Source organism: Cajanus cajan, chromosome 6 (assembly GCF_000230855.2).
Source record: "Cajanus cajan strain Asha chromosome 6, NIPB_CcT2T_4, whole genome shotgun sequence".
NCBI lineage: Eukaryota > Viridiplantae > Streptophyta > Magnoliopsida > Fabales > Fabaceae > Cajanus > Cajanus cajan.
In genome coordinates, this window is record NC_138522.1 from 38,078,255 (window position 1) to 38,150,343 (window position 72,089).

General features: G+C 35.6%; 5 protein-coding genes across 6 annotated transcripts; 1 reads left to right on the forward strand and 4 right to left on the reverse strand.

The window, feature by feature from the left end:
• Window positions 1-9,955: 9,955 nt before the first annotated feature.
• LOC109791299 (Tetratricopeptide repeat (TPR)-like superfamily protein) lies at window positions 9,956-12,375 on the reverse strand. Its single transcript, XM_020350583.3, has one exon. The coding sequence runs from the start codon at window positions 12,098-12,100 to the stop codon at window positions 10,205-10,207; it is 1,896 nt and encodes a 631-aa protein (XP_020206172.1). The 5' UTR covers window positions 12,101-12,375; the 3' UTR covers window positions 9,956-10,204.
• Window positions 12,376-15,824: 3,449 nt separating this feature from the next.
• Window positions 15,825-17,480, forward strand: LOC109813258 (uncharacterized). The gene is made up of 2 exons (XM_020377421.1): window positions 15,825-16,691; window positions 16,920-17,480. Exons 1-2 carry the CDS (start codon window positions 15,825-15,827, stop codon window positions 17,478-17,480), a joined length of 1,428 nt encoding a protein of 475 aa, XP_020233010.1.
• A 20,264-nt stretch (window positions 17,481-37,744) lies between these two features.
• On the reverse strand, window positions 37,745-40,288 carry LOC109794554 (Pentatricopeptide repeat (PPR) superfamily protein). Of its 2 annotated transcripts, XM_083077013.1 has the most exons (2): window positions 38,911-40,288; window positions 37,745-38,805 (listed from the first exon to the last, which is right to left on the reverse strand). In XM_083077013.1, the coding sequence occupies exons 1-2, from the start codon at window positions 40,262-40,264 to the stop codon at window positions 38,228-38,230; spliced, it is 1,932 nt and encodes a 643-aa protein (XP_082933139.1). In that variant the 5' UTR covers window positions 40,265-40,288; the 3' UTR covers window positions 37,745-38,227. The 2 variants fall into 2 exon arrangements, with proteins under 2 accessions (XP_082933139.1, XP_029129656.1); XM_029273823.2 differs by having other exon boundaries at window positions 37,745-40,288.
• Window positions 40,289-41,405: 1,117 nt separating this feature from the next.
• LOC109790496 (Tetratricopeptide repeat (TPR)-like superfamily protein) lies at window positions 41,406-44,491 on the reverse strand. Its single transcript, XM_020349661.3, has one exon. The coding sequence runs from the start codon at window positions 44,388-44,390 to the stop codon at window positions 42,306-42,308; it is 2,085 nt and encodes a 694-aa protein (XP_020205250.1). The 5' UTR covers window positions 44,391-44,491; the 3' UTR covers window positions 41,406-42,305.
• Window positions 44,492-49,636: 5,145 nt separating this feature from the next.
• LOC145958681 (uncharacterized) lies at window positions 49,637-50,377 on the reverse strand. The gene has a single exon (XM_083076193.1). The coding sequence runs from the start codon at window positions 50,375-50,377 to the stop codon at window positions 49,637-49,639; it is 741 nt and encodes a 246-aa protein (XP_082932319.1).
• Window positions 50,378-72,089: the final 21,712 nt, after the last annotated feature.

Below are 72,089 nucleotides of genomic sequence, written 5' to 3' on the forward strand. Positions count from 1 at the left end.
GTTAAACTCGAAACCTTCTTCAAATTGGCCGAAATGCTTGGCCTGCCGAACGACATGCTTAAAGCCAGCTTCGTGCTGAGCAACGATCCTCTCCTTGGCCTGCTCTTTTAGGCGATTGTACTCGGCTTGAGCTTCTTCCAATCGGCGCCGCTATTCATTGGTTGCCTTCTGAAGGTCCAGACGGAGCGTATCATTTTCTCGCCTTAACGTGTCTAGCTCAGCAGCAAGGTTATGATTCTTAGCTGTGGCCTCTTGTGCCACCGAACGAGCTTCGACCATAGCCATCTCGGCCTCTTCAACTTTATGCCTTAAGTGCATCAATTCGCTGATAGGCTCCATTTCCAGATGGTGGGCAAGAGCCAAAGAACGTGCCTGCACCTCGCAGAAGTATTTCCATTTGGTTATTGTGTCGTGACTGGCCAAGAATTCCTGCCCAAAAGCCGACACCGCATCGGGTCAAATCAGTGTATCGGCCAATACGTCATCACCCAGAAAGGCGCGAGAGATCAAAAGAGGCGGCACCACAATCACGGTCCGATTGGGCGACGCCTCGGCCACTTGCTTGACCTTCTTTGGATTCTCTTGCCGCTCCTCGGCACCTTTCCTTTTTTGATGCTCCCGACTGGCCTCTTTTCCCTTTTTTCCCTTCTTCTTTTTGCGTTTAGGAGATGGAGGCACTCGGTCATCTTGATCAGGTCGGGGGGTGCGTGCAATGGTCGAAGTACCAACACCCCCAGCTTGCTTGACTTGCTTCACCCACGCGGCAAGCAGGTTGCGAATGTTAAGCTCATCGGCACCACTGGAAACCATGATTCCTGCAAAAAAGGGTTAAGTAAACATCAATAGGAATTAAGCTTACAGCCAAAACGGGAAAAATAGCATAACTATCAGATCGTTCTCCCAACATGGAGATTCAACCAAGTTAATTAAAGACCTAGTCAGCAAACGCCGAGGAAGACAAAGTAATAACTTCAGGTCCTTTCGCTCTTCGGTCGAAAGCATTTTCTTCGGTACTACATCGTAAGGCCGAGGGGCACGCGTCCAGTACAGAGGAAACAGGCTTCTATCATTCTCGCCAAAGAAGAAACGTTTGCCATTCAGACGAATGGTCACTCGGAAAAATCCAGCCTTAAAATTCTTGTATGAGGAAGTAAAACTATCCAATAACTACCGATCCCCCACTCGGCTCAATGACAACCACTTGGCCAATATGGAAGGCCTGGACGAGTAGAAATAGAGAAAGAGGAGTGGTGATGGCTTAATATGAATACATCGGCACAAGTGCTTGAAACCCTACAATTGAGCCCAGCTGTTCGGGTGTAATTGGGTCGGGGCAACGTTTAGAACCCTTAACACTCCCATCGTAAACTCATCAAAGGGCAGCTTCACCTTGAGATCCCGAACGAGGCAATCGTATAGGTATAATGACTCCATCTTCGCGCCATGTTGATCAAGACAAACTGTATCGGGGTTTGGAAAGGCATCATTTTGGCACAATCGAACCCCGATCGGATATGGATCTTCTTTGGCATCAAAAGTTAAGCAAGTTGTATATTCCAAGAGGTTTGTGATCATGGTCGTATCTCCGTAGCGTGAGTAGTAGGAGGTCACCTCCCCATTCACCCACTCGTAACCAGGTACCTCGGATGGACCATACCGTTGTCGATTCGACACACGCTTCGTCTCCTCCTGGACCTCGAGACTCCCGCTAGTAGAAGTCTCCCCCGAAGATGAGGCACTTCCATCCGGCCTTTCAGCATGAATTGGGGACCGAACCAGACTAGGACGGCTTGAATCACTGGACGACGACCCCTCGAACGACGATGACCGAGAGCTGCTGGCCGAAGAACTTGCAGAAGCGTTAGCCATGACAAACTTACCAAATTCTTCAAAGTACAACCATAATCGTTCGACACACTTGAGTCAATTTCGCAGAGCTTCGGCTGATACAATTCGGCTGAGAGCAATACGCGTGAATGGCCCTACCACCCAACTATATATAGCCCCAGAAAAGGGCGGGAAAATTCAAATTTTAAAAAAATGTAACCGTTTGATCTTTAAGATCCAACGGTAGGAATTTTGAAACCGCTCGCCTTACCCTTAACAACAACCTCCATTCTACCCTTGAAGAATGAGTCATCCTTCTCCAAGGCTGGGGGGCAATTGTACAGGTAAGGGCATTCGGCCACCACATAACCGAAACCCTGTCGGCCACCGAATGGCAGAATCTGGTGGCCGACACCTAATCGGCCACCAGGATCGGCCTACACTCAATTATTACCCTTAATCAATAATTAGGGGTTAATTACACCGATAAACCGATTAGGGCGTATTACCTAATACGGTAAGCATGTTGCAGGGCCCATGGGGTTCAGGGCCCATAAATGTCAGTATAAATGGCTCATGTCACAAGGTAACGTCACTGTTCATTAATTACTATCGATATCTGTGTTTGTCCTGACTTGAGCGTCGGAGTGCCCTTTGCAGGTACATCCCCCTCACTAGAATATTTGATCGGAGCTCTCGTTCGGCCCTTTTGAGTATGAGAAGATTACTAGTGTGCCCTTCAGACAGGTACAATAAGAGATTACAATGTATTTTGACATAAAACGGAACTTGGTTCATTTAAAAGAATTTATTATTAAGTCAGGTAATAGATTACCATTTGAGGTAATAGATTACTGAAGCTTAGTTTTAAAGTGGAATTCAAAGTCCTCTCTACGATAATCGATTACCTATTCATGTAGTTGATTATCATGGTGACTTTTGAGTGAAAACAAGTGAAACATATTGAAAAAGTATCTATATAATCGATTATCAACTTTAGTAATCGATTACCTCTATTGAAAAGTGAGTTTTATGGTTCTTGGAACACGAGATAATCGATTACTAGGATCAATAATCGATTACCTCAATTCTTGTTTCAACATATTTCTAATTCATTAAAAACTGGTAATATATAACTTGATATTGGTAATAGATTACTACTATTACGAGTTTTTAATGTTGAAATCTTATTTGCTTTATAAATATAACTCTTTTCAAAAACTTAAAAGAAGGATGACATATTTAATTAGAGAAATCAAAAAGTGAAAATAGAAAAACATTTTCAAGATTTGAAAATTATTTTTTAATGGAGATCAAATATTTTTCAAAACAATCAATAAGCAAAGAAAATTCAAGAAAGATGTTATCTTGAAAGAAATTTAAGAAAATCAAAATTGTTGAACAATTCTTTGTGGAAGATCAATCTACACATCAGATGTATGAATTCTGATCTTGTAACTCTTGTTTGAATAACTGGGTATGCTATGGTATGTGAGTCTTTGAGATAAGGGTATCTTAAGAAAGAGTGAAAGAGAAATCTTGAGATAGGTTTTCTCAAGTGGATTCTTGAGGTGCAAGAATTCTGATGATTGTATAATCTTGTGGGATCAAGATTAGGTGATTGAGCTTTTGATTATAATATTGCTTGTACATGGTATTTGTAAAAAATATTATAGTAGAAAAACCGGATTTAGCGGGAAGCTAAGTTTGAAACTAGATGTAGGCCTTTGTATGGCTGAACCAATATAGATTACTTTGCAATTTCTCTTTTTACCTTCATATTTTGTTATATTTCTTGTTGAATTCGTAAAAAGAATTTCAAGAAATTAAAAGAAAAGTTTTCTTAAATATTAAAGATTGTTGTGATGTGAAATCTCATACGATATATGCAATCTGGTAATAAAGTGAAGGAAAGTAATTACTAAAATCAATTTGGATTACAACATCTATTCTACTGTGTAATAAATCTGATACACTTTGCATTTTGTTTGGTTTTAATTTGAATGTGATTGGTAAAAGATTTTTCTTAATCAATTAAGATAATAAAATACATAGTAAGCCGATCATGTACCTTTTTTTGTTTTGGTTTAATAGAAAATAAGAAGATAGAAAATTATAAGATAAAAGTGAAAGGAAAAAAGTTGTTTGGTTAGAAAAAATGTAAAAATGATAAATAAAAAAAAATCAGTGGCACTCGCTCCAAAAATAATCTCTTATAATAAAAAGAGAAAAGAAAGAAAGAAAACGTAAAAATGTGAGATTAACATAAATATTAGACAAGGACGAATCTATTAATGTCATAGTGGAGGCAAGTGCCCTCACTACTATTCGATACACACATATTTTTTTATCCAAAAACATAATATAATTTAAAAATTTATATTTTAATAAAATAAATTTAAATTATTGTATGAATAATATATAAATTCGGAGGAGATATTCATTTATTTGATGTTTGTCAAACTTTTAAAGAAAATTATTTCTTATATGTAATAAACAATACTCCTTAATAACGAATCAATACTTTTAAATTTTTTTAATATATATATATATATATATATTAATTCTCGCATATATAATGTAATATATTAAAAAAATAATTTTTGATAAAATAAAATTTACATGCATGTTTATCTTTTGTATTTTCTATTTATTGTGTACATTGATTAAAGAAAATCAAAATAGAAAATATCAGAAGATTTATGTTTTATTTATAATTTTTATTATAAAATATATTTTAAAATAAATTATCATCTAAAAATTTATATTAGATATTAAAAACATGTTCATATCTCAAATAAATTAAACTTGATTTTTATAAAATTTAACATATTTAATTTTTGTTTTTATTAGTTTTAAATTATTATAAAATAGGTTTTTAGGATTGTAGTTCTAATCAAACATTTAAAAAATATCTATAACAGATAAATAAGTCATATTTATGATATGTATTTTTAAAGAAAATTAAGTTCAAATCTACTAAATTATAATATAATTAATCTAGTATGACTTGGTTTATTTTCATATTTAATTTTAATCAGAGATATAAAAACTTGTAAAGAATAATTATGATATATATTTATACTTTCAAAAGTTATACATAAAATTTTTAATACTACAATATATGGATAACTATTATCTCCACTATCTAAAATTTTTGGATCTATTACTAAAATTAGGATACAATTCTAATTTTAATATTATTATTATTATTATTTATCTACATCATAAACTAAATATAAATATGCCTTTATTAAAAGAAAAAACTCATTTTTTTTTACTTTTTTATTTTACTAAATAAATAAAAAGAAAAATCGATTTATTTTTTCTTTTACTCTTTTTTTTTTTTCAATTCAAACACTTCAAATTTATATCTACCCTTTTTCTACTTATCAATCTCAATTTTTTACCTTACCTTTTTCTCACTTCTCTTTTTATCCTAGTAAAGCAAAATGATTTCTCTTGAAAGGACGAGGACCTTGTATGAGAGTTGATGGTGCAGCATCGACTGGACCCGACCTCTTGCCTTGTCCCTTTCCTCATGGGCGTCGAAGCTGAACGAGGAACATGGTATGTTGAGTTTCAAATTATGTCGGATTTTGAGTTACTTTGTTTTCTTTTGAAATTTGTAGTACAGTTTTTTTTATTCATCTACTTATAATCACAACATTTAAAATTTAAAATCTTATATATATTATCTTAATCTTTCACCACGGTTGTACCAATACAAAATTAGAAGGACAACATTTTGAACGTCAAATCTTATATATTATCCCAATCTTCCCTCATGCTATAACAACACTAGTTGATCTTTAGTGTAGTTTCTTATGTGTTCAGAATTTTGATCGAATTCATCACATATCTCTCACTCTCTCTCTCTTTTTTCAGTTTGTTGTGGGTTTATCAGTATTAATGAAAGTGATAGTACATGCCATATGAGATGGATTTCAAATCTATTCATTGATTGATCATTGTTATAGTTCTGGTATAAAAATTATGGTAGTTCTATCCAAAGCATAAATGTGATTACTAAATCAAAATAGAGGTTAGTCTTATTTGCTCAATTTTCCCGGTACATAGTAGTATCGTGCTTTCTTAATCCTTATCCAATTCGATTTATCTTTATCTTTTAGTTTATTTATCTTGTATTTCCATAAAAATATTTATTATGATTTATATTGTCCTTTCTAATTTGTTTGAATCGATATTTATCAAATGATAAATATCTCGATCAAGCATGTAATTTTGGGAATGAAATTGTCAGCTTAACATAGATCGACCTTGAGTCCAGCAGGATACACTAAGTTAATATTCTAAATGATAACTCTATTATCTTTTGAACAAATGGGCTAAGCCCACAAGTTGTAGACTCGATTTAATCAGTCCATAGATGATCCACATAAGGTGAATCAGCTCGAAGTAGATCAACCATAGGCCTATGATTGTCCACAACCCTTCAAACTTAAGCGCAATAGCACGTAAAGACTAAGTAGATAATTTAAACAATACTCAACGTGAAATAGATTGATCATAAACCTATGATGGTCCACGACCCTTCAGGTTTAAAACGTAATAGCACATAAAGAATAAGTAAATAATTTAAAGAATGCTTGGCCCAAGGTAGATCGACCATGGACCTATGACGGTCCAATTATAAAAAAAGGTTTGGAATATATGTTTCATAAATTTCTTATAACCATCAATATAATTAGTATGGTTTAAATGGATCGAGTATGGCTTAAAATTGTGATTCACTCGATCGAAATGATAATTGTAGATATAATATTATGCACAAATTTGTAAAAGAGCATTAGAATTAAGGATGAAAATAGGACAAACTTTAAAGAAGACCTATGGCTTGATCTCTTTAAAGTCTTACCTAATCTGACCTATTTAATAAAAAGGTCAAATTTAAACTTATAAAAAAGCTTATTTATATTTAAAAGGCTAAGCTTAGACTTATAGAAAAGTTTGTTAGGCCTGACATGTTAGTCTATTTATTTATATAATATAATAAAAAAAGTAATATACATATATTATTAAAAATATAAAGAAACAAATAAATTTATAAAATTAAATTAAATTATCAATATTTAAAATATTTTTTTATACAATTTTTTTATTATAGGCTTATAAGCTTACAACCTGTACATGCGTATACATCAACATACATGACTATGCATGAATTGTCTCTTCAATAGAAAATGATTCAATTTTTCTTCTATATTTCTTTTAAAACTTAAATTTTAACAATATTCAGTAAACTTTATTTTAAAAATAAATTTGTTGATTTTTTAAAAATTGAATTTATTGTTCTTATTAACATTATTAATTTAAATAGGCTAATGAATTAGGTTAGACTTATAAAAAAAAGTTTATGATAAATAATAATTCAGACTTAAACTATAATTTTACATAATAAGCCTAACCTATATATTTAAAGTGTGACTTGATCCATCCTATTCTTATCCCAAATTAGAACCCACGATATTAAGGTTTCTACATAAATATAAACTTAGTCTAAGATTTTAGAGGTCTTTCAATTGTGTAACAAATGTAATTATGCTTTTATGTCTACATTAATCGCATTTGCATGCAATTTTTATAATATTAATTTTTTTAAAAAAATTGCAACTATAATTTTAACAATAACTTTTTTTATTCATTTAGATCCAGAAAAAAACTTGTTACTAGAAGAATAATTTAAAATTTTAATTTCAATTTTTTAGATGAATTATATAGTGGACCATTGTTTCATGTGTTCTATGGTGCATCACAAATAATGATCCTTAAATTAATATAGTTTTCATTTATTATAATGTACTCTCTCATAATATATATCCTTAAAATAAATATTATTTATCTACTTTAAAATAACAATGAGGAATAAAAAGTAGTAACTATAGATTCTAGAGAGATGAAAATTAAAGAAAAATATTTTATTAAAAACAAAATTAAATCATTTCACAATGACTAAAATCATAGTTAAGGTTACATTTTTATTAATGATATTATATTTTAGCTAACCATTTTGTTAGGAGAAAAATTAACCTCTTTTAGGCAATATTGAGAATCAAAGATAGAACATACAAAACCACAAAATTGAAATAGCAAAAAAAAACCCAAAATTATGTGATTTAACACTTTTTATCTACGTCCCAACTCATTCATTATCCCAAATCACATAAAAAATTTTCTAGACAAGCTTGAAAAAATCTCCCTTTATCCCTCATATTTTACTTGGTGTGTGCTTTCTTTTTCATCTATCAGCGTACATAAATTGTCCACCCAATTCTTGTATTTTGTCCAAAAGTACTTGTTAACTTCATCAAAGGCATGAAACAGTAAAAAAAAAAACATAAAACTGACAAACAAAATAAAAAAATAATATCAAAATTTTAACTTGATCTTTTCAATGCATTGTCTAGAAGAAACCTCGCGTCTTCCTCTCTATGATGTTGCGTATCAGCTGTGCCATTTTTGGAGTAAAGATGGCGTTTGGGACGGAGAACAGAAAGATTTTCAGAGTGAAGAAAAATATGTGAAAGTGAAAAGTTACTGTTTTTCCTTATTAAGTTTGTGTCATACGAATATGAAGATGTTCAGGAAGCGGTGTATCATTAAAATAGGTTAGAAATTTTAAATATTACCAAGTCCAAGTAGTATCAAGGAATTCAAAATGTAAGCGGAGATACATGGTTTGGGTTTCATATTAGAACTAGGCCATATGTTGGGTCTTAAACAAATGAAATTCGTATTGACCCAATGTTTTTATATTTATGTGCTTTTATTCAATGATTTATTAAATTCTAAAGTTTTTCAATTTATAATCAAAAGATTTACAAACACAAATGGGTCATTGATTACATGTTAAACGCATGGGACGAATCACCACTCTTAATCTGACTAATAGGAATAAATTGGAAAATATTTGAGGGTACTAAACCATTGTCTAACATTTTGACCTTCGTACCATATTAGAAATTAATATTGTAGGCATGATTCGAGGTCTTAAAAGAACCTTTGTTTAGAGACAATCCAAAGCACTAAATGAAGTATAGGATCATTTTTTTATGTCTTTCTGGAACTTGTAGATTAGTGTCTTTTGGACAGAGGCATGTATTTTGTCTCCCTGCAAAAAAAAATAATGAAATCATAGTTTCAAGAAGTTATAATAATTGCATACAGCAAACTGAGCTAATGAAAAGTTTACCTTACAATCCACCAAAACCAACTTCATAGAGAAAAGGATAGCTTGCTTGTTGAAATCAGAGACTGTCCATGCACGAATTACCCTTATCCTGATTTTCCAATTTTTCTTATCAGGACACAACATAGAAATCATGTTGAATTGGTTGGTCATGATTTCAACTGACATAATGTTGTTTGCACAGACAACACAGTTTATGTAGCCCAGAAAGTAGGTTAGTAAAAAAGTCATGCATTCAAAATTTATAGTAAAAAATCTACAGAATTCAAATTTGAAATGTGAGAATTGAAATATAGTGAACGAATTAATTAATGAAGCTTACTGTCATAAACATGCACTATACTACATCCTTGATAGTACAAAACATACTCATTTCCGTGTTTATCAAAATCCTAATGAGGCAAGACAGACATTCAAATTTCAAAATCTAAATATTAAAATGATTCATTTTGAAATATGAAATTTGCAACGAAAGACGAAACTTATTCAAATTTTTTGTCATACACTTGTAGGCTACAACCTTGTCGAGAACCTAAATAATTGCATTTCTACTGTTTATTCAAATTCTGATGACAAAACCAAAATCTGGGTACAATTGCAAAACTATAAAATTGTTCAACGAAAAAAAAAATAAGGAAAGCATAATCTTTTTTCTTCCATGCTTAGATAGTTGAGGTGCAGTACATGAAGACCTTAATAGACTTGAAATTTACGTTGTTTAAGACCAAAAGTGAGCAAACCACGTTGACGATGCCAACATGTTTTTCGTTGCAAATTTACCATGTTTGGGTCCACGTTTGTGATTCCCTCAATTGTTTATGTTATAGATGGTGTGACGTTCTATCGTTTATTAGTTGATCTATTTTATTGAGTCAACACCCCATAATACTGAAACTAAATTCTGGAATGGATCAACAATGAAGAATAAAGTATCACATCATTAATAATTTCTTTCTGGGTAGATACTACCAAATAATTCGTTATGAGAACTCATATAATTGATGGAATTTGTACTTCGTAATTGCTAAATTATATATTTTTTCTGCTCCATTTCCCCTCCCCTAGTATTATCAGTCGTAGTTTATAACTCCAATTCACCCAACATCCATATTCCTTGCCAACTGCTACACAATAGCTTTCATTCGTTTTTTCTTCCCTATACAACTTTTAGGCATAACCTTCACTCTCCATCTCCCAGACCAGTAAATTCAACAACAGATAAAGATCCTTGCCACCATAATGCTGCAATTGATTTGACGCGAAAGTGTACACATTATTTTTTATTCCAATCCAACTGTGTCCAATGAACTCTTTAGTACCTCTATTTTCTACAGCCTTCCTCATTCGAACCATGGTCTCCCATCTACCCCTAATCTGATATGCTTGAGCCAGCACCAAGTAAGGTAAGTAAGTCTGTGATTCCCTATCCATTATTTTCTTTGCAACTCCTTCAACAACTTGCAAGTCTCCATAAATTGCACATGCTGAAAGAATTGACCTCCAAATGTCAGAGGTAGTTCTATATGGCATTGTTTCTATGATATCAATGGCTTCTTTGAGTTTACCATCTTTACTCAACATCTCCACAACACATGCATAATGTTCTTCTCCTGGTTTCACTCCAAATTTCATCTCCATTGAGGAAAATATTTCAATTCCTTCATCAACCAACCTCCCATAGTTGCATGCTAGTAGAACTGCAGTGAGTGTTATTCGATCCGGTAGCATGCCTTCTCTATTCAATAATTCCCTGAAGAGGTCCATGGTCAAAGAGACTCTGCCATTGGAAGTCAGTCCCATCATTATAGTGTTCCATGATACCAAATCTTTTATTTTCACTTCATTGAAGATACTCAAGGCATCATCAATAAACCCAAATTTAGCATACATATCAACAAGTGAATTGGCAACAACTGATTCTGACTCGAAACCCAATTTAGGAACCAACGAATGGATTTGATTACCCACCTCAACTGGCAAGAAAATCGAAACAGAACTCAGAAGAGAGCTAATCGTGTATTCTGTAGGTCTGATGTTCTTCCTCAAGGTAAGCACAAACAGTTGCAAAGCATCTTCCGCTAAATCATGCCTAGCATAGCTTGAAATCATGGAATTGCATAGAGCTGAATCCCATTGGTCTTGTTCCTTAAAGAGCCGGACAGAGTCCTCCAATCTGTTGCATTTGGAAAAGAGGTCAATAGCAGCACTCGATACAATGCTATTGTAAACAAATCCCATCTTGAAACAAAAGGCAAAAATCTGCTTACCCTTGTCCAAGTCACGCAAGTTAGAACAGACACTCATCAACATGGAACAGGTAAATTGGTCAGGAAACAATTCCGAACCTCTCATCTGATAGAACTGCTCTAAAGCAAGCTCATGGTATCCAGATCTATGACAGGCCCAGATTAAAGAGTTCCAAGATATAACATCAAACTGATTCATAGTCATAATCACACCAAAAGAATATTCAACTAGACCAAGCTTCCCATACATAGTTATTAACGAATTCCCAAGTACTACATTATCCAAACCCACCCCACTTCTGATTATCCTACAGTGAATCTGTTTAGCATGACAGGGACTTGACACGAGTGACATCAAAATGGAGAGTGTGAACCCACTTGGTCTCACACCAGTACCTTGCATTTCAACAAAAAGCTCCAAGGCATGACTGAAAAACCCACAAGAAGCATAACCCGAAATCATGGAGTTCCAAGTTACGACATCTCTAACAGGTATTGCATCAAACACGTGGCAGGCCTTGCCAAGCTGGCCACTTTTGAGCAACCCTTTTAAGCAAATGTTCCAGGAAGTAGAGTTCTTGTGAGAAATATCATCAAACACCTTCAATGCATCGTTAATGTGGCCCAACTCAGAGTAAAGGTCGAGACAGCGGTTACCCAAGTAGGTGTAGGTGTTAAGACCCAATTTGAGGAAATGAGCATGCACGATTTTGACAAAGTTAATTGATTTTTGAGATAAACAGTGGTCTAGAAGATGAGAGCAATAAGAAAGAGACGATGAGTGAGGAATTCGCGTTTGCTTCAAAAATGGGTACATGCAAATGCTAATGGAACGCCCACAAACACATTTGAGAGTTAGCGGTGATAAGACTCCAAAATCAAACGCAGTGAATCAAACGCTTCCTCAAATTTCAATATTTGTCTTCTGGTAAGTGGTAACATAATTAGGGTACCGTTCCAACTCTAATATTGGGGAAAGAGAAATGTTACACTTTTTTTTTTTTTTTTTTTGGTTCGTCCCTGGAGTATCCACCGCCGACAGCAGTGACTAATCTCCTCGCTACATTGGAGGCACCTCAAAGGGTGGGATAGCTGGTCCCAAGATTTAACGCGGCTGCATACACAAGGCAGGATTCGAACCCCTGACCTTGCTTAAGCGTGGATCAACCCCTACCGCTGAACCACACGATTAGGGTTACACTTTTCTTTAATAAGGCACTCCATCCTTAATATTTATTGAAAACTATTATTTTATTGTACATATAATATATATATATATATATATAATCACTTTTTTTAAAATTAAATTAAATTACTATAATATCATTTATACAAATTAATCAAATCATAAGAAATGAGTGATTTTCTTATCCTAAAATTTTGGTGTAGATTATTAATATACTCCAACTAAAAAATAGGTGGGAGTATTGATTTTAAAACTATTATGTTAAACTTTGTGTTTGATTTTTTTGGATTGCATGTTGATGATTTGTTGTTTGATTTCATTATTGATGGTTGTATTAGATTGAAAACTTGAATGAGATGATGAATATGTGGTGTTGGGGATTTTGGTTGTGTTTTGAAAGAGATGTAATGGTTTATGTTTTATAGTGGTTGCATATCGTAAATGAGGTTGTTTTTCGAGTTGTTTGTGGTGTTTAGATATTGTATGATGTGTTGCATGTTGGTGGATTTATGAGTTTTAGGTAAATCAAACATATTCGAGTTTTTGTTAATTAAGTGCAAAAACTGATTACACGTTTGACGTGCCTTCATGACACCAGTGTGGCTTGAAGTTAGGAGTTCTCAATGTCATCATGTCAAACACAAGATTGGTAGCTTCAAACGAGAAGAGAGAATTATCTCTGACTTGATCACACTAGACGTGAGTTAGAATGACGTTGGGTGTGAGAGAAGAAAATTGCCTTTACCTGGATTAACGTGGAGTTTTGTTATGTTAGACACAAAAGTGCAGGAGACTCTCTGCATCAACTACATTGAGTGTGGGTAGTTTGGCGTGGGACGTGAAGAGACAAGACGTCCCTTGCCTCATTGGCGTCGAGTGTGAGTTGCATGATTTTAATATGATGATTAATTTATTTTATAATTGAAAGATCATGATTAAGTTGTATGATGAAAATGATATGATGATAACTCATTTTATTTCAAGTTGACATACTATATGATGACATTGTTAAGTCTCAATTATACTTCCTTTTTGACAAGACTTATTGAACAATTTCACTCATCCTATGCACCCTTGCAAGATAATTGTTCTCTTTTTAATTCAATTTTTGTGCAGATATAGCTAACCTAATTTCATCTAACAATACCTTGATACACCTCATTTTTTGTGCAGGTATTGAGTGAAGAGTTGAAAGTTGAAGATCCATTGGATTGGAAATTAAAGGAGCTAAGGAGCAGGAGAAGAGCAACTACGTCGGGTGCAAGACTACCCACGCCGGGGTTGAGAAGAACAGAGAGCCATTCTCTCTGCAGAAATGTGCCGGGCACAAGAAGATGCGCCGGGCGCGCTCGAGCCAGAGAGCAACTCAAACTCTCTGGAAGATGTCGCGCCTGGCTTAAAAGAAAATTGCGCCAGGCGTGCTCGAGACAGAGAGTAACCAAACTCTCTGGAAAGGCCCAGCGCCGGGCACAAAGACTAATGCACCAGGCGCAAAGACTAATGCGTCGGGCTTGGTAACCCTAATTTGACTCCCCAAGCTCGTATTTGAGAAAATCTTCGAGGTCTTTCCCCTCATTCACACATTGGGCGACTTCTAGGAGCTGAGGAAGGGATTCCCGGTGCTTGGGACCGTTCGTGTGTGGGTCTTTCTTTCAGTTCTTCATTCTCTCTTCCATCTCTATTTTTGTTTCACCCTCATTGTTTTGAGCGATTCTACCCATTATTTTGTGGGGTTAGATATAACCAACGAAACTCTTATGTAATCTTTACGTTTTTAATGATATATATATGTGTTGTTTCATTCATTGTTGTGTATGTTTCTATTCTTAATGCTTGCTTTGGATTGATCCTCCTTTGCTTGATATAGGTTCCATTGGGTATTGGAAAATAACCATTGAAACTAGCTCTGAAACAAATGCGCCTAGTGGGAAATGTATTTAGGAATGGAGCTTGACCCATTAGTAGTCTTAAACCCTAACCCGTAATGCGGGTGTAGGTATTGGATACTCAAGAAATTGATATTCATTGCTTGCACCAAGGCTCTTGCTCTAAGGGATTAGGTTTGAGTAAACGTATGGGTTGATTAAGCAATGAATGTAACGAGAGATTAAAGATTCATTAGTGTGTAGTTCGGTGATATCTGACCCCACAATCTTACGAAACCATAATATCATTTCTACCATTTCCACACACAAAACAAATACTTTTATAGTTTAACATTCCAATAGTCATAACCTTTAATTCAAATTTGCATGACAAACTATGAAAATAGAATTATTCTTTAGTCACGAATAGTCAATAAATGCTTATTTTACCTACTAGTCCTTGTGGATACGATATAATTTACTACTTGAACGGCCGGTATACTTGCCGTATTTGAGACTGCTGATAGAATTAACATGATTTACAATGATAACAAAAGTAGTTTCAACGAAAATCTCAACAAGTTTTTGGCACCGTTGCTGGGGATTAGTAAGGCAATTTAGTATTTATAGATATTTGTGACTTGTTCCTTTATTGTTATTGTTATTTTTAAATTTAGCAATGAATTCTTTGAGCTGACTTGTGCACTCTAGTCTTCTGTTTTCTCTTGTATGCAAGGTACTATTCGAACTAGAGGGACCAATTCTTCTGAGCCGCTGTTGAATGATCCTGAGATTGAGCGCACGACAAGGAGGAATAATAGCAACAGGAGGAGAAGGAGGAATAGAGCAAATCCAGTTGGCCAACCAACCACTCATATTCCTGAAGTTTTTTTCTCTGCTATTCCTGAGTTCACTATGGAAGGTGGAGGTGAAGGTGGTGCTCACAATGAAAATCCAAACCGGAGGCGTACTATAGGTGATGCTTTCACCTACACTAGCCCGAGGGAATTCTCTAGCATTGTGAGGCCCACAATGAATGACAGACTAGCGGAAATGAAGCCCGCACTCCTACAACTTATTAGCTCTCATCAATTTTCTGGCCTGGATCATGAAGACCCACATACTCATCTCTACACTTTCTATGAGTTGTGTGGTTCAGTTGGAGTTTCAGGGGCTGATGAAGAGGCATTGTTCATGAGGTTGTTTCCGTTCTCCCTGAATGGGAAGGCTAAGGCTTGGCTTCATTCTCAACCAAACCAAAGCCTAACCACTTGGAGGGATGTGGAGACTAAATTCTTAGCCAGGTTCTTTCCCCTTCCAAGAACACTGAGGCCAGAACTTCTATTGCTACTTTTGCTCAAGGTGCGGATGAGCCATTATGTGAAGCATGAGAGAGGTACAAATCACTGTTGAGGAGATGCCCTAATCATGGTTTTGAGGTGGAGCTACAAGTTCAAACTTTCTGTAATGGGTTGCAACCTCAAACCAAGATGATACTTGATGCTTCTTTTGGAGGGTCAGTTATGTTCAGAACCGCCGAAGAGGCTATCACCATCATTGAGTCTATGGCCTCCACAGATTTTAGGAGCCAGCATGGTAGAAGCTCTTCACACAAGAGGGGAGTTTTGGAGTTGAGTACTCAAGATGCAGTGTTAGCTCAAAACAAGTTGCTTTCTCAACAAATTGAAGCATTGAATCAACAAATGGCCAAGCTACCTCAACAACTCCAAGCTATGCAAGCTAATGCTCCTCCTATGCAACAAGTTTTATTGTGTGATTTTTGTGGAGGTGACCACCCTAATGGTTATTGTGCCGGACCACCTAGTGCCCAAGGTGAAGAAGTGAATTATATGGGGAATCAAGGGCGACAAAATTTCTCTCAACACCCCTATCCTCAAAACTCAAATCAGGGGTGGAGAAATAACTATGGTGGAAACAAGCAAGATATGAATGCTTCATCAAGTAGCAGGCCTCCACATCAACACCAACACCCACCTTTATATGAGAGAACCACCAAGTTGGAAGACACACTGCAACAATTCATGCAATTGTCTATGTCCAACCAAAAGAACACTGATGCTTCAATTAAAAATCTAGAGATACAGGTGGGGCAAATAACAAAGCATCTAGCAGAGCAGCAAAAAGGTTCTTTCTCAGCCAACACCGAGCAAAACCCAAAGGGGAACTTGAATGTAGTATCTACAAGGAGTGGTCGGGAATTTGTGGTGAAGGAGAGTGAGAAGAAGAATGAGAGAGAAGAAAAGAATGACATGAGTGTGGAAGATGATGCTAGTGTTGATGAAGAAATTATCTTAGAGGGCCCAGGAGTATGGAGAAGGAGTGAAGGAAGTGAGATGGTTGAAGAGAATAAAATGAAAAAAGAAAATGACAAAAAGAGTGAGAAAAAGAAAGAAATTGAAAAAGAGAAAGAAGGAGTTAGTGGAGAGAAAAAGAAAGCACCCATGGAGGAGAGGAGTATTGTAAAGGTGCCACCCACCAAGAGTCTTCCATATCCTCATGCCCCTTCAAGAAGAGATAAGGAGAGGCAATATGCCCGGTTCTTGGAGATTTTCAAGACCTTGCAGATTAACATTCCGTTCTTCGAGGCATTAGAACAAATGCCTACTTATGCCAAGTTCATGAAGGAGCTCCTCACCAAAAAGAGGAAATATTTTGAAGAGGAGACCATTACATTGGAGGCGGGATGTAGTGCCATTATTCAAAAGATGTTTCCAACTAAATCCAAGGACCCTGGTAGTTTCACTCTTCCAGTCACTATTAGGAGTTTAGCTATTGGGAAGGCTTTACTTGATTTAGGGGCTAGCATCAATCTCACGCCCTTATCTATGCTTCAGAGGGTTGGTGATTTGGAGGTGAAGCCCACTCTCATGACCTTGCAGTTGGCTGATCGATCGGTGAAGTATCCTCATGGCATAGTGGAGGATGTTCTGGTGAAGGTGGACAGTTTCTTATTTCCCGCTGATTTTGTGGTGATGGATATAGAAGAGGACATTGATGTACCTCTCATTCTTGGCCGACCATTCATGAAGACTGCAAGAGTTCTAATTGATGTGGATGATGGGAAGCTTAAGGTGAGAGTGAATGATGAAGAAGCCAACTTTGATGTTTTTGATGCCATGCACTAACCTAAGGAAAAGAACAGTTGTTTTCGGGTCAATGTAATTGATGGCCTTGTTGAAGATACCAGGAAGCATGTTTATTTTTCTACTCCTTTGGAGAAAGTCTTAATCAATGTGGTAGAGTACCTCCATGAAGAAGAAGATAGAGAGATTAAGGAGGTGCACCTAATTCTGTGCGTATAGAAGATTTGAAGGAGGAAGGGGAGGTGAATACCCCTAAGCTTGAATTAAAAATACTTCATTCTCATCTCAAGTATGTATTTCTAGAAGAAGGTGGAAGCAAACCGGTCATCATAAGTAGTTCCTTATCCACATTGGAGGAGGAAAGGCTTGTGAAAGTGTTGAAGTTCTATCAAGGGGCAATTGGTTGGTCTATTTCTAATGTTAAGGGAATTAGCCCAGCTTATTGCATGCATAAGATATTTATGGAGGATGAGTACAAACCTGTTGCTCAACCATAGAGGCGACTTAATCCTGTGATGAAGGAGGTAGTGAAGAAGGAAGTGATGAAGTTGTTGGATACCGGTATGATCTACCCTATTTCTGATAGTGCATGGGTGAGCCCTGTACAAGTGGTTCCAAAGAAGGGTGCATGACGATGATGCAGAATGAGAAAAATTAGTTGATTCCTTCTAGGAAGGTCACGGGGTGGAGAATGTGTATTGACTATCAAAAGCTCAACAAAGCTACAAGAAAGGAACATTTTCCACTCCCATTCATGGATCAGATGCTTGAGAGATTAGCTGGCCAAGCTTATTATTGCTTTCTTGATGGGTATTCAGGCTACAATCAGATTGTGGTGGATCTGGAAGATCAAGAGAAGATCGCTTTCACATGTCCTTTTGGTGTCTTTGCTTATCAGAAGATGCCATTTGGACTATGCAATGCTCCTGCAACATTTCAGAGATGCATGCTGGCTATATTCTCCAACCTAGTGGAGAAGAGCATTGAGGTTTTCATGGACGACTTCTCTATGTTTGGGTCTTCGTTTGATGAGTGCCTAGCCAATCTTGAAGTGATGCTTAGAAGATACTTGGAGACCAACCTTATCCTCAACTGGGAGAAAATTCATTTCATGGTGACCGAGGGGATAGTCTTGGGGCACAAAATCTCTCACAAGGGCATTGAAGTTGACCCTGCCAAAGTGAAGGTAATAAAAAAACTCCCTCCACCCATCAATGTCAAAGGTATTAGGAGTTTCTTGGGGCATGCTGGCTTTTACAGGAGATTTATTAAAGATTTTTCAATGATAGCCATATCCCTAAGTAATCTCCTAAACAAAGACACTCCCTTCTGTTTTAACGATTCTTGTTTGAAAGCTTTTGAAGCTTTGAAGGCTAGACTCACCTCTACACCCATAATCATTGCACTGGATTGGAAACTTGATTTTGAACTCATGTGTGATGCTAGTGATTATGCGGTTGGGGCAGTCTTAGGCCAAAGGAGGACTAAAACTTTTCATGCTATTCACTATGCTAGCAAGGTTTTAAATAAGGCACAAATTAACTATGCCACTACTGAAAAAGAGTTGCTAGCCATAGTGTTTGCATTGGAAAAGTTTCGGTCCTATTTGATTGGTTCCAAAGTGGTTGTTTTCACAGATCATGCAGACATTAAGTATTTACTCACCACGCCAGATTCCAAGCCAAGACTCATTAGGTGGATTCTTCTCCTTCAAGAATTTGATTTGGAGATCAAAGATAAGAGTGACAAGGAAAATCTGGTTGCTGACCACCTCTCAAGGCTTGTAAATGATGAGGTGACCATGAAGGAGAGGGAGATCCTGAAGGAGTTCCCTGATGAAAAACTACTCATGGTGCAAGAGCGGCCTTAGTTTGCTGACCTAGCAAACTTCAAGGCAGCTGGAGTCATACCTGAAGATTTCACATGACACCAGAAAAAGAAATTCCTTCGTGATGCTACCTACTATGTGTGGGATGACCCTCACCTGTTCAAGATTGGCTCAGACGGCCTACTGAGGAGGTGTGTTTCTAGAAAGAGGAGGCCAAGAGTATTTTGTGGCATTGTCACAACTCTCCTTATGGAGGGCACTTCAATGGAGAAAGAACAACTGCCAAGGTCCTTCAATCTAGTTTTTACTGGCCAACACTCTTCAAAGATGCCCACATTCATGCCAAGCAGTGTGACAGCTGTTAGAGGGTCGGGGGAATCACAAGGAAGCATGAGATGCCCTTACAGAACATGCAGGAAGTTGAGGTGTTTGATTGTTGGGGCATAGACATTGTTGGACCACTGCCTTCTTCCTTCACAAATGAATACATCCTTGTGGTAGTGGACTATGTCTCAAAATGGGTTGAAGCTATTTCTACACCCAAGGCAGATGGAAAAACAGTGGTGAAGTTCCTCAAGAAGCACATTTTCAGCAGATTTGGCACCCCCATAGTACTTATCAGTGATGGAGGTTCGCACTTCTGTAATGCTCAGTTGGAGAGGGCTCTAGAACACTACGGAGTCCATCATAAGGTTGCCACCGCCTATCACCCTCAAACCAATGGTCAAGCTGAGGTTTCTAACAGAGAGATCAAGAGGATTTTGGAGAAAACTGTGTCATCTTCAAGGAAGGATTGATCTACAAAGCTTGATGAAGCTCTATGGGCTTATAGAACTGCCTTCAAATCTCCGATTAGTCTCACTTCATTCCAATTGGTGTATGGGAAAGCTTACCATCTTCCTGTAGAACTTGAGCACAAAGCTTATTAGGCTTTGCCTCTTGATGAATTGAGGCTCCAAGCCTATGAATCATCCAAGCTGTACAAGGAGAAAGTCAAGAGCTATCATGACAGGAAGATTCTCAAGAGAGAGTTCAGGGCAGGCCAGTCGGTGTTACTATTCAATTCCAGGCTCAAACTCTTCCCTGAAAAACTAAGATCTAAATGGTATGGCCCTTTCAGAGTCAAGGAGGTGAAACCCTATGGTGCCATAGAAATTGAAGATCTGGAGGCACAAAGAAGTTGGGTTGTGAATGGACAGCGGTTGAAACCCTACTTGGGTGGAGAAGTTGAAAGACTCTGTTGTATCCTTTCTTTCAGAGACCCTTGAGGTCTCTTATAGTCAGGCTCGGGACAGTAAACAAGCGCTTCCTGGGAGGCAACCCAGAGATCTGAACTCTATTTCATATGTTTTTTTAGTTGCTTTGTGTTTTTAGCTTTTATTGTTAATGTGTGTTATAATTGTAAGTTATAATTGTATATGTGACTTGCATTGTCACTGTTTGTGTTGTATGTAATTGTGTGAATCATGCTTGAGTGGGTAGATATAGGTTAAATCTTGTTTAGGATTGTGAGGAAAGGAAAATTCAGGTTAAACCTTCATAGCCCTGATCACGTCGGGCGCATTTATAATACGCCCAGCGCAATAGGTGGTGGATACTCTCTGCCAAGACCACACCGGGCACTGTCGCCACCGGCCCGAAACGGGCTTTCGGCATTCGCGAAGGATGGTTGGACTCGTTTATTTGTTTGAAAAATGTGGATTGCTAGAATGACTTATTCTCAAACTGAGACCTCGTCAAACGAGCAATTTTATTAAAAGGCTCACTAATCCATATTAATCCCAAGCGGGACCCTCCATGGATTAGTGGTTTTCATAAAGGAGGGTTCGTGGAGTCGCCACCAATGTTTTACTCAAAACATTGGAAAAAGGGATAAGGCAATTGATTTAAAAATCAACTTTGGCCACTACAACCAGAGTTGGGTAAGGGAGTCGGTTACGCGTGGGGAAGGTGTTAGCACCCCACAGCGCCCCTTTCGGGTTCCCTATGACAGATTATTTTTAACAGAACAGTATAAAATTACTAAATTACCCCTATTTATTCTAAGCAATTATAAATTGACTATCTACATGATGACAGTTTAAATATTCACACAGAAAGCAGTAAAAGGAAGGATTGAAGGGAAACCTCTTGAAGCGTGCTTTTATAAAAATGAACTGGGAAGCGTTTTGGCGTTCCCTCGCTCTACAAGCCCGCTCCTCGCTCTCCTAGAACAAAATTTTAACTAAGGGAATCAAAGAGATTTCCCCTCGACTAGGTTCGATCCTCAAGCAAAATGGCTCGGGGCTCAAGAACTTCGTCGGATCGACTCCCAGAGAGATTTCTAGGGCAGAACACTGCTCAAAAACCCCAGAATCTCAAGGAGGGAGTCAAAACTCTGTGTAAAAGTGTGGAATGACGTCCAATTGACGTCATATTTATAGGGGATAGGCGCAGTACGGCCTACAGGGCCAATACGGCCGTATTGAAATTTTTGAACTTCAATACGGTCGTATTGGGGTTCAATACGGTCGTATTGAAAGTCAGAAATTTCAATACGCCCGTATTGAGTTCGCAGCGGTCGTATTGAAGTGTCAATACGGTCGTACTGACTTCAGTATGGCCGTATTGAAGCTTCAATACGGCCGTATTGAGTTCAGTACGGCCGTATTGGGCTTTTTCCCTCCACTACTTTATTTTGAGCTATTCTAAGACCTCTAGACCTACAGAGAACCCTCCTAGGGCTTTCCAGGAGTCCTTCTGGCTGATTATCCTTCAGTCTTCGAGAATCTTCAAGCTTTTATTTCCGACCCGGACAATTTTAGGGGTCTACAGCTGCCCCCCCTTTACTTAGTCGGACGGCCTCTTGGTGTATCGGCTGACAAGTAAAGGAGTTGACCCAATTGTCCGGGTATTGTGCCGACCTTCTGACTCGTAGCGTCTTCCGGTGGAAAAAGTGTTGAGTAGCCTCTCCAGGTGGGTGCATACCTCGGCGCTTCTGACATCCTCGGTAGCTGAGTTTACCTTCTCCAAGGCCAACTTCACTCGACGCTCGAGCTGGAAGTTGGACATCAACGCGCCTCTGATGACGCTGATGGTTGAGTACCGCCTCTCTAGGCTTAGCTTCACTCTTTGTTCGAACCGGAAGCTAAGTACCTTTGTGACGACGGTGAGCGGTGTGAGTTTCGCCTCTCCAGGCTTAGTCTCGCTCTTTGTTCGAGCCGGAAACCAAGCACCTTTGGGACGACAGTGAGCAGTGTGAGTTTTGCCTCTCCAGGCCTTGCTTTGCTTGTTGCCCAAGCTGGAAGCTGTGAGTACCGTCTCTCCAGGCTTAACTTCACTCTTTGTCCGAGCCGGAAGCTAAGTACCCTTGTGACGACGGTGAGCGGTATGAGTTTCGCCTCTCCAGGCTTAGTCTCGCTCTTTGTTCGAGCCGGAAACCAAGCACCTTTGGGACGACAGTGAGCAGTGTGAGTTTTGCCTCTCCAGGCCTTGCTTTGCTTGTTGCCCAAGCTGGAAGCTGTGAGTACCGTCTCTCCAGGCTTAACTTCACTCTTTGTTCGAGCCGGAAGCTAAGTACCTTTGTGATAACGGCGAGCAGTGAGTACCCTTTTTCCAGAGATAGCTTCGCTCATTGCCCGAGCCGGAAGCTGCATACCTCCGTGTTTGTGACGACGGGGTAGCGTGAATATCTCCTTTCCAGGGATTCGTGATGATTTTGTCTCCACAGTCCACGATGCTGCTTCGACGGTTGTTTTTTGATTTTGTGCCACTAAGGGCTGGATAACGCAGGGATCCGTCTAGGGGATGTGCAGTTACTCATAGGTTCTTGTGTCCCAACTTTCCATTGCGTAGTTGGTTCCCACTGGGGAATTTCTGATTCCTTTGGGTGCAGACACAAAGATGCTCTTTCTGATGTGAGCGGTGCCTTATGATTGGCTGACGTCCTTTCGACGTTGGTGGAGTATCCCGGTTATCCTTGTTCGGGTGTCTCTTTTGGTTTTTTGATTTTGCTGCCTCTGTGTAGGCTGTTATCCACTGGGGGATTTTGTCGTTGATTTTGATTAGCCTCTTCTGTTAGGCGTATCAGCTTGACGTTCAATGATTGGCTGAGCCAGATTCCACTTGGGGAATGATTATTGATTTTTATTTTCTTCTCCTTCTGCAGGGATGCCTCTTGAGTAGGCGACTGGGGATTTGGGGATCTTATGTATCCCAGAGTATTATTTAGGAAGCCTCTACAGGCTTAGCCTCACTCGACACTCGAGTTGGAGAGCTATCTTCACCGAGGAAGTTTAAGTCCTTTGACTTGGATATTCTGCTTGGGTGATCGTACTTCCATTGGGGATTTGACGATCTTGTTTGATAACTCTTGCTGGGGATTTTTGAATCCAAGGGTATGAGTTGAGGTTCCTCTGGGGAGTATTATTTCTGCGAGCCTCTCCAGGCTCAATTATTTATGAGGGAGTATTATTTCGGTGAGCCTCTCCAGGCTCAGTTATTCTGAGAGTATTCTTTCGGCAAGCCTCTCCAGGCTCAATTATTTTGAGATGTGGGGGATGAGGAGTATTGTTTCGGCAAGCCTCTCCAGGCTCAGTTATTCTGTGCAAACTGGTTGTTGGATTTTCTGTATCTTTGCCTTTTTTATTTTTTTGGCTTTTTCTGTATTTTGCCCCTTTTTATGTTTTTTGGCTTTTACTGTACAGAATTTTAAATTGCTAGAGAATTTTGAATTCAAAAGTGGCAAATTTCATTAAAAATGAATTTGTACAAGAAAAATTTGGGAAATGGGGCTAAGCCCAACCAAATTAGTACATGAAAAAGCACTAAAACAGAGGCCAGTCTTCACTCCTCTGCTGGCGGGTCCTGTGGCGAGTCAGGGAAGCGGCGATGCATCCAGACGGAGAGGTTATCGAACCCCTGTACCAAGGTATCTAGTCGAGCATCGGTACTCTGCTGCCATGTACCGACACTATGCTGAAAAGCATCGAATCGCGTGTCGATGCTCTGCTGCAGTGTGTCGAAGCGGGCGTCAAAGTATCCCCTGTCCGACCGTGACGTGCTAGCCTCTGGCTGCGGGGTGTCGCCTCCCTCAAAGTCGAGATTGTTGAGGAGGTCGTCGAAGGTCTCGAGGCCATCTACTCGCACAAACCCCCCTCCTGGCGATCTAGCGATGATCTTCATGTTGATCAGGGTGGAGGCACCAATCAACTTTGGCGCCAACGCCCCTGGCTCCGCACCATCGGGACATCCCCATGTCTCCGCGAGCTGTGAGAGGAGTGGGGCAACCAAGATGTACCCCTGTCTGGACTCTCCTCCCTCTCGTATCCCAAACTTCTTCACGTGCTCAAGGAAGAAATATCCAGGGTTGGCCTTCCGGCCGGTGGCCATGCAATATAAGGCCAGCAGATCTGGTCGTGTAATCGACTCCTGACTCTTGGACCTGCCATGAATGGTACTGGTGAGGATCTTGTGACAGATCCTAAGAGCAGTCGGGAGCCGGGAGCCCTTCACCCCTGAATGATAATCCCGTCGGCCAGTGAGCAAACTCCACATCTCAACCGGAGTCCACTGATCAGGCCACTCGCATATGGCATCTCGGAAGGCCAGCTGATCAGTGCGGCTGAAAAATCCTGCCTGGACGTTGAACTCGTCCAACGTCAGCGTGCGGTATCCTTCATTCATCCAGAAATCCACCGCGCAGACATCCTCCCCATAGCTGTTAGTCGACTCCGTGACGCCGACTGTGGCCAAGAACTCCTTCGTGGCCGTCAAATATAGCTGGGATGGTGGATTAAGGACAAATCCCCATCCTATGGCGTCGAAGTAGTTCCTGACATCATTCTCCAAGCCCACCGCTTGGAGGAGCTCAAAGTCGAGCACTCTTGACGGCTCGATGGTGAACGTCTCTATGAGCTGCAGCCGGTCTCGGTGTCGGTCTGTCATTACACGTCTGGCTGGGGCTCTCTGCCTTTTGCGAGAAGATTCTGCCATTTCCGATAATCTCTCTAGGAATGCACTCACAAGCAAGGAATGTGGAGAATGAAGAAAGGTATGCAAAATGAGGGAGGGGAAGCCTTTATTTATAGGCAAAATTCCGCCAATACGGCCCGTATTGGATTCAATACGGCCGTATTGGCCTTTCCGTTGATGTACAAAATTTACATCCAATACGGACCGTATTGGATTCAATACGGTCGTATTGGGATTCAATACGATCGTACTGGATTTTAATACGCCCGTATTGGAGTTGAAACGTTGTGCTTAACGTTAACTCCAATACGACCGTATTAATACCAATACGGGCGTATTGGATTTTTTCTGATTTTATGGTTTTTTTTTTTTTTTTTTTTTTTTTTTTTTTTTTTTGATAAACAGAGAATAAGTGGTCTTCTAGTACACCTATCATCTGTATGTATGTATGCGAATGAGATGCACCTAATTCTATTTGATTCAGTTTTTCAAAAGAATTAATCGATGCGTTCTTTGTTTGGATCTTGCCATTCCTCCAGACAGACTGTGCTTTGCCGATTTCTGTAACCGAGGAATGATGCGTATTTGTTTTTTGGTGTTATCAACCAAATGATTCTCCCTTCCTTTAGAAGATGTGTCAACCCTCCTATTGACCACTATATCTCCATGTTTCCACTAGATTATTCAAAAATCGTTGGGGACAAGAGAGAAAAGAAGGAAGAGGTATATTTTTCAAAAGTTTGTGTTTTAGAGGGGATTGTTTTATTTTTGAAAAATTGTTTTTGTAAGAATGGCTGGCCATTGGTAGGCTTATTGTGTTTAGGTTTGTTTGATTAAACACTTATGAAGTTAAGCACATCTTTGTTATTAATGATTGTGCTTTGACAACTTGGATAGCTTTTCTTGAGCCCCTTGTTGAATTCATTTGATGGTACCATCATGGATTTATTTTGTTTTTCTGTTTGTCCTTATTTTTGCCTAAAACCCCCTTTTGTGGCGTTTTAGCGGACCTTTGTTTTTTGTTCATTTTTGTAACCCTAATTTTTGCCTAGGTCACCCTTTTGTGGGATTCCTAGCGGGTCTTTTGCTCTTATTTTTGCGCAGTCCCCTTTTTGGGTTTCCTGCCGAGCTTATTATCTTTAGGATTTCTTTTATCCATGATGGCACTTATTGATGCCAAGAAAAGGTGCTCCAGGCTATCATGCACACTTCCACATAAAAATGATGCGGGTTTATTGTTATCAAGATGATTTTAACCTCATTTATGCTTATTCAAACAGGGTTAAAATAATGTGGTCTAGAATTTTATTGCAAGCGAGAAAAGAAGCAATAAGAAATAATGAAGAATGATTTTATTATAATCATGATGGAAACATGTGCCCTATCGAGGCTCGGGGGTCGGGCTGTCCCCGAGGAGTGATCTCTAATAGTCACTGAGTCTATACATCCCTATCGGAAGGAGAAGGACACTTGATGACAACAGCTGGCCTCGACATTTGTGAACCAGCCTTCCTAAAGATCTGGCTTAAAGAACGTCGAGAAGGATTTTGATTCCTCTTCGTTCTTTGATCTTTAACAGGGTTGTATCCTAACCCTTGCTTCCCCGGATTGTCCTTGATAATAGGTAGCTCCGGGATTCCTTGGGAGTACTTGCCCAATCCTTGTCCTGGCAAGTATCCTTTCTTTGTGAGCATATGAGCTACCTTCTTCATTTTTCGGGGAAACGTTTCAACATTGGCAATTTCCAATGCTTGGAAGGCGGTTTCTAAAGCTTCCTCTGCTGCATCCACATAAGGTATGTTGGATGGCTTACTGATGAGTATGTCATCTTCAGCTTGCACGGTCACCAGTTTGTCACCCACAATGAATTTGACTTTTTGGTGGAGCGTAGAGGGTACAGCTTTCGCATCATGAATCCAAGGTCGGCCTAGGAGACAGCTGTATGCAGGAGTAATATCCATCACTTGGAATTCGACATTGAAGATGGTGGGTCCAATTTGGATTGGAAGATTGACTTCTCCCACCACTTCTCTTTTAGAACCGTCGAAAGCTCGAACGATCATGTTGCTCGGGCGCATTTGGACTCCCTTGATTGCCACTTGATCAAGAGTTCTTTTGGGCATCACATTCAAGGAAGATCCGTTATCCACCAAGACTTTTGCGATGTGGTATTCCTTGCACTTTACAGAGATGTGCAAGGGCTTATTGTGATTAGGTCCCTTGGCGGGGATTTCTTCATCGGTGAAAGTAAGGTGATCATTAGCCGTGATGTGGCTAACAATTCCCTCAAACTTGTCTTGGGAGATGGTATGCGACACATACGCCTCGTTCAAGACCTTCAACAGAGCTTGCCGATGTGGTTCGGAGCTTAGGATCAACGACAACAAAGTGATCTTTGCTGGTGTCTTGTGAAGTTGATCCACAATGGAGTACTCGCTTTGTTTGATGAATTTTAACAGCTCATCAGTCTCCTCCTCGGATTCTCTATCTTCCTCGGTTTTCTCCTTTTCTTTTCCTTTTTTCTTAGGAGCTTTATCGTGCAGATCTTCGGGAGTGTAGATCCTGCCACTCCTAGTCATGCCCCCAAGTCCAGCGATGTTAGAGATATCACTGTCGGCAGAAGTATGGATGTCGTATATCCATGGCACAGCCTTATTTGATTCGTAGGGGAAAGGTCTTGGAGCGACAATCCTTAACGGCGTGGGACCTTCCCTTTCGTCTGTCTTGATTACCAACAACGGCGTCGTCGTGTGTTCGCTTTGCGCAGTTGTTGGCTTGCATTTAATGACCAACGGCGTGCGATCCATTCTGAACATACGCATTGATTATTTCTTTCTTTTTATTAACATTTATTATTAAATTACCGGGAGAGATAAATGCAAATGAATGGCTATGAGATGCAAAGGCGATAAATCTCAAGAATTCGATTTTATTCATTGAAGAAAGTGTACAACTTTTCATACAATGCTTTGAAGTAATTTTTTACAATAAGAGAAAAGCCGATAAAAACCCACAGGCGGGTTCATGTTTCTTTGCCACTCATCTTCGGCTTCCTCGATGTGACGACCCATTGCTTTAATCTGTGTATGGACCGCTTGGCTCATATCGTCACTGATTTTCTGAGCCTCCTTCGCTTTCTGAGTATAGTAGTTGATCATGGCCTGTAGCTCATTAAGCTCGTCTTCGGCTCGATCCTTCTCCTCTCGGAGTCTAGCCATTTGTGCTAGTCCCTCCCTTTCCTTTTTGCGGAAATCGGAAAGGTTTGCGGCTTGTCGTTGAGCAACTTCCCGCCATTGTTGTGCATCGGATCGAGTCAAGAGCAGATCTTCTTGCATGTTCTTGATCAACTGAGCCTGCCTTGCATGTTCGGCTTCCAGGTGTGCTATCTTTGCATTGACTTCTTGGAGTTGACTACTCGGTTCAACCTTTGGCATTTTGGATGCCCGAGTAGTCTCCTCGTTGAGGTTAGCACACTCGTCCTTGAGCCGCTCTATCTCGTGGTCTTTCTTCTTGCATTGCCTTTGAAGACCATCAATAGTAAAACTGGATTCTTCATTTTTTTCTTCAAGAAACCTCATTTGAGCTTCCATACTTTCCAGCTTTTTGGTCAAGGCGTCGACTTGTTCTTGCATTAACCTCCTTGTGGTTGTGGTTGCGCAAGAGGTGGATGGTTGAGGCACCCCTCTCTCGTTCCTCCATATCTCGTAGTCGGTGGAGGCGGATACCCGAGGCTTTCCAAGCTCGCGATCTCCCTCATAGATTGGTTTCTCCCATGCTCTAATGACAGCATGCATGTCCCTCTGATGTTCGGAATCAAAGGAGAAACACAACCCTCCAAGCTCCTCTTTGGTAAGAACAATTTGAGTCCTCATGAGTTGCCTCATAGCCAATCTAGGTGAGTAAGCTATGCAACCTCTGAGGCCCATTAATGGTACGCTTGGATAATTGCCGCATCTTGTTAATACATTGCTTGGACGGAACCAAGGACAAACCCACGTGAAGTGCTCAATACTCCACTGTTCCATCTCTTCCTTCCATTCGGAAGCATACCGGCGGCGTACGGGGATCTTCGAAAAACTTCTCAAAGGGTCGGGCAAAGTCCCCATATGACTAGAGGCATAAAAGTGTGTGATGCCCCACACGTACAACAAGGAAGTACAGCATCGGATAGTTTTCCCTTGCTTCTGTTGAGATAAGTTGACAGAAAGCAAAGTGTCGGCAAGAATGGCAGGCACGGGACTCTTCATATGTACGTCCCAAGCAAAGAAGGCGTCCATAGCAGCATGGTCTACTGTGTTAGCGTGAAAGGGGAATAGGATCATCCCAAACACGGCTAACGCTAGAGTCTTGTTGAAAGCTAACCAATCTCCCTCATCAGCCAAAGAAGAAAGGTGGTTTTCAATCATAGCAAGCTTCCAACCCTTGATACTGCCGTTCCCCACTAAAGCAGATAATCGTGGCGGTAGTTTGACTTGAGTGGCAACTCTCTCTACGGCCACATGATTTCCATGGAAAATATAGACCCCTGTTGATTTGGGCCATCGAAGCATGAGTTCGTACTCCTCGAGAGTAGGAACTAAGTCAAACTGGGGGAACTCGAAACAATGTAGATCGAGACTCCAAAAGTGGACCAATGCTCTCAGAAAGGATGGATCTACACAAATCTTCATCAAGTCGAGAACTCGTCCATAGGATTTTTCAAACTCCAAACGAGCCTCTCGTGGCATCAAGGTACAGAGGTGATCCAACCTCTCGGCACGGTATAATAAGAAGTCCACTTTCTTCAATTGCCCTTGCACTCCCCTAGATCCCTCCATGATCTACAGTAAAATGCATGATATGAGATGATGGAGATGAATATGCATGCATAGTGTTTATTTAACTAGGCATTATCATGTTTCTTGGGATTTTCCTAATATGATGCATGATATTGCTTGGTTTGGGTAAATATTATTTTTTGTATTTTGTATTTTTTTATTTTTTGGGTGAAAAGGGAAACTGCCTACATGAATGTGATGAGGGTAGATGTCAACACCATGCACTAGAAGATCCTTATTTCTATTTATTTTTATTTTACTAGGAATGTTGTATGTTTAAAGAATGCAAATGTATGCTCATACAATGTCACATAGTCAATGCACAGACAATTCACTCATCCACGAACAGTCACGAGCGAATCACGAGGTAGGGGTCTCCTGCAGAAAAGTGCATATTCAAGGAGGATCTAACTGTTCTCACTTGGTCAAAGGCCCCCAAGGTGCCCCCATTATAGGGACCCAATTCCTCTCGTCGTAGGTCGATGGAAAGTTCCAACGCACCGTCAGACTCAAGTTCATGGTTATCACCTTGAGTGATGTTTTCCGACAACGGTCTACGGGCACCTATAGACCCATTCGACAACCGGCCGTACTAACATCCACTCCCTATGGTTAATCACTCATGCCCCCGGGTATAGAGGGAACTGTTGTGTGCAAAGGTTTGTGTGCAGTTTTTATTTCAAACAATTGCGGAATTTAAACATACAACAGTTATTAAAGCCAAATAGATAAACATGTTATCATACAAGTGAGGGGTAATGAAGTAATTTTAACTATTATTTGTTAAAAATAATCTGTCACTAAATGGGACTGACTCTCGAGGCTTCCCCAGTGGAGTCGCCATCTGTCGCCACCGGCCCGAAACGGGCTTTCGGCATTCGCGAAGGATGGTTGGACTCGTTTATTTGTTTGAAAAATGTGGATTGCTAGAATGACTTATTCTCAAACTGAGACCTCGTCAAACGAGCAATTTTATTAAAAGGCTCACTAATCCATATTAATCCCAAGCGGGACCCTCCATGGATTAGTGGTTTTCATAAAGGAGGGTTCGTGGAGTCGCCACCAATGTTTTACTCAAAACATTGGAAAAAGGGATAAGGCAATTGATTTAAAAATCAACTTTGGCCACTACAACCAGAGTTGGGTAAGGGAGTCGGTTGCGCGTGGGGAAGGTGTTAGCACCCCACAGCGCCCCTTTCGGGTTCCCTATGACAGATTATTTTTAACAGAACAGTATAAAATTACTAAATTACCCCTATTTATTCTAAGCAATTATAAATTGACTATCTACATGATGACAGTTTAAATATTCACACAGAAAGCAGTAAAAGGAAGGATTGAAGGGAAACCTCTTGAAGCGTGCTTTTATAAAAATGAACTGGGAAGCGTTTTGGCGTTCCCTCGCTCTACAAGCCCGCTCCTCGCTCTCCTAGAACAAAATTTTAACTAAGGGAATCAAAGAGATTTCCCCTCGACTAGGTTCGATCCTCAAGCAAAATGGCTCGGGGCTCAAGAACTTCGTCGGATCGACTCCCAGAGAGATTTCTAGGGCAGAACACTGCTCAAAAACCCCAGAATCTCAAGGAGGGAGTCAAAACTCTGTGTAAAAGTGTGGAATGACGTCCAATTGACGTCATATTTATAGGGGATAGGCGCAGTACGGCCTACAGGGCCAATACGGCCGTATTGAAATTTTTGAACTTCAATACGGTCGTATTGGGGTTCAATACGGTCGTATTGAAAGTCAGAAATTTCAATACGCCCGTATTGAGTTCGCAGCGGTCGTATTGAAGTGTCAATACGGTCGTACTGACTTCAGTATGGCCGTATTGAAGCTTCAATACGGCCGTATTGAGTTCAGTACGGCCGTATTGGGCTTTTTCCCTCCACTACTTTATTTTGAGCTATTCTAAGACCTCTAGACCTACAGAGAACCCTCCTAGGGCTTTCCAGGAGTCCTTCTGGCTGATTATCCTTCAGTCTTCGAGAATCTTCAAGCTTTTATTTCCGACCCGGACAATTTTAGGGGTCTACAGGCACGACATAGCCACACCCAGCGCAATTAGAGCCATTTGCTCTCTGCCGAGCCTCACGCCGGGCGTAATGCTATTGCGCCCGGCCAAGCATTCAATAGAGCCCCTGGAACGACCACACCCGGCGCATTTATTGGCACGCCGGGCGCATTAAAAGTTGGAGGCTACAGGTGGTAGCACGCCCGGCGCACTCATGAATGTGCCCAGCGCATTAATCACTGGAAGGCCTTTACCTTAAATACGCTGGGCGCGCATCTGCCACGCCCAGCGCATTGAAAGCGTGCTTATGTTCTACCCTAATCACGCTCGGCGCGACGTGACAGCGCCCGGCGCAATACCAGATAAGGGTAACCCTTGGGCTTCTTCTGATATGAAGCTCGGCGTATGAATTGCGCGCCAGGCGCGACCCCTCAGATGCCTTAACCCCCCTACTTCTCCCACTCTCCCACTTTACCCTTTTCTCTCAACCCTCTCACGTTTCTATCCCACTCTCTCAACCTCCCCTTCATCTCTGAACCTCTCCCCCACTCTCTCACAACCCTCCTCAACTCCCATAAACCTCTACATCTCCCTCATCTCATACGTCTCTCTTTTCCCCAGCCCTCACTCACGTTCACTCTCCTTTTCCCTCTTCCATTCAACCGTTCAACATCCCTCTCAAGGGCACGCACCTGCCTCTCTTTCTTTTCAGATAACTCCGCACTCAAGTAGGTTCCTTTATCCTTGATTTTCTTTCTTTTTCCCCGTTTGTTTCTGTTTGTAGCCACCTAGGGGTCCTAGAGTGGTTCAGACAACCCACATTGGGGGTTCGGGGCCGGAAAGGCAAGTACTTTATGCCCCTACGTGCACTCACGCCGAGCGCGAAGAATTGCGCCTGGCGCATGCGTGCTTAAAAAGAAGATAAAAGGTTGCATCTGAGCCGGGCGCGAAGAACTGCACCCGGCATGTTTATTGAGTAACAAGCTTTTAGTTGTTTTGCGCCCAGCGCGCCTTCTTGAGCCAGGCGTGAGTAGCTTTAGAGAGTCCCTAATTTTGTTCGCGCCTGGTGTAATTTCTTTTACGCCCGGCGCAATTGATTCCAGAGAGTTAACTACATTCTCTACACCCGGCGCATGAGTTTCACGCACGGCACATAACACCTTTGGCCCCTTTGTTTTCTGTGTTTTATTTTCTTTTTATATTTTTGGTGCTTTCTATGGTTAGAATGTTGTAGTTTAATTTGTTTTTCCATTTTATGTTTAAATTTTGGTCTAAGGGTAGTCTTCATTTTGCCTTATTTGAATTGGTCATCATTATATGTTTTATTATGCTCATCTTGTCTGTCTGAAATTTCTTGTTTATGTTATATAGATGGCATCCTCAAGCAAGCGCCCACGCTCCGACCAACCTGGTCCGCCTCCTCGCAAGCCCAGTCGACCATATTCCCGCCAATTCCTCACAAAGCGTAATGAGACGCACTATGAGACTGTGAGTAGCTAGAAATTCATCCAGGAGAGGCGAGTCGAGCTGGATGACAACGAGGCACCGGAGTTCCAGAATGAGCTTACCAGGCGGCGCTGGGACAAGCTCGGATCATACCCCCTCCCAGCCAACATTGTTGTGGTCAAGGAGTTTTATGCTAATGCTCTACGACCAGAGGAGGGTATTGTTCCATACAGCAGCTATGTGAGGGGTGTGCGAGTCCCCTTTGATGCACGCACAATTAATGAGTTTCTGGGGACTGCACTACAGCCTAATGAGCAGTGCGCGTATAGGGATTTTGATGGAAGGACGATAGACCCTGAGTTGGTAGAGGCTTCCATATGCATGCCTGGAGCAGGCTTTCACCGGAACCGCGCTCAGTAGCCACTCCACGCGAAGCGCCGTGATTTACTACCAGTGGTTAGGATCTGGTCCGCCTTGGTGCATGCCAACATTCTTCCTTGCTCACATGTCTCTGATATACATTGGACCCGGGCCATGCTGATGTACTGCATCATGACGAGGAGGACAGTGGACCTAGGGGCGATTATCTGTGTGGAGATCTTTGGATGTGCCAACTCTCCTCCCTCCGTAGCCCTTGGACATCCCTCTCTCATCACTCAGTTATGTCAGCTTGCTGGTGTGGATGTCCACTTGCCACCATTCGAGAGTCCTGGCCGGGCGATTGATAGTCGGTACATCTCTACATATTGCCAGGATCGTCAGCCACAGGCCGCTGCAGCGGAGCCTATTCATGCTGCCAGACCTCAGGAGGACATACCCATGGATCATGCTCCTGCACCAGGCCCTCCACTCACTTTCCATCAGCGTTTTGACGCTCTCGAGGGTCGGATGGAGACATTTATGTAGCGATAGGAGGGCCGGATGGACACAGTTATGCAGCAGCAGGAGTCCCTCCACCGCGGCTAGCTCTTCATTTTGGATGCCTTCCGGAGTTTCACTTTGCACTCCGCGACCGCTCCCGGCTACCAGTTCCCTTCCACCGCTGATTATCATGCCTATACTGGTTGGCCTGGGGACCAGGCCCCTTTCTTTGGGGGGTGGAGCTGCTGATGATGTTGCTGCTGCTGAGGATGTTGATGGTGCAGATGAGGGTGGAGCAGACCCCGGAGATGATGATGACCAGGCTCCATAGATGGATGCAGATGGAGCCTACCTTAGTTTACCTTTATTGTTTATTTCCATTTATTTTTCTATCTTTTGGTTTAACTGTTCTTGTTCCAAAACTTTGTGGTTAGATTTAATTTCTTTTGATGATTACTCTGGTTGGTTCATTTTTGTGAATATTCTGCTTATAGCACGATTTTTAATCTTGTTGATACTTGTTGTGTTTGTGGTCAATTTTGGATTGTGGTTTGCTTGATGTTTGTGGTGCGTGTAATTTAGACATTTTCAAGTCACGTTAGAGCTTTAGTTCATGACTAGTTGCATACGGGTTTCAATGTTGATCATAGTACTGAGCCAAGTTTGATAATCTATGGATTCATAGCAGGGTGAGGTTTAAGCCCTAAATACTGATGAGTGAACTATGCTTAAGTTGCATGATAGACTTTGCTTGAGTTTCCCTGGTTGTTTGCTAATGTTGTGCATTTATATGATCAAGGCATTCATATTTCCTTATTTTGCTAACCTTCTAAGCCAAAAAGCCATCTCCACATTTCACTTGACCCATAACTTCCTAAGCCAAAACACCATACCTTCCACTTATCCCAAATTGTGAAAAATTAACCATAACCTTTGCTTTGCTTAAGAGAGTAATTGATGACATCAAACAAGTTTGGGGGAGTTGAAGAATGAGGGATTCTGGGAAAAGGAAAGTATGTGGTCATTTAAAAAAAAAAAAAGATGAAACAAAACAAAAACAAAAATATAAAGATTCAAAAGTGTAAATATGCATCACATAAAGGCTAATGGCTTGGGTCCGGTTAAGGGCATGTGCTAAAATGTTGTATTGGGGTATGGAGAGGGATATCATTCTAGAAATCTCAATTGCTCTCTTAAGCCATAGAACTTTCAATCCTTGAAAAACCATAAGATTGCTATTACTTGACCCAAATTTTCCTAATAAAGACCTTGTGATAAGTGTCTGCATTTGTATTACCATTGGTTCCATTTGGAAACGAATAGCAAAGTTGAATTATGTGGCGTGAGTAATAGGTTTGAGAGAAACACTCACCCTGATACACTAGTGTGCATAGAGAGAAACACTTTCCTAGTGAGGATGCATTCATAGATGATCATTAACTTTTCTCAGCTCTTTGATCTCTTTTGAAACCTTTGTTTGCACCTTGTTATGTTCCATTGCAATAATTGTGACTGAAAGTTCATCTAAAGTTCATGCTTGCGAAAATAAAATCCAAGTGAGCTAGAATGTAAGAATTTGACATAAATGCATTGCTTGTTATCTACTAGATCAATTACCTGTTGTTTGAGGGCAAGCAAGGTTCTAAGTTTGGGGGAGTTGTTAAGTCTCAATTATACTTCCTTTTTGACAAGACTTATTGAATAATTCCACTCATCCTATGCACCCTTGCAAGATAATTGTCCTCTTTTTGATTCAATTTTTGTGCAGATATAGCTAACCCAATTTCATCTAACAATACCTTGATACACCTCATTTTTTGTGCAAGTATTGAGTGAAGAGTTGAAAGTTGAAGATCCATTGGATTGGAAATTAAAGGAGCTAAGGAGCAGGAGAAGAGTAACTGTGTCGGGCGTAAGACTACCCGCGCCGGGCTTGAGAAGAACAGAAAGCCACTCTCTCTACAATGCAGAAATGCGCCGGGCACAAGAAGACGCGCCGGGCGTGCTCGAGACAAAGAGCAACTCAAACTCTCTGGAAGATGTCGCGCCCGGCTTAAAAGAAAATTGCGCTAGGCATGCTCGAGACAGAGAGTAACCAAACTTTCTGGAAAGGCCCTGTGCCGGGCGCAAAGACTAATGCGTCGGGCGTGGTAACCCTAATATGACTCCCCAAGCTCGTATTTGAGAAAATCTTCGAGGTCTTTCCCCTCATTCACACATTGGGCGACTTCTAGGAGCTGAGGAAGGGATTCCCGGTGCTTGGGACCGTTCGTGTGTGGGTCTTTCCTTCGGTTCTTCATTCTCTCTTCCATCTCTATTTTTGTTTCACCCTCATTGTTTTGAGCGGTTCTACCCATTATTTTGTGGGGTTAGATATAACCAACGAAACTCTTATGTAATCTTTACGTTTTTAATGATATATATATATATTGTTTCATTCATTGTTGTGTATGTTTCTATTCTTAATACTTGCTTTGGATTGATCCTCCTTTACTTGATATAGGTTTCATTGGGTATTGGAAAATAACCATTGAAACTAGCTCTGAAACAAATGCCTAGTGAGAAATGTATCTAGGAATGGAGTTTGGCCCATTAGTAGTCTTAAACCCTAACTCGTAATGCGGGTGTAGGTATTGGATACTCAAGGAATTGATATTCATTGCTTGCACCAAGGCTCTTGCTCTAAGGGATTAGGTTTGAGTAAACTTATGGGTTGATTAAGCAATGAATGTAACGAGAGATTAAAGATTCATTAGTGTGTAGTTCGGTGATATCTGACCCCACAATCTTACAAAACCATAATACCATTTCTACCCTTTCCACCCTTTCCACACACAAAACAAATACTTTTATAGTTTAACATTCCAATAGTCATAACCTTTAATTCAAATTTGCATGACAAACTATGAAAATGGAATTATTCTTTAGTCACGAATAGTTAATAAATGCTTATTTTACCTACTAGTCCCTGTGGATACGATATAATTTACTACTTGAACGACCGATATACTTGTCGTGTTTGAGACCGTTGATAGAATTAACATGATTTACAATGATAACAAAAGTAGTTTCAACAGAAATCTTAACAGACATTTATGCTACTAAGTTGTAAGTTGAAAGATGATTTAATTGGGAAGTTGTATGATGCTATGAATGCTTAAAGTTGTTAAGTTGTCAGACATGATACATAAAAATAAAATTAAAAACTAGAGATGAGAAAAAGATATTTTAAAAATTAAAATATCTCATTATGTAGATATAAGCTATGGTACTTCGAAAGTTCATTTGATAACCTTTTACTAAATAAGTTGACTTTTGAATGAATCGTTGTTTTTAAGTTTTCTCCTCTAAGTTTTAAGAGGTATTTGTATGTGGATAAGGGGAAGAAGATTGTTAATGTACAATCATATGACCCATTCCCTTTCCCGTCAATATCATATTCAGTTGAGATGATATATAAAATACATGCAAGATTACTTGATTACATAGTACGAACCTTGGTACAGACAGCATAACATGCTTGTTGGTTAGATTATGTCACGTAAAGTAAAGAATAAATGTAAGCACCAAGCTTTCTCCAATTTTTGGAGCCAATAGTATAACATAACACAGCGTATCACGTGTTATGGGTAAAATGTGTTTCTAGCCTCCTGATAGAGCATTCACAGCACTGCTAGCAAGAAATAGACTTAACCCAACTTAAACCACGTACTCTTAAGCTGTTCATCTCTTGAAATCAGTTAGTCAACCTGAAAATAGGCCAAAATACTTTGGAAGCTAATGATGGTTCCAAGCTTATTTCTGTCCAGAATTGTCCTCTTCGGATTGGCTAATCTTCACCTGGAAACTAAGACACTCAGTAGAGTTTCTCATTCAACAATCTGCCCAACTACAACCAGGAATCTTCTGAACTTGGTTACCTCTCATCAGTTCTCTTACTAGTGCTGACCCTTCCCAGTCCCCAGAAGATGCAAGTATGTTAGATAATTGTATATAAGCACCTGCATTTTCAGGATCAAGCTGAATGATTTGCTCTGCAGCCATCTTGCCAATAGTCTTATTTCCATGAGCTATGCAGCCTCTCAATACTGACAACCACATGTTGGCATCAGCCTGAAAAGGCAACTCTTCAATAAGATCCAGTGCTTCCTCGAAGCATCCAGCTCGGGCAAAAAGGTCAACCATGCAAGAGTAATGTTCAATCCCTGGATTCATGTTATAGGTATGTTTCATTGTATGGAACAAACTTCTTCCTTCTTCAACCAGACCACTATGATCACAGGCGGAAAGAACCGCAGTAAAAGTAATGGCAGAAGGCCTGACACCACTATACCTCATTTCACTGAAGAGTGTTAGAGCTTCAATTCCATATCCATTTGTGGCATACCCAATCAACATTGTGTTCCACGACACTTCATCAGTTTTTACCAGTCCATCAAAAACTTTACGCCCTGTCTCAACAAAACCACATTTGCAATAAAAATCAACAAGGGAGGTAGATATTATCTGATCAGATTCAAGCCCAATGGCAATGGCTTTACCAAATAACTGCTCACCAAGTTCAAGAGCTGATTTGCTGGCACAAGCACTGATTACACTGGCAAAGCTATACCTGTCCATTTTTATATCCAACCTATTCATCTGACAAAAAATATCCAACGCTTCGCTTGGACAAGCATTCTGGGTTAGGCCAACTAGTATTGAATTCCATGAAATCAAGGTTTTACTAGGCATTCTGTTAAAAATCCATTTCGCATCTGCAATCCTTCCGCAATTAGAATACACAGTGATCATAGTATTAAGCAAAATCGTATCGTAATCTTCGAGCTCGCTAAAAAACTTGCAAGCTTCACAAGGGCTTTGACATTTGTAGTAGGCATCAAGCAGAGCACTAGCAACCACTATATCACAAGTCACCCCAGCTTTACAAGCATAGGCATGCATTTGCTTAACAAGTTCAACAACCTGTAAGCCACTGCAAGCACTCAAAACATTAGCAACAGTGGAGACATCTCCCCGAACACCATTCCTAAGCATTGTACCGAAAAGCCTCACCGCCTCCATCTCCTCACCGTTGGACACATAACCCGAAATAACCGAATTCCACATCACAGCACACGGACCAACCATACTATCAAAAACCCTTCTGGCCTCCCTCATTCTCCCTGCATTTGCATAACCAGATATCAAAGCTGACAAAGAGAACTCATCAACTTCCCTCACAAGACTCACAACACGAGCAGCACTATCCAAATCACCACACTTTCCATACAAGTTAATCAGCGAGCTGCACAAGACCCTGTCAAGCTCCAACGCGAAACCATCGATGAAAACACGCGCATGGACTTGTTTCCCACAGTTGAGAGCCAACAAGTCAGCGCAAGCACCAAGAACAGTTGCCAGCACAAAGGCATCACGGTACATTATCTGTGAAGGGTCTGAGTTCATGCTTTTGAAGAGTAATAGCGCTTGAAGAGGATTCCCGTGTCGGGAATAACCATGAATGATGGAATTCCATACGAGGTTGTTCTTTGAGGGCATGGCATTGAAGAGAGAGTGAGCCAGTTGGAGGTGTCCGGACTTGGCAAAAGCGGAAACGACCATGTTCCATGAGAAGTGGGTCTTGTGAGGCATGGCGTTGAACAAGTGGAGAGACATGTGGGTGTGGCCTGAGTTGAGGTGGGCTTGGATGAGGGTGTTCCAGGAGAAAGGGTTTGTTTGGGGCATTTCGTCGAACAGGTGGGACGCATCGCGGAGATGGTCGCAGCGAGAGTACAACTGGAGGAGCCGGTTTGCCACGCTGACGGAGGAGTGAAGAATACCGGTTTTGAGGAATGCCACGTGGAGTTGTCTCCCTTCGCGAATCGAGGACCAGGATTGAATCGTGCGTGCCAAGCCATGCAATTCCATATCATATTATGAGAAATACTACGGTACCCACTATAATTGTGGGTACCTTTTATTTTTATTTTTTTATTATAATTACTTATTTTATTTTTATTTTAATTTAATATTTTTAATAATTTATCGGTATAAAATTTCTTATATTTTTACATTATTTTTATATTTTTTAATTATATCTTAATGTAGCATTTATTATAATTAAAAAAATTTAATATTAATATTTTGTTAATATATTTTATTTTTTTTATGATAATTTTTTTGAATTTATAGTATAAATTAGTTTTTCTGTTATATTATTTATTTTTTATTTTAATGTTTTTATAATATTATTATAATTTTTTTTAATTTTTTAATTTTTTAATTTTATCACATATAAACAAAATTTGTTATGAAAATTGACCTTTTGATTATTTTTTTTTTGAATTATTCTTTTTAATTGATTCATCTTATACAAATTTTTAATCTAAAATTTATGTTATTTTGATTTTATTTTTTAAAATTTATTTGTTCACATAATTTGATGTACCAAAACTCTTCAATTTTCATGGGTATGATAGCAACTCTCTCATATTATTACCCATCATGTAACCATTCTCTCAATTTTGATTAATTTTTTTTTGAATTATTCTTTTTAATTGATTCATCTTATATAAATTTTTAATCTAAAATTTATGTTATTCTGATTTTATTTTTTAAAATTTATTTGTTCACATAATTTGATGTACCAAAACTCTTTAATTTTCATGGGTATGATAGCAACTCCCTCATATTATTACCCATCATGTAACCATTCTCTCTTCTTTATTTCTCTATTTATAATTGTTGCTTCTAAGTGGTAACTTAACGGGATGGGTGTGTTGCACATTTTGGATGATATAATTATCATATCCCTCATGCTCTCAATTTTCTATCTTTTTTACTTCCAACATTTTCCAACAAGATCTACGGTTACATTGATTTAATCAGATAATATATAATTACAAATGAAATTCAAAATTGCAATTAAAGGGGATTATAAATAAATAATTAGGAATGAAAATAGTTTTAACTTTGATTCATGTACTGATTAAAATTACCGTTAACTTGAATTTCACATCTTTCTAGCGAACCATTAATAAAATGAATTGAATGGCAGAAATATTACAAGTATAAGAGGCAGAAAAAAAATTCTTAAGGAGGTCTTCTGCCACTTCAAATCATTAGTCACAAGTAGTTATCAGACAAAAAACATGGGGGAAAAAAACCCTACCTATGCCTTTGCGGCTTGGAAAGGAAAAATAGATATGAGAATTTGTTGAGTACAATATTTATTTCTCAAGGCTCACAATAAACAGAAGTAACCTATCAAACAATTAATTAGTTCCCAGCTCCCTGCTTTAATAATTTGCCAAGAATCTCACCGTCGGTATAGTTAAATATAGCCCTCCTTTCATTGAGTAGTTTTGGTTAATGTAGCAATCATACTTGGGCACGCCAACAGTCAAGAATCAAGATACACGATACTTTGCATATTCCAGCAAATTATTTCATCACGGTCTACACTTGCAGTTTTCAAATCAGTTATAATTTCATCAGAGCTCAAATCCCAAACTGCAGAAAAAGCTTCCTTCTGCAATTTACTCTCCAAACAAGAATCGGGTTGTTTCAAAATACGACACTTCCCCTCAATGCTTCAATATCACACGGTTTCTTCTAATGAATTTTAAATTCTAAGTATGCTAAGCTAATCGTCCCTTGAATCCAGTATCAATTGGAATATTCTGGTAAAAATGTAGTTTTTCTTTTCTGTTTGAATATGCTTGTAACTTGAAAAATAGACTTCTCCAATGCATATGCTTGCAACTTGGAAAATAGACTTCTCGAGCCGTCCTGTGGCATTACATCCAGATCCAGGTATTAAAACTGAATATCATCATTACAGACAGGACCTTGATCATAGTGATATTCCATTGCATAAATTTTCCATCTGATTTGTGGCCTTTATGATGAAATAAAGATCAGCTTCCCTCCCTGCTACAATACACAGCATGCTGCAAGTAGAAAATAATTAATGTTGAAATTTATTAATTTTTTCTGTAATCCATTCTGCTAATCTTGGGCACTCATTTTTCTCACAAGCATCAAGAACTCTTTTCAACATTGGAAGTGTGGGCTCAATTGTCATTGTCCTCATAAAATTCTCAAGCTCATCCATGCATCCATGCTGACTGTAGAGTTCGATCATGCAATCATAATGTTCCAGCCGAGGCAGGACATGGTATTCACTGCTCATTGACTTAAAGAATTCGGTGCCAAACTCAACAAGGCCTTCTTCAACGCAAGCAAGCAAAATTCCCTTAAACGTCACATGGTCTGGCTTGACGCCTTCTGCTTCCATTGTCGCAAAAAGTTCAAGCGCTTCTTTACCCCTATGATTGTGACAACATCCCAAAATTATGGTATTCCAAATTATCACATCCCTGGAAACTGCCTCCTTCAAAACCTCAATAGCGTATTCAAGACAACGGCATTTACAGTACATGTAAACCAAAGCAGTTCTGATTATAGTGTCTATCTGAAATCCATGTCTAATGATGAATCCATGAATTTGTTTGCCAAGGTACAGAGCAAAGGTATTTGCACTTGCTAACAAAAGGGTTCCAAATGTATACTTGGTTGGTTTTGTCTCCCACTGCATCTCAGAAAACATTGATAATGCTTGTTCACTCAATTGGTGATGACCATAGCTAGCCAACAAAGCATTCCAAGAAACCTTGTCACGCCAATTACTCATCTGGTTAAACCAAACCCTGGCGCTGTTCAAGTTCCCACATTTACCATACATGTCAAGAACAGCATTGCTGAGCCTAACGTCCAAATGGAAGCCATGTCGATAGATATATCCATGAAGCTGTTTCCCCATTTCATGATCCGAAACACCAGCCGAAACATTCAACATCAAACCAAGAGTGACATGATCAACATCCTTAATCATACCAAGCATGAGATACACAAAATCCAACGCCTCAGACCACTCAAAGCACCGAGTATATCCCGCCAACATGGCATTCCACGAGATCACATTCCGTTCAGGCATCTCATCAAAAAGCTTCCTCGCCTCGAAAGTCTTCCCACACATCGCATACCCCGACACAATGGAAGTCCAACACACCAAATCTCTAAAACCAAGCTGATCAAAAACCCGATAACCATCTTCCACCCTACCACACTTGACATACAAGTTCACAAGCGAGCTCGAAACCACATTATCCTCCTGGAGACCCAACTTCACAACCACCCCATGAATCTGCATCCCCTCCGGGAGAGCAGACACAGTAGAACAAGCCACAAGAGCATTAGAAAAAGTAAAGTTCATGGGCCTAACGGCCGCAGCCGAAAACATCCGCGAGAACATAAAAACCGCCTCTTTGGCATCACCAGCATCAAGATACCTCCTCACAATGACATTCCAAGTGACAGCATTGGGCTTCGGAATCTCATGAAACATCCTGCGGGCATCAAGCATGACCCCACACTTGGCGTAAACATCCACGAGAGAACTCCCGAGTATCACATTACCGCAAAAACCAAATTTTGCGAGCAGCCCATGAACCTGCTTGGAGAGAAGAAGCTGGGAAGCAGAAGCACAAGAGGCGAGAACGCCGGCGAAAGTGACCTCGTTGGGGGAAACACCAGACCTATTCATGGACACGAAGACGGAAAAAGCGTGGTGGGGGAAACCCAATTGGGAATAAGCAGTGATGAGGGCGTTGCAAGTGCCGCCATCTCGGTGGGGCATTTCGTCGAACAGTTCGCGGGCGTCGCGGAGAGAGCGGCATTTGGCGTAGGCTTCGATGGCGCGGTTGAGGAGGAAGGTGGGGGGGTTGGGGGAGAAGGTGAGCAAGTGGGACTCGACCTTGCGGGCCTGGACGAGGGCGCGGTGGGAGGAGCAGAGGCGGAAGAAGAGGGCGTAGAGAGGGTATGGGAAGGGTTCGGGGAATGCGAAGAGAATGGAAGTGGCTTTTCGGATGCGACCCGCTTTGAGGTAAGTGAGGATTGTTTTGATGGCTGCTTTGGTTCCGTTCTTTGCCTCTGCTTTTAGGTTTTGCTTGTGGAGAAGCTCGTTCAGTATGGAAGCGGCACTCACACCCATGCAGTTACGCACTCATTATTTCTTCTTCGTCAACCCCAATGTATACTATACTTGATTCACTTTTTGCTCAGGGAGAAAAATTATACATAGATCGAAAGGATTATCAAAATTCAAAAGTCTGTCTGAACTCTGAATGTATAAAATAATTATTTAAATTATAAAATATTAAATTAAATAACTATTTTATAATAAATTTATTAAAAATTATTAATATTTTATAATTTGGAGGATTATTCGATTAAATTTTTCGGACGCTATATCAAAGTTCAAATTCTAAGGACTCTTAAATAAGTTGGTTGACCATATATTTTTAAAAATAAAAAATTAATTATATATTCTTATTTTTAATAATAAAATAAAAGGTTATAATTTTTTTTTTCAGAAATCAAGTTTATTATTGATTTAAATATAAGAGAATTTCTATGGTACCTTCAATTATCGAAGAGTTTTGGTACTGTACCTGATGTGTATTTATATGTCATTATTTCACGTCAATTTTTCAATTTTTATAACCGAACTTTAGTATTTCATGTTTTTTTTTTGTATCTCTCTAATCTTCACTTTTGAGAATGGAGCATTAAGGTTAATAAACTTACGATATTTATGTAAGCAGCCAAATTTTTTTCCATTGTCTAAATTCCCTTCTCCGATTAGTCAAGGCTTTAAAGAATGCATCTGTATTAGTAATATATTTTTTCACCAGTTTGTCTGTGGAACCACCATTGAATAGCTCCTGGTCGGAATGGAGAAAACCCCTTTTTATCCAGTAAATTCTTGAAGTATAGATTATCGAAATTCTCACCCACGTATCGATCATGGCTAATCAAACCTATAAAAGATAGAGGGAGACCTGGAAAATAAAAAGCTTAGAACTAAATTCAGCGACAGAGATAACACTATAAAAAGGGAAAATAGGAAGTGAAGCGAAAATGATATTGAAAAAAAATGAAAAACATGAATAGTTATGAAAACTTAAAACTGACGTGGATTATAAATAATGACACATAAATATACATCAACTACATATCCCCTACAATATTAAAACCCTTATTTTATAGAAATTCAGTAGTAACTTCCTAAATATAAATACATAAAAAAATATTAATCAAAATTTTAATAAAAGTTATATAAAATATAAATATATTTTTTAAATAGTAGATTAAATAAATCAACTCGATTTGTTTATATTCGAATTTGTTTAACCTATGAATTAAGTGAATTGGATTGAAATTTAATCGAAATCAATATTTCTTTTTAATCCAACCTCATCTAGATCCGTGATGAATCAAATTAATCCACCAAAATTGATATATTTTTGACACCTCTAAGAACAATCATTTTCGATTATTTTCTGCTGATGATAAGGTTGATATATATGGACTACATAAAGAATGGGCTTTATTGGGATAGCTTTCAACCACGCAAATGGTTGGGCCCAAATCCACACTGTGATATATCAAGTAAAAGTTACATAATCAATTTTGGAACAAAAGAAATCAAAATGAGTTTAAACTTATAATCTATATTTTGAAAGATCAAATATAGACCAAAAAGGAAATAAATGGTTACTTTAAAAAAAAAAACTAAAAATAGTTAAACAATCTTCTTCCACTTTTTTACACTCTGAACCCCCATACAATCCTAAATAGTAAATACTTACATAGAGCAAATAAAATTAATAATATATATATATATACACACACATAATTAAATGAACTAAAACCATGAATAATAAAGAACATCATCATTCGCGTGGAATATGACATAGTTAGAACAAAAACAAAATCAAGATATAGAAAGTCGTGATTGTGAAGTAAAAAATCCAAATAAGCATGCCACCCCAAATAATTCCACAGGATTTTGCCGCTGGTATAGCAGTCTTCGCGCCACTCGTGGGAATATAATTTGTCTCTTTGTGCCTACAACTCACAAAACGTTTTGACATGGCACAAACAAATAGCCTTCTAGACGAGTTGCATCATTTTCTCTAGAGCTTTTCATTTGTTTAGTATTATTTAGTTGCTACATTTCTTGATAATTGTTTGGTTCTGTTTGTTCTTTGTTGCCAATTGGTCAAAAAAAAAATTGGATGAATGAAAGAGACGCATGCAAAACATTTTTGGTTAGTTTATTTATTCTCCCATGTAACCCGTTGGTTTATCTCACGTACGCACTTACATGTATCTTGAGACATACGTAAGATAATTATCCACTTTCATAAAGTCAACGAAGAAGATTTTCTTTTTCTCTTTCTAATATAGCCTATGAAATAGAATATAGTGGGAAATGAGAGGAACCAGTTGTCCCTTCTAGAAAGCAAAAAAAAAAAATGGAAGAGAAAAGAAAATTTCATTACCATCTTAACCATAATCTAGCTCTTTAAATATTATAGCTAGGAAATCGGAAGAAACAACTATTGAGTGGTCGCCACGACAAAATTATGTTTTACTCAGCAGTCATATACACGTGCATGGGATTCAAAGTAAAAGTACATGGATGCATCCTTAAGTAAACTAGAAAAGGTACGTGTATAATATTCTCATGAAAAAAAAAATAAAAAGGAACGAGAAGAAGCCGACCCAAACGCTGATATAAGAATATTAATAAAAAAAGGATTTGACTCATATGATAATGGTGTATTTTAGAGAATAAAGTTATTATAAAATCAGTAATTAAAATTTGTGATAATATTAAGCTTTTATAAAATAAAATTTAAAATTAATTATAATTTTTAATAAGTAGTTACTTTATTTTTTTAAAGTGCAATTACCTCTACAAAATAAGAAAATAATATGAGCACAGTCAATTACTAGCCGTCATTACAAAATCAAAGGGGGCTGCTGCTGCATAAAAACTAATAAATGGTTAATTGGTCTGCACGAAACGCCTGAACAATACACACATAAAAACTAGTTGATGCGACCCAATTGATATACAGAAAATAATAATTTTTTAAGTCTCTGTGATATTTTTTTATTTTAGTTTTTTTAGAGTTATCTTTTTAAATTAATTCATGGAATATTGAATTCTTTTGTTACTTTTTTATAAGCCAAATTGCATTAATATCAAAGTTGCAACAATTACAATGGAATATTGAGATAGCAAACAAAAGGTCATAGTAATATTTTTTTTTTTAATTTGTAGTAATTGAATTCAATATTAAAGAGTTATAACAATTTTCACACACAATTCAATTAATTGAGTTAATTAAACTCATTTAGTAAGATGACTGCAGTAAATCACGTCATTTTATACAAATTTTATTTTCATTTTAGTCTTTCGATATATACCTTATTTTAATTTTTTTCTCTAATTTCTTAACTCTTCTTATACTCATACTTTCTTAATGATGACAACAACTATGAACCTTTCCAATAATGTCTATGAAAAGTGATAGACTTATATTACAATAAGGGTTAATAGATATACTCTTTCACTTTAATTAAATTATACTAGTATATTTTTCTAATTTTATATATTAAACTCATAAATGATTGTTTTTATATTAATGTTTTGTTCTTTATATATATGATTATTATTTATATAAAAAAAATATTGTTTCCACTAATTCAAGATTTTTATTCGTCATTAATATCTATGAATAATGATGTGTAATTTAGGGTTTGGTTCAAATTAAAATAGTAATTGCGCCAAGGTTTTCTTCATCAATGAAGACTTGATGGAGGTGCCACCCCAAGTGGAACAAAGGGGTTTTGGTTCACTAGTGGAAAATCAGCATATTATATCACCCCTTTTACGTCAGAAATACGAAAATCTGACGTAAAAAAAATGCGGTGGCATTTTTATAATTTTTGCGAACTTTTTACGTCGTACCCTACTAGGTCCGACGTAAAAAAAGACGCAAATTTGAATAAGAGAGCGCGAGGCACACCGCGCACATTCACTCTTCATCACTTTTAATTTTTTTCTCTCTAAACCCTCTCCCTCTCCTTTGTTACTGAATCGTTTTTTTGTCTTTTGCAGAGGGATGAACTCTTTGTTACTCATTTGCACATTATTGCTACTCCTCAGGTATGAATCAAGGTTTCGTTAACACTTTTCTACTTCGCATTGCTACTCTGGCTATCTGTTTTATTTGATTTTTTGGTTGTTCTATTTGTATAGGTAGTGAGCGTTTTCTTTTGGGTTGTTATACGAAGCTGAATTGCTTGTTCTGCAAGAAAACGGCCTGTTCTCCAAGCAGAACAGCACGTTTTGCAAGCAGAACGGCCTGTTCTACTTGGAGAACGGGCCGTTCTGCTGGCATTTTTATGTTTTTTTTAATTATTTTTTTTGCTACTTTTTTACGTCGGATGTCGTAATGTCCGACGTAAATTTACGTCAATTTTGCAGATTTGACGTAAAATTTACGTCTCCCGCTTCTACGTCGGTATATTTTCTGACGTAAAAGCTCAAAATATTCGACGTAGTACACCTCTTTTGTACTATAGTGGTTGGGTTTGCGGAATGGTGGTTTACGATTTAAGGTAACCAACAAGTGTTTAGCGGAAATTAGGTAGCTACTAATTGTCTATGGCACCAAAAGGTCTTGGATGTTGTTTGAGGGAGATAAATATATTGATTATGGTATTGGTGGTGAACCGAGTTGAGTTGAAAGTGTGCAAATGTACTTTCTCAATTTGACAAATTCATAAATATGTATTTAGAACATTTTCATTTTGCCTTCTCTATTTTATTTTATAGTTGAACTCAATGACTTTAATTTATTATTTTATTGTTCAATTTTGTCTTTCAAATACTAACATTTTTCTTACTTTTTTGTTTTATTTTTGGTTCACTTAGCACTTTGTGCTGTGTTTAATTAGACATTATATCTCACTTTACATTCTATTCCTTTTCATGATAATAATAATTATTAGTTTTTATTTTCTAAAACAAACTGTTCTTACTAAGTTCTTAAATCTGTTACTATTTGTTACAATCATATGGTGACTGACTTTGGGTTTGGAATGTGATGGAAGGGACGGTGTTGGGGTTAAAGTTTTTTTTTTTATCAGCCAATAAATATTTGTATTTATATATAGAGGTACAAGGGGTACCAAAACCCATATACATAGTATAAATAGAATGTTATAATACTCTTGATTAAAACTAATTTGAGTTTGTGGTCTCAAATTATATTTTAACTCGGGGCTCCAAAAAACAAATAACAGTTTAGGTAACCCAGCACCACGAAGTACATAATCCTTCTAAGGGTGACCCATCAGCACTAGTCAAGTACTTTTTTAAATGCACAGGCCAGGATTGATTGACCATAAGTAGAAAGGAATATGGAAATTGTTTTGTTTTACCCTTAGCCACTTCCAAGCTGTGAGGATGATTTCCTTCATTAATTTTTGCTGAACAAACTGAGCATGCCTGAATACACATGCATTTCTCTGATTCCAAATATTCCAAGCAATAGCACACCATATGACCCTCCATTTATTTGTTTTTTCTTTTGAGTCAAGAACAGCTGGGATAAAGTTGAGATGCATTACAGGATCTTCTAGGAGAACTGTTGTTGTATTCAACCAAAGAAAACACTCATTCCATACAGCATGTGTTACGTTGCAAGTTAAGAGGATATGAGAGACTGTCTCAGGTTGAGCATGACAGAAAGGGCAAAAAATGTCTTCCAGTGCTATGTTCCTCCTCAAGAGGTTACTAGCAGTAGGTAATGCATTATGAAAAAGTCTCCATAGAAAAATGGCAGCCTTAGGAGGGATAGGCAAATCCCAAATTTGACTAAACTTTTCAATCTGTGAGCAATCTACCCTCAATGTTTGTAGCTCTTTGTATGCTGACCTGACTGAGAAGGTCCCAAACAAACCTGGAATCCAATAACAAGTGTCTTGTCTTCCTTGTTGTAGACTTACTCTTGAGAGAAGATGTTCAAGATCTCTAAACTGGGGTAGTTCCCATTCAAACCAAATTCTACGCCATTTGAGGTCCCATTTCCATGTTGAGTCAACCCAACTACCCATGTTATCTATCGTATCATTTTGTTGTTCGGAGTTTAAGAATGCTCGAGGTAGACATTTTGCTAAACAATCATCCCTTAACCACCTATCCGACCAAAATCTGATTTGGTTACCTTGGCCTACTTTTCAAATGAATGCTTTATCAAACCATTGTGCTTGATTGTCACCCCCACAGACCTTTTTGAGATCTATCCACCAAATGGAAGAAGATTTACAATTTTCTTGACTGTTGAGATTATGTCGGCCCTTGTACTTTGAGTCCAATACCCTCCACCACAGATCTTCCTTTTGTTGAGACAAAGTCCACCTCCATTTAGATAGTAGAGCCTCGTTGAAAGTGGAGATGTCTTTAATCCCCAACCCACCGCAATTCCTAGGCCTACATATCTTCTCCCAGCTCACCCAAGAAACCTTTTGTTGCCCTTCTTCACATGCCCACAAGAATCTCCTTTGTAGAGTCACTATTTTCTTTACCACTGTACGAGGAATCTTAAAAAATGATAAAAAGAACAGAAGAAGGGAGGTTAGAACTGAATTGATGAGGCAAATTCTACCGGCCATGGATAAAAGGTTCTGCTTCCACACGGATAGTGTTGGGTTAAAGTGACTTAATGGTGGTAATTAAGGGATTTTGAATCTACAATGTCTTTAATAAAAAATTCTCAAAAATACTTCTGTTTTATATTCAGTGAGAAATCTCAAAAGTGGTTGTTTGAAAGTGAAAAAGAAAGCAACTGATTTAGGACGTGTTTAACAAAAATCGCATGTGTTAGTCAAAAATTTATAAATTAGTTAGCTAAAAGGTAATAAGCTCGAAGTTAGGAAAATTAACCGATAAATATATACAAATATAAGCAAATATATGTAATTATTTGATTATAACGTACTGTGTGCGCATATCACTTCCAATATTTCAATTTATGTCTATTAACTTGTCATATTAAAAATCAAGACAATATTTTTAAATTTTAAATGATGAAAAATTGGTAATTTTTATATTGTACAAGATGATGTTGCTCAAATGATTGACCAATCAGTCATGAATTAAGGATGATAAAATAAGTCACGATCTTTTGACGTACTAAAATTTGATAAGTTATGTTAAGTATTTTAGTATATCAATTATGATGCATCTCATCTACTATGGTCAGGTTAAATGGTGGGTCAATCTACTTATTTTTTGTTTATTTGTTATTTTTAATGTAGGCTTAATTAAGTCAATTCATATTTATTTTGTGTATATAATTTATAATTTATTGTGCAAAAAATTTGTTGTAAACTTGATTTATTTTATTATATAAAATTCGAAATTTGTTGTGTAATGAATCTATTACAAGAACTATAAATATTTTTATAATTACATATTTATTTTATAATGTAACAAATTAATATTTTTTGTGTATGAATAGTCAATTTTTTTTGGATATAATTTTTTAAATAAAAAGAAAAAAAATAAAATTAAGAATGACAAATCACTTACAGAAGATAAGGTTGTAATAGTTACTTGTGAAGAAAATATACTAGTTGGCTAGTAATGTATAAAAGATAAAAGATTGTGAGGTGGACTTGGTCAATAAGGAATAAGCCCGTTTCGTTCTTGGAGTATCTACCACCGATAGTAGTGACTAATCTTCTCGCTATGTTAAAGGCACCTCAAAGGATGGGATAGCTGGCCCCAAGATTTAACACGACTGCATACACAACACAAGGCAAAATTCGAACCCCTGACCTTGCTTAAGCGTGGATCAAGCCCTACCGCTGAACCACACACTTGGGGTTAGTCCGTTACCATTTACTTCTCCTTCTTTTTTTTTGGCTATTTAAGAAAAAGAAATAAACTTTCTAAAGGGGAGAGATGGGAAAATATACTAGTTGGCTCGAGTATTTTATTATAAGTGTTTTTTTTCTTTTTTCATTTATAGATAAATAAATATGTTTCTTTTTTACTTTCGTTTTATCATAGTTTAATTACTACATATTTTTCCCCTTATTTATTTCATCATACTTTGTTATTCTTGATGTTGCAAGTTCCCCTTTTTTTAAGGTCGTGCTTATTATAAATTTTATGTGTGTTAATAGTTTCTTCTTCTTTTTTTAATTTCGTATATTCATTTTCATAAAACAAAAAAATATTTTTAATTCATACAATGTTTTATAACATTAATCGAGTAATAATTCTATCTTTAATGTTATTTAATTTTTAAATATTTGTAAAATAATCATTTGCTTTATGAAATTTATGAAGTTAACATAAAGGTTTTTGTAATGAAGATTTCTTTATAAATTATCCAAATACAACAATTAATAACACCAATTGAATAACATTTTTATCCGATAAATTATCCAATTATAAAAATGATTTTCTAACTTAAATTCTTGTGCAAAGATAATTTTTTTAATAAAAATACATAAAAAAAGAAAGTTGTTATCATTTGATAAAATGATATTTAAAAAAGAATAATTTCAAATATAAAATATGATAAAAATAAGATAATTTTGTAATTAACTAGTTAATAAAATTAAAGAAAAACACATAAATTAAGGCACTATATATTAATTTGTATTTACATGTTTCTCTAATTTTTTAATTACGTATTAATGAATATATATATATATATATATATATATATATATATATAAAAGAATTTCAGCAAAAATATTCGAACCTAAAACTATGTTTATATTATTTTGACTCTTACGATTAAATTATTCTTAATAATTCAATGACTATTATATTTAATATTAATTTGAATGAGTGTATATAAAGTAGTATGAAACAATTTTTGTGTGCTTAAAATAATTTGAGGGTAATTTAGTAAACAACTTATTTATAAAATAAGAGTAAAAATGAATACAAATTAATAATTACTAGAATTAAATTAAAGGATCTAAAATTAATATCATATTTAAATGCTCTTTAGTTATTTATTTATTTTGATAGTTTTTTTTTAATAACATATTAATGTTAACTATTACATATTAAATAATTAAGATACATGTTAATGTGTAATGACTTTTGTGATTTTTATATTTAACGAAATCATCTATTAGTAACAAAAAAAATCAACTTTTTAGGATTAATTCTTAAACAGTTTTTACCAATCACAATATAATATACAGAACATGTACACAACTATCATAGCAATATTTGTACATATGTATATAGTTATCCAATAACTATAAAAGACTTTAACCCCAAGTGTAGTCAAGGACATTTACACAAGACCCTCCAAAAGTAGCATCCAACTACATGCCATCAGCATAGCTCCACACAACATCATCTGCCTCTGACTTACCTTATCTTGCTCCCATGAAAAATCATGTCATTGCAATCTAACTACCAAGAAAACATGCAATGATAAACTTGATTTCAAAAAGAATATAAGTATAGGAAGAAAACAATACATACAACTATCAATGTTTAAATGTAAACCAACAATAAACACCTTATGGTTACAACATTCACCAATTCAACAAAATACCAACATGTTTGAACACTAAACACATAAGTAATTCAAACTTTTACCACAATTATACCACACATCAAGGTATTCACCCGATGCATATGAATAACATCAAACAACATCACATCATATGCTTACACCTCAACTAATGTGTCGTCACGCATTCAATTACATAGATCTCCTAAAACTATTGAGCAATTTAAGTGATTTGATCATACCAAATTGTTGGAAAAACAATTCAAATTTTCAATTTCAAGACTCGAAGATATTGTTCTCATACATAAATATATTACCTATTTTTAGGATATTGTTTAAAATTAAAAATATTGTATTTATTTTAAAGATTTATTTCCTATTTCAAGATTAGGATATTAAGTTAATAAATAGAGGCTCTTAAAATGAGAAGAACCACCCGACCTATAGAGGGGGTTAACATTGCCTTAAATGATAGACGAGGTCATATGAAGGAGAGTTTTCAAGTTTCATTAGAAAACTTGTAAAGGAGGGTTTTCCAAGTTTCACCCATAAAATTTGTGAGGAAGGAGTTTTCAAGTTTCACTCATAAAACTTGTAAGCAATGATTTACATGTTTAGCCCACAAACACGTGAAGGGAGGATTTTCAGGATATATATGTAATATATTTTAAGATAAATAATTTACATCCTTGTGGATATAGACATGAAGAGTCGAAACACGTTAAATAATTTTTATTTGATCTTTTTATATTTCTTTATGGTGGTGTTGACTTGTTTGTGTTCTCCCATCCTTATGCGTAAAAGAAGAAGTTTTTTTGGTTCTTAACACAAACTAACTTGATCATTTTCACATCTCATGTGCTTGCTAGATCAATAACTAAATTGGAATATCAATCCTTATCCTTTGATTTCTCGATTTTTTTCACTTACATTAGGAAAATTTGGTTCCACGTACTATCAAAAATAATATAGTTGGGTATAGGCATACCACGACCTTGACATTATTACCATGTCACTTATGAAATTAAACTAATTATCCTCTAGGAAGCATGTAACCTTTTTAGTAGTCAGTTAAGTGTTGTAGCCTTTTACTTCATACATTACTCCAACATTGACTAAGGACCTAGATGAGACTCAACAAATTCACTCCAAGAGTTTCACATCTACTTAAGGAGGGTTTCCAACAACTAGCCTCCCAAAGCGCCACAACAATATTCTCTACAAGGGATATTCAACTTTTTAATTTTCATCCTCTTTTCTAGTCTTGAGCCAATCAACATGTTTTAATGCTTATAACATTTTCAACATCAACACCTCAACACACACCATCTATATACATTATCCTAGGTTAATAAATATAGAGATCAAATCATACTAATCATGCTAGGCACCATACAACCTATGCTTAAAACCACTAAGACAAAGGGTTTTCTGCCTTGCCCAAGCTCGATGTCACTAAACATGTGCCTGGTATGGTTAAGGTAGGGAACCTTTGGGAGCTCTTGCCCAACATGACAACATGACGGAAACTCTGGGAAAAATAAGATTGATGTAGTTTCTCCTTCAACTTTCCAAGGACAGGATATTCACTTCTTGGACTCCTTCAAGCTTCGTCAATTTCTCATCACACTCAAGAAAGGATAAGAGAAAACAAATAATTTTAAAGAGAGAAACAATCTTTGAGAGAAAAATTGGGAAAAAATACTCATCCAACTCAATATAAATCTCAAAGTTAGTACAAAATGAGTACAAAGATACAATATATAGAGTTTATTTAGCTTATGGTACAAGCTAGATTAACCATGCTTAAATGTCACCATGGTTAGCTATCTTGTATTTCAGCTAACTAACTCTAGTTAAATGTCAAGAAGTCTAGTTAATTGTCTTAACAGTTTTATGGAGCAAGCTAAGCTAATCGTAGTTTAAGAATAACCTATGTTAGCTTAAGTTAACTCCAACTACTTAATCTAATCATTACAACTACTAAACTAATGATTACTTTTAAAAATTCGTTGAAATGTTGCTATCAAAGTCATATGACTTAATTTGTAACTTGGATGGCAAGCTTGGCATGGTTTGGATGTCCAAACCACTTGCATAAACAAGTGGACGTCCAAACCTATGGGGTGGGCCATAAAAAAATTTGGCTCATCCAAGCCCAATAAGCCTATCATGACTTTAGTTAGATACACCTTCCCTAAACTACTAACTACATCCTTAAGTAAAATGATACAAGGATCAAATTACCTACACTACTTGATCCAAAATATACGGTCAAAAATATCACAATTCAACCACTACTAAAATTAATTACAAGTAAGAAAAATATATAACAACTATAATAGCCCTTTAAGGTAAGGTAGGCCTTCAAAGGGTTGAGTACCCTTCAAAATAAGGGTAAGTGCCCTACAACTCTTCAAACCAACTTTATCAACCTTAACCCTTCTTGGACTTATTTTTTCCAAAGGTGTTCTTGGGAAGTAGGCTTCCATCACCCCCTCCCTCTTCAAAAGGATTTGTCTTCAAATCAAGTGGTTATACCACATAGACAACATCACTTACAAGAAAAAATAAAACCAAGCATTAGAGATGATATATTCATGTAATATGTGTGGAAAGTGTACCTTATGAGGAATTCTTCCTATAGTCTTAACTACGTTCCCTAAACTAGGAAAGATAGAATCTATAAGGATAAGGATAAGATGCTCACTGTAATGTAGTCTATGTGTAAAACTAAATGCTAAAAATGTGAAGGTACTAAAACTATAGCAAACTAAGGAAGAACTCATACAAACTAAGGTATCTTACTTGAGGTATCCTATGTAGTAACCTAGGCGTTTACAAAAAAAACAAAGTGAACATAAGAAGGAAACTACCTAGACAACCCTTGATTATATTATTTGTTAGATAAAAAATAAAAGAAGGTGTAAAGAAAAGTCTCAAAGACTCATAATGTAGTTTTGTCTTAAAGGAAAGTAGTCAAGTTAAGTTCAAACAAGTTTGAACTTCCCTTAAGATCAAAAATAGAAAATAAGACACCATAAGATATATCCAGTAAAAAAATATAAACCAAAGGTCAAGGACTTAGTTTCTAACCTAGTATTAGAGAGACATAGTACTTGGAGAGTAGTCGATAGGCTGATCTCATAGATGACTTAGTCACTACGAGAAAAATGCTTATTTTCGACGGAAACAGGTAAATTTCTGACAGATTTTTTTTTTCGACGAATTTACGATGGATTTAAATCCGTTGGAAAAAGTGGCGTCAGAAAAAAAAAATCCATCGGAAATAATTTAATCCGTCAAAAATTTCTGACAGAATTTTTCGTCAGAATTTATAATTTTTTTTTAATTTTAATAAATTTATTAATGTAACAACCCTCATATTTGGCTTCTCAAGGGTTCTATTTCACGACATTTCACTATTTAGTGTGTTTTATCCTTACTTATACAATTTCTGGGAAACTTCCCAGAAGGTCACCCATCCCTATACTACTCCAGGTCAAGCACGCTTAATTGTGAAGTTCTGATGAGTAAGCTACTGAAATGTATATGGATGTTGTCAGTATAACTTGTACAAATTAATTCATTTAAGTCATCCTCAATCTCATATTTGTACTATAATAATATATAATAATTTTATATTACGAATAATAATAATAATAATAATAATAATAATATATTTAATTATTCTTTATTTATATGTACTTACTTTTATAATTAACATCTACTTAATTCTATTTAAAATTATAATTTAAATTATTTAATTTTATAATTTATAATGATAATATAATTTATAAAATTATAAATATTTATTTACATACTTATAAATTAAATTTTAACATTTTAAATATTATATTAATTAATTTAATATATTTATTTACCTTAAATCAATCATATAAAATTCAAAAAATGTAGTTGTCCTTGTTTTATTTTCTAATTATCAACCATTAATAAAATACTAACTTAAAATCTTATCTAATTATATCATAATATTCTCATATCAAATTTAAAATCAGATATTAGTTATACAAAAATATTAAGATCATATAGTAAATTGTCAATAAGATTTTAGTTAAATAATTTAAAATAATTAATGTTTCAATTATATTGTTAATTAGCATATAATTTATTCCAAAGCTAATTAATTTTTTTATATTAATAATTTAAACCCCCTTATATATATATATATATATATATATATATATATATTAAATGTGACTTTTACTAAGTATTATACCGCTCAATAACTTTATATTAAATGTGAATTTGGTAAATCCAACCGTTAGATTGAAAGTTCATATCTCTTAGATTATATATACAAAATTTTATATTAATCCAAGATGATTTGATACTTCATTTTTATAAAACAAAATTGATGTAATATATTCATTTCAAAATACACTAAAATATGAATACTTTGATTACCTTCCAGTTGTTGTTCAATTTTAACAAAATTTGATATACACGTATAAAGTGATATGAACTTTCAATTTAACGGTTGGATTTACAAAATTCACATTTAATATAAAGTTATTAAGCCGCGTAATACTTAGTAAAAGTTATACCGGTATAATTATAATCTCCTATATTATATATATATATATATATATATGTGTGTGTATATATATATATATATGTAATTTTAAGCTTATTACTTCTAGAAATTAAAAAAAATTATTTTTTTTCTTCTAAAATATAAAACTACTATTTATGTTAAATAAACTAATATATGCACTAATTATTTAATAGAAAACTCATAAAACACACAAATATGAAAATATTCACACTTGAACTTGCTTACTATAATTTTAAAGACAATATACTAACATCTCTAAGTAGTTTATAAATATTTAAAAATAAATAATATTTATTTAAAATAATTGTTAAGATCGAAAATATTAATTTTAGAAGGTTTAAATATATTTTAGTCCCTATAAGATGAGTGATTTTGATTTTGGTCTTTATAAATTTTTTTCTTTATTTTTCATCCTTGTAAGATTTATAAAGATTGTTTCCTACTTGTAAAATGAGTAAAATATTTTTCTTTGATTTTCATCCCTCTAAAATATAAATTCACTAGTTTGATTATTTTAAGATATTTATTTTAAAAAACTAAAAAAAATTTACAAGTGTTAAATATCAATACGATAATAGTACGTAATTGTTGTAGGTGACACCTAAGATAATTATTTATCTTTTTTATTTTAAAAAATAAAAAGTAGTTAAAAATGATTACATAAAAAATAAGAATTAAAAACAAGAATTAAAAATAAAATTAAAAATAAGAAATTAAAAATAAGAATTAAAAGTAAGAATTAAAAATAAGAAATTTCTGACGGATTTATATTTCTGGCGGAAATTTTTGACGGAAATATAAATCCGTCGAAAATTTTTGACGGAATATTCCGCCAGAAATTTTCCGTCAGAAATTTTCGATAGATTTATTTTTCCATCAAAAATTTTCGACGAAAAATTTCTGTCGAAAAATAAAAATTTTCAGACGGATCCATATCCGTCGAAAATTTGCGTTTTTCTTGTAGTGAGTGTTGCAACCTAGTGTTGTGGAAGACCCATACCCAATTATTCTATTTTGACAGTAATATTAAACTTCCTAGTTTAAGTAGTAAAACCTGATAAATCAATCTATCTTATGATAGTCATTGTTTCTAGCTTTATGCTTGTTGTTGTTTCTAGCCTCAGTGTCAATCGTTGTTCCTAGTTATTACTAGTCATTGTGATTTAGTAGAGTCTAGTCATTTAAACTACTAATCTTAGTTGTAGGAGATCTCCATAAGTTGATATGAGTGACGACACATTAGTGATATATTTATACTTGTTATCATGTTGAATGTGTTAAGTTGGTTGCATTGTATAAGTTATTTAAAGTTGTTTCTGATGATATTATTGTTGATTCAAAAGATAATGAGTTATGGTTGAATGATGTTGTCTTTAAATTGAAAGTTGACATGTTGAGTTGTAAGTTACTAAGTTGTTATCAATGTTGTGATTATATGTCGAATTCTTTTCACAAGTTTACCATGTATTTTCTCTTGTGATTGAGACTATGATGATCATGATTCTTCACGGGAACAAGACAGGATTAGCGAGACAACTTGTGCAATAAGTGCTAAGTCATGCTGGTGGTGACTCTATTTTTTTAATGACTACTTTGATGTAATCAAGTTGTGCATAGATGCTTAACCAACAACGTATGTATTGGTATAGTTGTATATGTGTTTGTATAGGGAATGTATATAATCCATGATGGTTTTTATTTTCAATAGTTTATCATTCTACTCTATATAGATATAACTTACATGTTATTTATATAATTGTTACATGATTATCCTAGATATGTTGTAAATTGTATTTTCACTGGTCTGAATTGTTGTAAATGTAGTGACATGTCAAATTATTATAAATAACTTTCAAACTTTATATAAAAAAAATTGTAGACTTTATTTAGTCAATGAAATTAATAATATTATATTTTTAAAGAAATTTGGTCATTAGACTATTTATTCAATTAATGATATTATATTTAAAAGATGATTTCAAATATAAAATATATGTGTTGAGGTAGTACGCACAAGATCTTAATTTTAAATTTTGTTGTCGTTAATGTAATTTTGATGGATAAAAAAATATATAACATGATTATAAAAATTAAGATAACTTATTAATTAAATAATTAATAAAATTTGAAAAAATTAGAAAATAAATTATAGGACATGACATTAATTTTTATTTCAATGTTCTTATATTTTTTAATTAATCTATTAATGGTTACCATTACGTATTAAATAAGTTAAATAGGATGTATTAATGAGTTTTTAATTAGTGGATACTATTTTTTTAATGTATATTTGTTACTATTTTTATTTTTAAATTCCAATATTTGTTATATATATATATATATATATGTGTGTGTGTGTAAAAGAATGGTTAATGGAAAAAATTTCCTTCCAAAATAAGAATATAAAAGATTTTTGACTTTTTATATTTCAATTCATTAAGGGTAAAATTTCCTTCTAAAATAAGAATATAAAATTTCTTTATGGTGTTGGCTTGTTTGTGTTCTCTCATCCTTATGTGTAAAAGAAGAAGTTATTTTTGTTCCTAACACGAACTAACTCAATCATTTTCACGTCTCATGTGCCTGCTAGATCGACAACTATATTGGAATATTAATCCCTATCCTCTGATTTCTCATCTGTCACTAGTTACACTAGGAAAGTATGGTTTCACCAACAAGACTAATAAAGTTTGGTATAAACATACCACGACTTGACATGTATTACCATATCACTTATGAAATTAGGCTAAATATCCTTGAGGAAACACGTAATCTTTCTAGTAATCAGTTAAGGATTGTAGTCCTCGAATTTATACCTTACTCTAATATTGACTAAGGACCTAAAGGAGACTCAAAAAATTCACTCCAAGAGTTCCACACCTACTCAAGGAGGTTTTCCAACAACTAGCCTCCCAAAGTGCCACAACAATATTCTCTACATGGGATATTCAACTTTTTAATTTTCATAATCTCTTATAATCTTGAGCCAATCAACATGTTTTAATGCCTATAACATTTTCAGCCTCAACACATATCTTGTATATACATTATCTTAGGTCAATGAATATAGAGATCAAATCATACCAATCATGCATAGCATGCCAATATGAATATAGAACTATCATCATCATACAATGTACAACATGTAATAGATTCAACCATTCTATTCATGTTCACCTTTCAACTAACCAAACAACAAGTGTTTTCAAAACAACTTGCGCTTGGCACCACACAACCTGTGGCTAGTGCCACTGAGGCAAGGGGCTCTCTGCCTTGCCCAAGCTCGATGCCACTAAACCCAGGCTTAGTGTAGTTGAGGTAGGGAATCCTTGGGACCTCTTGCCCAACATGACAACATGATGGAAACTCTAGGATAAATCACTACTAGAAAAATTAAAATTAGAGAGGGAACAAATCCGTCACTAATTTTGATAAAATCCGTCACAAATCAATTAGTGACGGAATTTGTGACGGAAATGATTCCGTCACAAAATTTGGCGTCACAAAATATTTAGTGACAGATTATTTTCTCCGTCACAATTAGTGACGGAATTAAGGCATCACAAACAGTATAATTTCCGTCACTAATTTCTAATAATAAATGTTTAGAAATTAATAAAAATCCGTCGCAATTTGTGAGGGATTAAATCCCTCGCAATTTGTGAGGGATTAAATCCGTCACAAACTGTGATGACTTTAATTAAGTAGAATCCGTCACAATTTGCAACGCCAGAATTCCGTCACAATTTGCGACGGATTTTATCCGTCACTAACTGGGATGAATCCCTCACTAACTGTTGATGACTAAATTTGAGGAAACCATTGTTTTTTAAGAGTCTGGTAATCGATTACCTATACATGTAATTGATTACTAGACAATGAAAATCATATGTTCGAAATTTACTTATTAAAAGGTTCTCTGGTAATCGATTACCCATATCTTGTAATCGATTACCAGAAGATGAAAATTTCAAATTTGATTTTAAACTTTACAACTTGAAACTAAACCGTTGTAATCGATTACCAAGTCTTGTAATCGATTACCAGAGCCTATTATTCTGGACTAAACAATAACATTTGTCTTCTGAAATTTAATAACAAGTAACTAAGTGTGCTATATAATCCTATTAGATACAAACAATCATTGAAAAATGCGTTTATAGTATGTTAATGGAACAATTATTGATTCAAGATCTTGCGTATTTAATTTGTACAATTAATCAACTATATATAATAACTCATTACTATTGTCCAACATATTATATTCATATGTTCTCATATAGTAAAACTCTAACAGTAATAATAGGCAAACTGAAGTCAAGTCAAGGCAATACAACCAATAACTTAAAAAACCAAATCAAATAGCACACCACTAACTGCAGACAATAACTTAAATAATAAATTGTGTTGCACAATTAAAGTGTTACCAAACATACAAACCAGGTGTCATCTAAAATAAAACATTCAGATGAACTTGGGGTTCCCGACAATAAAACATTGCACCCAATTGAAAATCTCACAAAAGAGTTTGATGATTAAAGCAGCTCCTTACCTCCTCAACGTGTTGGGCATCACCAAGCATGCTCCCGACAAGAACATTAAAAGAATTATATTCAGCCTTCCCAATGATTTATTTATATATCAGCATCTGAGCATAATACAACCATTCAAGCACTATAAAGCATTTTAATCTTATAATGTAATATACAAGTGTCCAAGAAACCAGTGAAAGGAAGAGGAACCAGGCAGGGATGGTCCCATCCAATTCTGCAACCAAAATCTGTATGTTTCACATTAATATAGTATGAATTACAGGGTCTTCTAGGAATTGAAGTATAATGGTTCATATGACAGCACAATGGAATGCACATATAACAATTCATCTGACAAAACTAAATTTGTTGTAGCTCAAGTGGCACCAAGAACTGTAGTTTAGGTGGCAACAATTAATAAAGTAAGAATTTGTATCCAAAACAAAAATAAGATCAAATTAAAAAAACAAAGATGGCTGTATTGCACATGAAACAGAGGAGGCCGTTGAAAAAAGAAAATAGTTTAAAACAAAGATGACAAGGCACAGTAGCATGTGACTTAATGAGATTTGTTTGCTATGTAGCTGATTTGGTTGGTGGTTAGCTCCTATTATGTGATCACTTCATCCCATAATAGGAGACTCAACAACATGAAGTTTGGGTAAATTCCTGACACTAATTTTGTTGGGCTGAAATGTGTTGTCAGTTCCAGATCTAGGGGAGCCAAGACTTACTTCAACATAACAATTCTGCCCCCTCAGCTGGCAACCAACACCCTGGGAAACATGATTAGGGAGACCTATAATTCCATTGGACACCCTATATTTGGTAGAACTGCTATTAAAAAAAAGGAACTCAATCTGCCAGTCATGGGTAATATCTTGATATATCAAATGTCTATCTAAAAGGTTATAGAAGGGACCTGAAATAGCTTTGTTTGACCAGATCACTAGGTGAACAACCAGTCAAGCTGCCACGCATTAGAGAAACAATCACTGCCATAATAATGAAAAATAAAATCAAACATGGTGCCAAGAAAAGCCATCTGGAGAACTAAGATAAAGATAAATTTATTTTCACCAAACTAAACAGTTAACCAAGAAGAATTTAAACTCACCTAAACCCCGCTGTCTTAAGCAACATCTTGAGAAGCTCAATGGTCGAGCACTGTTTCTTATAACTATCAGCAAGCACTCTCAGATTCGTTCCTATTTTATAAATGTGTTTTCTCAGCACCTCAGAGAAGTCCTCAACAGAAGCTTCTATGGCACCTTCAAACCCCACGCCCAACAAGATCCGCGCCACCGCCTTCTGCGCCAGCTTCGCCGCTTGCTCAGGCCCAACCACTGTCCCACTCCCCTCACTTCCAAGTTTCCCACGGCCCAAGCTTATCAATAACCTGATTGTACCAGGTTTCAGGGAGTTCAGATTCGACGTACCTGGATCCGGTGGCTTTGGATTGATTCTGCGTGAAATTAGAAGAAAAAGAAAAGAATGTAAGTGAAATAGGAAGAAGCAAATTAACGGCGAAAGCGAAAGCGAAAGCAAAGAGGTAGGGTTTTTGTTTGGAGGACCTTAGAGTCATGTTGCGCGTTGTCGAGGGTGAAGTAGACGTCGTCGGCGTGCAATTGAAGGTAGGTAGGGTTGAGGAGGTGGAAGGAGGGGTTAGGGTTGAGGGAGAGAGAGGCGAAGGCTTTGTCGAAGAGGAGGGCGCGGACACGGAATTGGAAAGGGATGTGAGTGGTGGAGCTGATGAAGGAGTCCCAAGCGGAGGGGGAAGAGAGGAAGGGGGAAAATTGAACAGCGGGATAGTTTCCCGCTTAAGATATTTCTATTTATCAAATTCATTTTTTTTTATATAAAATAACATAAATATAAATTGTCATTTCAATAATTTCTAAATTCATTTTTAAAAATTTAAATATATAATCATATTTTATTATAAATTCAATTTTAAAATTAGCCTAATTTTGAATTTTGAAATTTATATAATTTTTATGGGTTTTTTAATTACAAAAATTTAAATAACTAAATTTATGTTATTTTTAATATTTTATTTGGAAATTCAATTTCATTTGAGTTTTTTCCAAAAAAAAATTATAAAAAAAATCTACAATAAATTATTATGTTTAGTCTTTTTTTTAATCTAAATCATGTTTACTCATTTTTTTAAAAAAATCAATTTAAATTTATTTATAACTTAACTAAAGATAAAAGAAATACAAAGGTTTTGATCTCCACTTTATTAAAAAATAACCTCCATGTAGTAGTTTTGTTGGTTATCCAATTTTACAGTTTTGTTGGTTTTTATAATAAAAATAAGACATAATTTAAAATAGATAAATTATTGACGGTTGAAAGAGGATGGAGCAAAGCAATTCTTGCATTTCAAAATCAAAGTATTTAGGATTTATTGAATATGCATTCCAATTCACCACAGTAGTAGTACTTTCCATTTTCATTCGAATTAAATCTTCGATATAAGGTTCCCAACCTCTCCATGTTCTTGTTAATCGAATTCATAACGACCAAGTGTTACTGTCAAAGCCATGGTTGAGCCAAGTACTATGGTATTGATAAAAATTGATTCACTAGAGTGTGGGATTGTTTCTCATAATTTGTTAGATATGACTCAATGAAGGGTTTCAAGATTTCTTGTTTTCTTACTTCTTTTCCTTCATTTAGAAACAATTAAAGTTAAAAAAATAATTAAAAACTTGTAAATTATCCTTGTCACTTTTAAATCTAAATTATATTAATTTATAAGTTTGTTTTTAAACATAAAAATAAAGAAATTAAAAGATATTATTTTATTAACATAAAATAAGAAACTTTTAATTTTTTAACTAAAAATTTACACTTTAAAATTATAAAATTATGAAATTAGAAAGATATTTTTCAATAAACAACTAAACTAAAAAATAAGAAATCAATAACTTAGAAAAATAAATTGACACTTCTAATTTCTTTACTTTAATTTATAATATTATTCATAAATTAATATCAATAATATTATTAGTATATTTATACATAAACTAATAATTTGATAAATATAACTTATTATATATTAATATACTTTTACAAAAATATAAATATACATATCTTATCTACTATATATATATTTTTGTAAAAGTATATTAATATATACTAAGTTATATTTATCAAATTATCAATTTATCTATAAATATACTAAAAATATTATTGATATTAATTTATTAGCAATTTTAAATTATTAATAATATATAAATTTTATTTATTTAGTAATAATAAATATATATCATTTGTTACATTAATAAAAATTATAGTATATGTTAACTTAAATAAGCAAATAATTGTATAATTTTAAATTATTATATATATATATATATATATATTAAAATTTTAAAATTATTAAATTTTTAATGGGAGAGATTCAAATTGCACAATTATGATTTTTGAGGGACTATAATTGTTCAATTAAAAATTAAATGATTAAAATTGCACAATTACAATCCTTTAGGGACTAAAATTATCCAATTAAAATCTTAGGGATCAAAATTGCACAATTACAATACTTGAGGGATCAAAAATGTAATTAAGCCAAAATTAAATTAATATTCTTTTTTTTTTTTTAATTTCACAAGTTTTTTTTAAATATTTTTAATGAATGTCTTAGTTTCTTATGTTCAAAATTGACAATTTTTTATTTAATTAAATGAATTTCATAATTTTTTCAGTCCTTTAATGAAATAAAATATTTTTAATTTTATTATTTTTTTAAAAAAAATTTAACATATTTTCTTTAATTATGCATAATTCTTAAATATAAAAGTTTTATAAATAAAATTTAATATTTTGAGAGGGAACAATTTGTCACAAATTTTTCACAAAATATTTTAACCTATTTGTGACGGAATTTTGAGAGGGAATAATCCGTCACTAAATTTTTTTATTTTAGTGACGAAATTTGTGACGGATTTTTTAGAGACGAAGTTCATTCCGTCACAAAATCCATCACAAACATTTTTTTTATTTAGCGATGAAATTTGTGACGGATTTTTGGAAACGAAAATTTTTCCGTCACAAAATCCGTCACAAATTTTTTTTTTGATTCAGTGACGAAATTTGTGACGGATTTTTAGAGACGGAATATATTCCGTCACAAAATCCGTCACAAAAGTCAATAAATTCTAGTCGTCACAAAACTTAAAATTCCCTCACAAAATGCGTCACTATTAGCGATGCTATTTTTTCCGTCACAAAATTCGTTACAAATATTAATTTTTCTAGTAGTGAATAAGATTGATGTAATTTCTCCTTCAGGTTTCTAAGGAAAAGGATCTACATTTCTTGGACTCCTTCAAGCTTCATCAATGGCTTCCATGGATGTTATAAGCCATTTTCACCATAGAAGATGATGTAGAGAGTCTCCTTGGTGGTACCATACACTTGAAGAGTGATAAATCTCTTCAACTTCTCATCACACTCGAGAGAGAATAAGAGAAAAGAAATAATTTTAAAGAGAGAAACAATCTTTGAAAGAGAAATTGGGAAAGAATACTTTGCCAACTCAATATAAATCTCAAAGTTAGTACAAAAATGAGTACAAAGATACAATATATAGAGTTCAGTTAGCTTGTGGTACAAGTTAGATTAACCATGCTTAAATGTAACCATGGTTAGGTATCTTGTATTTAAGCTAACTAACTCTAGTTAAATGACTAGAAGTTTAGTTAATTGTCTAGAAACTTTATGGAGCAAGCTAAGTTAATCATAGTTTAAGAATAACTTAAGTTAGCTTAAGTTAACTCCAACTATCTAATCTAATCATTACAACTACTAAACTAATGATTACTTTTAACAAGTTGTTGAGATATCACTATCAAATTCATGTAACTTAATTTAGAACTTGGATAGAAAGCTTGGCATGGTTTGAATGTCCAAACCACTTGCATAAGCAAGTAGATGTCCAAACCTATGGGGTGGGCCATAAAAATATTTGGTCCATCCAAGCCCAATAAGCCTATCATGACTTTAGTTAGTTACACCTCCCCTAAACTACTAACTACACCCTTAAGTAAAAACAATACAAGGATTAAATTATCTACACTACTTGATCCAAAATATAAGGTAAAAAATATACTAATTCAATCTCTACTAAAATTAATTACAAGTAAGAAAAATATATAACAACTATAAGAGCCCTTTAAGGTAGGGTAGGCCTTCAAAGGGTCGAGTACCCTTCAAAATAAGGGTAAGTGCCCTACAATTCTTCAAACCAACTTTATCAACCTTAACCCTTCTTGGACTTATCTTTTCCAAAGGGATTCTTGGGAAGTAGGCTTCCATCACCCCCTCCCTCTTCAAAAGGATTTGTCTTCAAATCAAGTGGTTCTTCCACATAGACAACATCGCTTACAAGAAGAAACAGAAAACCAAGCATTACAGATGATATATTCATGTAATATGTGTAGAAAATATACCTTATGAGGAATTCCTTCTATAGGCCTAACAACATTCCCTAAAGTAGGAAAGATAGACTCTATAAGGATAAGGATAAGATCCTCACTATAATATAGTATATGCGTAAAACTAAATGCTAAAAATGTGAAGGTACTAAAACTATAACAAACTAAGGAAATACTCATACAAACTAAGGTATCTTGCTTGAGGTACCCTGTGTAGTAACCTAGGCGTCTACAAAAAAACAAAGTGAACATAGCAAGGAAACTACCTAAACAACCCTTGATCATATTATTTTTTAGATACAAAGTAGAAGAGGGTTTAAAAAAAGTATAGAAGACTCATAATTTAATTTTGTCTTAAAAGAAAGTAGTCAAGTTAAGTTCAAACAAGTTTGAACTTCCCTTAAGATCAAAAATAGAAAATAAGACACCATAAGATATATCTAATAAACAATATAAACCTAAGGTTAGGGACTTATATAGTCTCCAACATAATATCAGATAGGCATAATACTTGGAAAGTAGTCGGTGGGGTAATCTCATAAATAACTTAGTGTTGCAAACTAATGTTGTGGTAGACCTATACCTAATTGTTCTACCCTAATAATAGTATTAGACTTCCTAATTTAAGTGGTAAAATATGAGAAATCAATCTAGCTTATAATAGTCATTATTTATAGTTTTATGCTAGCTGTTATTTTTGGCCTCAGTGTCAACCATTGTTCTTGGTTATTACCAATCGTTATGATTCAGTAGAGTCTAGCCATTTAAACTACTAACCTCAATTGTAGGAGATCTCCATACGTTGATGAGTAATGACACATTAGTGATATATTTATATTTGTTGTTATGTTGAATGTGTTAAGTTGGTCACATTTTATAAGTTGTTTCTGATGATATTATTGTTGTGTCAAAAGATAATGAGATGTGGTTGAATCATGTTGTCTTAAAATTGAAAGTTGACATGTTGAGTTGTAAGTTGCTAAGTGTTATCAATGTGATTATATGTTGAATTCTTCTCAAAAACTTACCATGTGTTTTCCCATGTGATTGAGATTATGATAATCATGATTCTTCATGGAAACAGGACAGGATTAACGGGACAAATTGTGCAATAAGTGGTAAGTCATGTTGGTGGTGACTTTGTTTTGTTAATGATTACTCTAATGTAGCCAAGTTGTGTATAGATGCTTAATCGACTGTGTACGGTCCATTTGGTATACAGTCATGTATTGGTATATATAGTTGTATATATGTTTGTACAGGGAATGTATATAGCCCATGATGGTTTTTATTTTCAATAGTTTATCATTCTACTCTATACAGATATAACTTACATGTTATTTATATAATTGTTACATGATTATCCTAGCTATATTGTAAATTGTATTTTCACCAAGTAGTAACTGAATTATTGTAAGTGTAGTGACATGTTGCGTTGCTACAAATAACTTTCAAACTTTATAAAAAAAAATTTGTAGACATTATTTATTTAATGAAATTAATGATATTATATTTTTAGAGAAATTTGGTCATTAGACTATTTAGGCAATTAATGATATTATATTTAAAAGATGATTTCAAATATAAAATATAAGTGTTGGGTAGTATCACAGGGTCTTAGTTTTGAATCTTGTAGTTGTTAATGTAATTTTGATGGATAAAAAAAAATATAAAACATGATTATAAAAATTAAGATAACTTATTAATTAACTAATTAATAATAAAATTTGAAAAAATTAGAAAATAAATTAAAGGACATGATTTTAACTTTTATTTCAATGTTCTTATATTTTTTTAATTAATGTATTAATGGTTACCGTTACGTATTAAATAAGTTAAATAGGATGTATTAATGAGTTTTTTTAATTAGTGGCTACTATTTTTTTAATGTATATTTGTTACTATTTTTATTTTTAAATTCCAATATTTGTTATATATATATATATATATATATATATATATAAGAATGGTTAATGGAAAAAATTACCTTCCAAAATAAGTATATAAAATTTATTTTTGACTTTTTTATTTTTCAACTCATTAAAATATATACAGTGAAAAATAATTGCAACAAATATAAATTCAGTAAAATCTGTAGGAATATTAATTCATTTTACACATTAAGCCCATAGTATAATTATTAATCTAAATTCAGACCTTAAAATCAATTATAGTGTATCATTTAAAACTCATCCAAATCATCTGTTTAAGCAATAAATCAATATATTTCTTGCTATTTTTTATTGACGTTGGGATACCATTGTGAGTTGTGAGACACTGCAAATGCAAGCAGCAGCAACCATCATTACATCTATGGCTTGGAGTTGATACTGCTTCTCTAATCTCTTTTCCAATAAGACTTAATTTTGCTTGCAAATTGCAAGGGAGGGCTAAAAGATGCTGTTTTGTTGCTATTAATTATTAAGTACTCTTTTCAAATAAGTATTTATGATAATTAAATACCAGGACCATTAAGTATTTTAATGAGAAATTAAACAAAAAAAAGAGTAAAACAAGTTAATTTATTTTATAAGTTAAAATTAGTTTTTGTGTTTCAAACTCTTTTAGAAATTCTATTATCTAATTAATCCCTCTAAAATTAAAATACACACTACAAAAAATGTTATATAATGACATATAAAAAATGTCACTAAAAAAATAATATATATAATATATATCTATTTGACACATAGTTATATATAATTTTAGTGTTAATTTTAAATGAAATTTAATAATATATTTTGTATGTCACTATAATTTATATCCACAGTTTTTAATACTATATCAATATATATTATATTTAATGTGTGGGTAAAAGTAATTTTTAGTGATATACACAATATATAACAATTTTTTTTGTAATGATGATTATAATAAAAGTTCAATTAAATTATTTTATAGTTTTATATTTTGGAGAAGTTTTCAAACGGGATCTAATGTTTATTTTGGAGAAAATGTGAAGGATGATGGATGTGTATGGATGGGTTTGAGGTAGAGAAAGAGACAAATGCGAGTGGCCACAAACATAAATAAAAGCAGGTAGCGGTGCAGAAGGAAGACAAAAACTCCTAAAGTTAGCACCAATAATTCATGAGTGTAAAATGACCTTTGTACCCACAATTCATTATTCAAGCTTCCCTAATTCTGATTGCGACGCACTCCATTTAACGTGCCATGTTTCTCACTATCTTTCTTCACATTATTTTATTTTTATTTTTATTTTTATTTTAATCTCTCGAATTTATCTTTCCATGTGTAATTAAAATATATTGAGTGTTAAAAATAAACTATGCTGTCATGTAGGGGCGGAGGGAGGGGCACCATAGGCCATGGTATTCTATTTTTTTTTTAAATATATCAAAATTATTTTTAAAATACTTTTGCCTTAACATCTATTAAAAATAATTATAAGTTGATAAGTAAAATTTTTTATATTAGTTTATACATATAAGAAAAAAAATATATATATATAACTGATATTTAATGTAATAAAATAAAAATAAAAATATATAAATAATTATAAAATATTTATAATAATAAAATATTTACATATAAGTGTTAAAAAAATTCACCCTCCTCGAGTCAAATTTCTGATCTGTCTTATATGTCATCATAAATTATATGTATGTGCGAAAATATTATGTATTTTGTAATGAGTTAATCATCTATACATTGTTAGTGTAAAATCTTTTATATTAGTAACCAATCATATCTTTT

Excerpts from the sequence above, each read along its gene's own strand:
- LOC145958681 (XM_083076193.1), bottom strand. The coding sequence starts at position 50,377 with ATGGGTAGTTGGGTTGACTCAACATGGAAATGGGACCTCAAATGGCGT.
- LOC109794554 (XM_029273823.2), bottom strand. The coding sequence starts at position 40,264 with ATGGAATTGCATGGCTTGGCACGCACGATTCAATCCTGGTCCTCGATT.
- LOC109790496 (XM_020349661.3), bottom strand. The coding sequence starts at position 44,390 with ATGGGTGTGAGTGCCGCTTCCATACTGAACGAGCTTCTCCACAAGCAA.
- LOC109791299 (XM_020350583.3), bottom strand. The coding sequence starts at position 12,100 with ATGTACCCATTTTTGAAGCAAACGCGAATTCCTCACTCATCGTCTCTT.
- LOC109813258 (XM_020377421.1), top strand. The coding sequence starts at position 15,825 with ATGATACTTGATGCTTCTTTTGGAGGGTCAGTTATGTTCAGAACCGCC. Across the intron at positions 16,692-16,919 it reads GGAGTGAAGGAAGTGAGATG|ATTAACATTCCGTTCTTCGA; the intron begins GTTGAAGAGAAT and ends AAGACCTTGCAG.